The sequence below is a fragment of the Phasianus colchicus genome, chromosome 6 (assembly GCF_987193195.1).
Source record: "Phasianus colchicus chromosome 6, bPhaCol1.hap1.1, whole genome shotgun sequence".
In the NCBI taxonomy this organism is placed as follows: domain Eukaryota; kingdom Metazoa; phylum Chordata; class Aves; order Galliformes; family Phasianidae; genus Phasianus; species Phasianus colchicus.
The window spans coordinates 22,365,686-22,431,068 of record NC_143441.1 but is presented as its reverse complement, the minus strand read 5'-3'; the positions used below and the strand labels follow the sequence as shown (position 1 = coordinate 22,431,068).

The following is a 65,383-nucleotide window of genomic DNA, read 5'->3' as shown; positions in this document are numbered from 1 at the left end:
AAAATTGCATTCTAATTGTGCCCATGTCAGTCTATTTGAGGTTGGGCCAAAGCAGCAAGGCTCCCTGGGGGCCTGGGCTTTCCCGTTCTGCTGTGGGCTGAGTAGTTGCATTTTTAAGTGCTTGTGGAGCGCTGTAGGGAAGAATGGAGAGAGGACTGGAGGAAGGCAGGGCTTGAGAGGGCAAGGTGGGGTGTGCAGGGTGTAAGGAACAAATATGGGAGACACAGAAATTGTTGAATGGAAGAACCAGCTGAAAAAACATGGTGAAAGCTAGCGGGATGAGTGGGAAGAGAGTGAACATGAGTCAAAGCTACGGCAAACCTTTTTGTGGAGTGGTTTGTGGGAGCTCGAGCTGTTCCCAGCAGTGGAAGGGCTTTCCTTGGTGCTTGCTGTGAGCAGTGCCACGCTGCTGCCTCTGTTAGGACAGCTTTTGTTTGTGCAAATTGTTTATTTTGTGCCAAGCGGCAATTTTGTAGTTTCTGACACTTACATGGGTGTGTGGCTGGAGCTGGTTCAGTGGGGCTGGCCCTCAGGTGTGTAAGTTCCTCCACTTGTGGAGCTAATAAACAGGGAGCCCGGCCTGCTGTTGCCAAACAGTGGGCATTTGGGGTGGCAGGAGGCCCTCATGAGGCTCTGACAAGTTGTTACGATCGAAACTCTACTTTTTGTCACTTAAAATGTTACCTGGAAAAAACACAAATTAGTCATTTAATATGTAGAGTGGAACGATGCGTCCCCCCACTCCTTGTCAACAAGTCAGACAATTGATTCTCAGATAAGAGAAAATGGCAATTTGGGCAGACTTTGTGTAGTAGAGAACGTTTTTCTAAATTAACTGTAACTAAGTGACTTGGAACTCATCCTTCAACTACAGCAAGCTGCATTACCTCTCATGTATTGATTTTGTTGATGTTGATTAGAAAGAGGGTTGAGTGCAAGTAAGACTTGCACAAAAGCAAGTGCATCTGTACAGAAGTTGTGCAGCTTTAATTAATTGGGTTTAATAACTAATTTAATTAGAGCTTCCTTTTGTAGACAAGGGATTTGGAAATGATGGTGCAGCTCCTAAGTGATTTATTTAATTATCTGCAAATGGGAAGAGGAGTCTGACTTCTCGTTACTCTTATTAGAACCACATCTAGAATTTCTGCTGCTTGCTGTTGTATTACAAGGCCCTTATCTTGCCTGACCCATTTTGTTCTCGGTAGCATCATGCATTATAACCTAATGAATGTGGTCAACTGAGGTGACATGATTCATTGTTTAGGACTTTTTAAAGGTCTCTTTCATATGTTGTCTATAAAGTCGATGTGTCTTAAAGTGCTGTCAAATGGAGAAAATGTTGATGCGGGACCTTTTTCCTACCAGGTATTTCTGGGTTGTTTTGAAGAAAAGATGAAGCACTTCTGACATCGCCAGATTTTGATGACAAAAGTGCTGAACAGAAAGAAGTCTCCTAGGGAACAAAACAAACCCTTTGGGCTGCCTTTTCAGGACGTAAAATAGAAAAGGAGGTCACAATCATTGCTCTTTTGTTCACTAAGTCTTCCCGTAAGAAATTTCTTATTACTGTAGCCCATTCCAAGAAAAAGAGTCCCTTTGTAGAGGCTGCTCAGTGAGTGCGTGGGATCGTGTTTTTTATTTTAGCTTTGAGTGTGGAAATAAACTGGCAGTCATTTGGGTTTGCTGGAGAAAATGAATAGGGAGTTGAGCATCTGTTCCAGCACTGTGAAGGAAGAATAACCCAAACAAATAAATTCCTTGATTGCTTTTTCTGTGTGGATGCAGGTAGTCTTTGTTTGGCATAGGCCTGAGTGAAAGATTTGCTCCAGCTCCAAACTTCATGTCAAGGATGTCCCTTCAGTCTGATTGTCTCCACTTGATGTTACACTGAAAGACCGCTTAACACCCAGTGTGTGCATACCCTCTAGAGTACGTATGTGTGGTTGAGTTGGAGGATCCATTTTTACTGTTATTCTATGAGGTTTCCACATGTTTAAGCAGCAGGAGGACTTGACAAGTGGTTGGTTGTTAATTACTGGGGTATTGGGTTTGGCAGCTGAAAGCTCAGCAGTGAGAAGTGCTGTCAGTGCGCTAGGAGAGGGGACAGGTGATGCTACTATAATGTGCTGATTCTGACCTCTTGTTTGAGTCTTTGGCTAAAGCAACCGGAAGCAAAATGCAATTAATCAAGAAACATTTTGAATATTTAAAAGGAGGACAGAAAATTGATTTGGATTGATAATGTCTGGAACAAGAAGGTAAAAGCACTGAAATGGGATAAATGAGCTGTGAAAGAACAGTCTGCACAAACAGTGAGAAGGAGTTGAATTAGCGTGAAGGACCATGCTCAGAACAGACCTGGTCAGATGCCCATGGAGGTAGGGCCGAGAAACTGAACAAAATGGGAGAAGTATGTTGATGTGGATGACTGTAAGAAAATAAAACATGCAGGAACACGGATGACTGAATGTGAGAAGATAAGGATAGGTAGTGGCGTTGAAGAGATCTTCAAGACTTAATTCTCCAGGCTCGGAGAGAGATGTGAGTTCCCCCCTTTGTGCAGCTCCTCATTAACAGCCCTCCTGCAGATGCAGCGACTGGCAGACATAAGAGGACAAGGTACGGGTTTGTTCCCAGATGCTGAAAAAGGCACTAACTTGAGGAAGGATTAAACACATTGTTGTTTTCCAAGGGAAACGCATGAACCTTTCCCTTTTCCTCATAGGATTCTTGGTCCTGCCAATTCCCTGAAAATGGGATATGTGTGAATGGCACAAGGAGCAGACTTACCATAAGAATGGTGGCACCTGCTGGGGCCATGGTGGGAGCAGGGCTGGTCTTACAGGACCAAGACAGAGCATGGGGGTGGCAGCACAGAGACCTGAGTTGTTATGGAACAGGTGGTGTGAGGTGCAGGAAAGCTACTGCAGTGATAATGTACATGGAGGATGGGGGAACAGACCTGAGCAGTAAGTAAATGGAATGGAAAAAAATAGCAATGGGAATGGAAATGAATGGGCAGGATTTTGTTTAAGCACTTGTAAGAAACAAGCTGCTGGGTCCCATGTTGGTGAGGCATATGTTCAGCAGGCTGAGTGGAAGTTAACAAGAGGCAATAGGCACTGCTGAGAGAAACCCAGTGTGTTCTTTGTGCATTGCTGTCACTAATTCAACTCCTTCTCACTGTTCTGTGCAGACTGTTCTTGAAAGGAGCAGGGTCAGCCTTTCTGGGGATATTTTCTTAGAAAAGAAGCTGTAAAGCCTTGTGATTGTCAGATCAGGTACGCCAACAGTTACTGCCATTAAATATAGGGTAGTGTGTAGTCAGATCGCCCTAGGGAGTTCTGATAACAGAGTAATCAAATGAAAAAGCGGCTTAACTAATGGCCCATGCATTTTACTTATATTGTGAGCTATAATAAATATAAAACTCGTGCATTTATTTCTGCTAAGAGATCCCAGCTCATTAAACATATAACACCCCAGGAGATGTGTTTGTTGGGCTCACCTGTGTTATAGGCTGTGTGCAGTGGCTGCACAAGCTGCTGGTCAGTGGTGAGGACTATGGAGGGCTCCTGGCAGGTAGCACTCTGCTGTAAACCTGAATTTGAGGGTTGGAAGTAATAAATGTGTGTTGAAGGTGTTTTGTTTTTTTTTTAGTGGGAGTGCTGCATGGGGTAGCTGCAGACCTGGTGGATGTGACTGTTTTTTGCCCTTGGTTTTACTCTCACTGGGTGCTATGGAAGTTGTTTTTTGTTTTCCAAAGCTGGAGGTATCCAGTCTGTGTGTTGAAGATGAGCATGTAATGATTTTGTGGCACTTCGTTGTTTCATGATCTCATGTTTTCCGATTGCTCTCTGCTTTCTATTGATGCTTTATGGATTTTCATATTCTGTTTCGTTGCCCACAGACATGAGCACACACACAGGCAGGAGCCCACATCAGCAGCAGTGTTCATGTGCATTACTTCCTAACCCCGTGTAGTTCTTTGCTTTTTCCACCAGGCTATACCAGGCTACTCACGTACAGAGAGCCATGTGTGCTGCTGCAGTAGAAGCAAAGGGTTCTCAAGAACAGTTATGCAAGTGTGGTTGTGTGGTGCAAGTAGTCAGGGCCTGGCTCGTAGCAAGCACTGACTATAGTTGATCCCGTATCCTGGCACTAGTGCGGATGGCAGTAGCTCCCAGCTGTGCAGAAGATGTGCTACTCTTCAAGCATTATTGTAGCCTCTGGCAGCAGACTTTGAATACTTAGAGGGAGCTATAAGAAAAAAGGGGGATAGACTTTTTAGCAGGGTCTGTTGTGACAGAACAAGGGGAAATGGTTTCAAACTAAAAGAGGGGAGATTTTGATTGGGTATAAGGACAAAGTTTTTTTAAGGTAGTGAGGCACTGGAACAGACTGATTAGAGAAGTGGCAGGAGTCCTGTCCTTGAAGACATTCAGGGTCAGGCTGGTCAGGCTCTGAGCAACCTGATTTGTCTGTAGGTGTCCCTGTTAATTGCAGGAGAGTTGGATGAGATGACCTTTAAGGGTTTCTTCCAACTCAAACAATTAAATGATTCTATGAATACCCTCTTGGAGACCGTAGGTTATAGACTGGTCACCTTTGGATCTGGGGAGGTAGAGGAAGGTGGCCAGTTGCAGCATGTGTAACCATTCATGGCTGTGGGCAGCCTCACAGTTTTGCTATAAATAGTACTTTCCTGTGTGGAACCATCTTTTATTCACAGATGTAATGTTCAGAGATCTTTCTTACAGAGTGTTTGTCCAAGCCATCCTAAAGCTTCAGCTTTAAATGACTCCTCCTATGAGGCTTTATCTGTGCTCCAGGTTTTACCTTCTACTAGTAGAGACTGCAGGTTTTGTCCCACTCCTTTTCTGCTGTTTGATGCATTTCAAGAATATGCTCTGTGATGCCCTTTTGCAGCCCCTGCAGCTTAAGAAAGCTTACTGGACAGTGGAAGAGTAAAGGACAAATGGGGTGACGATGGGGCAAGGTGAGAGTAAGTGGGACAGCACAGAGAGGCAGGAGCAGCAGGCAGGATACAGAGCAGCAGGTAAATGTCCTTCATGGCCTTCGCATCAGGTTTTCCTAGTTTCTTCTTGCTGCATCTAGGAGGGGCGGTGTGGCCTTTGTTCAGGGTTGTAGTTGAGCCATCATTCCTAACACTGCCCAGGTTCAGTTTGTTTCAAGGACTTAGAAACAAAATTTAAAAAAAAAAATAGGGAAAGAAAGAAGATCTGAAGCAGAATAATTGATCTCAAATCTACATTCAGAGCTGGAATCTCTTGGTTAAAGCATCTGCTGTGAGGTCAGCAGTGTTACCTGGAGAAGTCCCTGGGGTAGAATTTCATGTGCTGCTCCTTCTAAAATGGAGGATTTTGTTTGTGAAAGGTGAACTGATATCAAGGGCCCTCCTTCCCCCCATGTATGCATGCATGCACACATGCTGTCCGGCTTCTTAACCGCTGTCTTTATGTGCCTGATGGCCATTTCAGTGCCTTTTTCAATTTCCTTTTGAAATAACTGAAACTCAGTTCTGTTTTGTTTCATCTCATCCAGTCAATTTGGAAGGAGCTGGCACTTATTTATATAACTTGCCATGTCTCCCCTCTTTTTTTGCTTTCCTTTTGTAATTTTTTCTGCCTCTTAAAAACCCATTCATACATTGACATAGCACCCAAGAAAACACACCCTGCCGTTCTCTAGTAAGAAGTAGTGCAATTAATTCCAAAGACCTTCAGCTGAAAGGAGCCTTGGCCTTCCTCTGAACAGTGAGAGCTTTTCAATTATGCTGAAAAGCTGTGTGTGGGCCAGCCCCAGAGCCCCTCCCTTCCCCTCCCGGCCCTTTCTGAAGACTGCTATATTGTGATCTGTCAGAGTTGCTCATTTCCAGATAATTGGCTTTTAAAGGGCATCTATTAGAACCCAAATAACTCCTGGCATACTGTTTATACCATTGACCTGCCAGGTTAGCAAAGGTTAGACTTAATTGCCTCATTTATGGCTAATGCATTCCAGTTTTGCTCTTGCTTTTTCTCAGAGGATAATTGCTTAGACCTGGATTTTTGTTTCTGAAATCTTGATGGAAAAATTACAGTAGTCCTGCTTGGTGGTTAGAGATGTTGCTTTCACCGGGACAGAGATAACATAAAATTACTATGCTAATGAAGTGACTACAATATGTAGGTTGCTCCAAAAGTAATGCCTCTTATTTATTTCCATAGAAACTACAGCAGGTACAAAGAGTGCAATAGCATTGTTTGATAGAGAAATTCTCAGCTACAACACACTATTTTTCAACACAGTCACTACCATTAGCTGTGCATTTTTTTGCCAGCCTTACTTGTAAAAATCTGCACCAGCAGAGGTGACCTGTTGTTGCCAGTGCTGAATTGCACCATCCACCACCTCACTGTGCTCACATTCACTGTTTGGTCTCCATAAACATTCATCAGGCATTGGTGAATGTCAGTGGGTTTCTGTGCGGGGGAATTCAGTGGCACGACTTCACTTTATGTGCACTTTTGTCTCAGATGCCATTCTGGCAGATTGCTCCTCTGCTGACCTCTGTCACACAGCAACAACATCTAATCAGATATTGGTGGGAAGGTTCAACCTCTACTGCCACACCCCAGCTTCTTCCTCTGATGCTGTGGGGCAATGTAATGAAATAGGAGTCAGTACTTTCAGAGCTACCCTTGTACCCAGAGTGGAGGTTGTGTGGATGAGCCTTCCCACTGCACTCTGTTGACAAATCTCATCGTGCACTGCACGTTATTGCAACAGAAGGCAATTTTAGGGTAAGTTGTGCCCAACACCGCTCTTTTTAGTCCTGTCTTTGGGCAGTGTGAGCCCACAGGCTGCCTGGAGAGTTTCTATGGCACTGAGATGTGCTGCAGATCACAGAACCCATGGAATAAATCCAGTGCTGTTCTTCTGTGCTCTGCAGAACATAGATCTGACGTTTTTACAGATATGTTTACTGCACATCTTGTGTATGTTCACATACTTGATTGGTGAGATTGGTGAAGTATAATTTGCACAATTTGGCATCAGCTTTCAAGATACAGGTGTGCACTCCTGGTAGCTCTGCCCTGTACCACTTCAGAACCACTACAATCCTTGTGTGTTCTCTGTTGAAGTGCTAATACGTTTGGAAGGAGTTTATTAAAGCTCTTTTAAAATGTTTTGATTTTTTCATGTTCTTTCTTTCCTGATGTGATGGATGAAGCAGTTGAGTTCTGTGTTGCTGCCTTCTATGTGCACAGCTGGGGGCTGGGGGCTGCCAATGCAAGACATAGCTGGTTCCAGTGCACCCACCACAGGGCACAGCTGAGCGCGTCAGCCATCATGCTGGTGGTGCCTCTAGGAAAATGCATTCAAGAAAGGGCAGAAAATGTTGTACAGACTGAGGAGGAGGGGAGAGAAATGGTGGAGACTGAAGGAGGAGGCCCTTGGGGCTAGTGTAGATACCCACTGTGACTTATGGAGACCATATGATCCACCCTCAAGGGATGGTCCTTACTAGAGCCCAAAGCCTGCTCCCAGCCCACCCTGTGCAGGGACAGTGCTGATTTCAGTGTAGGTCACCACCATGGCAAAACAAAGATGGATTCCTTAGGTACATTGCTAGGAATTAAATGTTTGTGTCTTTAGAGGTATTTGGACCTGCTATCTTCATGAAAACACCAGTTAATGGGGGTACTGTGCCCTAATAAAGACATTTATGTGGAAACATCCTAAAGATGTGGTCTAGCTTTCACAAAGAGGCTGTGTTCAGCATGTTGGATCCAGGTGATAAAGTGATTGCAATCAGGTGATTAGGTTTGGGTTTGATCCCTTCCATTTGCAGGAGGAGGGGAGGAGGCTTTCAGTGATTCTCTTCAAAGATGTAAGATTTCTTAATTTATAGCCATTTTCAGTCCGTATATGTGCATGTCTAGATGACCTTTAAGGGTCCCTTCCAACTCAAATGATTCTAATTCTATGAGTCTATATACAGTAACACTGTTTTATGTATGTGAGGTGCGTATTTAACAGAAGGGACTAACAGCCATTGAGTCCCACAGAAACGTAGGGATATGATAAAAAAAAAAAAAAAACAACTTGTAAATCATGACAGCCCTCTGGAAAGTGAGGAGGTGTCAGAACAGGGTTTTATGGGCTCTGATGTAGAAATTGCTTCATCCGTCAGTGATGCTTCTTAGAAGCCCAGACTCTATGGTCATAATCTTCCTGTCTGAAAGTAAAATCTATGGCCACCTTTGGTAAATGTTACAACTGCTTCTAGAGCAGCATTTTTTGTATTACCATCTTCAAAAATAAATCTTGCCGCCTTTATTAACACAATCTTTTTTTTACAGCCATAAGAAAGAATGTTTTATGGCATCAAAATTAGATATCTATTGTTCATTATTAGTGGAAAATATGGGATTTGATACATTGCAGAAATTGTATTCTGCTTTCAGTTAGGTTATTTTTAAATGTATAGTATATGAATTGCAAGAATTGCCATTATTTAACATCCAGTACTCCAGATAACTGTCTGGTAGGTTTACCTGCCTCGCTTAGCAGATTCAAACAGTGATGTTCAGAGGTGATATGTCTCCAAGGGCATGAGAAAACTTGTTCAGTTGTTCAAACTTTTGGCCCATAGATTCCACTTATCTGTTGTATTTTTCCTTGTGATTTTCTGCTGCAGAATCCCAAGGAGTGAGTTAATGAGGTATCAGGTATCACATAATTAATATTCTCCTGTATTACTATTGCTTGTTTAATAATGTTCTTTCTATTCTTGTCATTTTTAATTCACATCTTCCTCCCTGCAGTGCTATCCTGGAGAACTACAAAAAGGTTTAGTCATTCAAGATGTAGCAAAATTAGGTGCCTGTGTCCTAGAAGGTAATTTACAGTTGTTTCCAAACCTCCTGTGGTTATGTTATTTTATAAAGGTGGAACTCTGGGGGAAGTGCTCAGGGTATAGACAAGAACAGAAATAGCTCCTGCACAGCTTTGGAAATAATCAGATTTTGTGTGATCCAGAAAACCTCCAGGAGAGGCTATAAAAATCCCAAACTGATACAAGTGTTTAAGCCCTAGTAAAAACTGGGGTTGCCGGCAGAATTTCCTTGTTGCCAGTGTTAGGTGGATCCCTAAAATGTGCCAGCTGCTGTACTGAACTTAACTCACAACTGCAGGCGGGTTGGTAGCTCAGAATTACAGATCCCTATCCAGGCGCCTAAGAGGCGGATGCATGCATTCTGTAGCTCTTCTGGAGAGAGCCATTTCTATCCATCAACAGTTAAATGGATGTGATTTTTTAAAATTCTTCAGAATAGACTAATGTGATGACTGCAAGGGTGCAATCATCTGTGAGAAAGAAGTGTTGCATACTGAGGCTGAATTCTGACAAAACACCTGCAGCACTGGACAAAAGGAGAAATGGGAAGAGAAATACTTCTTGTGTAACTGTGCTCAGGTTCCCAAGGCTGAAAGGTGACTGACTTGCACTGACCTGCAGCTTGCTGAAGGAGCATCTTCACCTTCAGGGGCTGGCCTCCAGATCAGTTGTTTGTTGCTTGTCTCAAGCTGTACGGTCTGGTAAAACTGCCTAAGTGTGGCCCCAGGTGTAGGATGTGGAACAGGACCAGAAAGGCTAGTTTTTCACTATTCCTGCTTAACTGTGGCACTGATTAATGGGATGCCAGTTTCAGACTGGCAAACTCATTTTGTTTCTGAGACATTTCTGCTCTCTTAGCCTTAATTCACTCTGAAGGACCTACTTTCATTTTAAACTCTGGAAGGCCAGAGAGCAGATGCTGTCAGCTGCAAAGCCTGTTGTTTACTGCATGTGAATATACTTTGTGAAACTGTAAGCCAGAAGACATTTTTTCTTTCACTGGTATTTCTTATATTTACAGTTATTTTATTTATTTGTGTGACAGCTGGTCTGATACATGATAGCTATTGTTCCATCCTACCAAGGGCCTAGCAATAGTTTCCCTAGGATTTGCTTGTTTGGAAGTGCTATTACCATACGTGCTACTGACAGCTATCAAAATAGAGCTAAGTCTGCATAGATGCTACTGGTCCGCTACTGCTACGAATAACATAGACAAAAAGGTGTAGATTATAGGCTGTTGTAATGAGTGGCTATAAATTGTATTGTCAGAGTAAAAAGATCCTTCAGATTTGTACTCTGATTCTCAGATGTGTTGGTGACTGACATCTTTGTTGGAAGCTGTGAGAGTGCTGTACTCGAAAAGGATCTTTATTGCTTTCCATGAGCAGCCATGTTATATCATCTCTTAAGAAAATTGCCCTGATTCATTGTTAGAACAAGTTACTTTTATTGACTACTTTAGCAAAAATGAACTAAGTTGGTTGGCTTAAATGACGGTAGCTCTTCCTTAATGCTCTTCAGCAAATGAGAATAAATTTGATACTGATAATTGACTGCTTGATGACTCAAGGAAAATCTTGTTTATTGGACTGTACTATATAAATTGAAAGAACTGAAAATATCGAGTGGTAGCTTGTGTTAACCCACTTTTACTGATTCATCTAGAGAGTTGGGATTTAGTGACTTATGCCAGTAATCAAATGAGATGCAAAGCCTTTCGTACTGGTTGCTGGCAACTTCATGGCTTTTTTTTGGTAAAACTGTTTTAAATTCAGGTTTACCTCCTCTGAGGCACGTTATAGGCTGAATCATTCTTTTTTACAGCTAAGTCATCAGCTCTCCCTTTATTCTGCTTTCAAGGGGAAAAAAATAGTTCAGACTTTGATAATTGTTCTTATTTCTATTTTCAGAAACTGAAAATCATACTAGATCTCTGGCATGAACTGTCTGCTTTGCATTTGCTATGGACGTTGTGAAGATCTTAAAGCCATGAAGCATGATAAAAATGTAATCTTAAATTAATTTGCATCTTCTCTAATAAGTTGCATTTACAACTGAACATCACTGAACATGAGCCAGCAGTGTGCCCAGGTGGCCAATGACATCTTGTTCTGCATGAAATGATGTGGTCAGCAGGACTAGGGAAGCGACTGTCCCCTCGCATGTGGCACTGGTGAGACCTCACCTCAGGCATGTGTTCAGCTTTGGGCACCTTGCTACAGGAAGGACATTAAATTACTCGAGCAGCAAAGCTGGTGAAGGGACTAGAAAATGAGTTATGAGGAGCAAGTGAGGGACTTCAGGTTGTTTAGTCTGGAAAAGAGGAGGCTGAGGGGAGACCTCATCACTCTGCGACAGTGTGAAAGGAGTTTGCAATTAGGAAGGTGTCAGTCTCTTTTCTCAGGTGACAAGTGATAGGAAACAAGGAAGTGGTCTCAGATTGTGCCATGGCAGGTTTAGGTTGGGGAATGGGAAGAATTTATTCATGGAAAGGCTGGTTGGACATTGGAATGTGCTGCTTGGGGTATCATAAAATCCTAGAATGTCTTAGGTTGGAAGGGACCTTAAAGATCATCAAGTTCCAACCTCACTTTTGCAGGCTGCCCAGGGCCTCATCTGATCTGGCTTTGAATGCTCCCAGGGATGGGGCATCCACAGATTCTCAGACAGCCTATGCCAGTGCCTCACCACCCTCTGAGTAAGGAATTTCTTCCTAACATCTAACATATTTTTCCCCTTTTAGTGTTTAAAGCCATTCTCCCTTGTCCTGTCACTATTAGACTGCATAAACAGCTGTTCCCCTTTCTGCCTATAAGCTCCCTTAAAGTACTAGAAGGCCACAATGAGGTCTCCCCAATGGCTTCTCTTCTCCAACCTAGGCAAGCCCAGCTCCCTCAGCCTTTCACAGGAGAGGTGAAGTGGTGGAATCCCCATCCCTGGAGGTATTTAAGAGTCATTTGGACGTGGCACAGGGACATGGTTTAATGATGAGACTTTGTAGGTCAGATGGACAGTTGAATTGGTGATCTTTTCCAGCCTAGGACTAATGTAATGCTTATTCTCTTCAGACTTTCAAAATCATGCTGACAGGGAACTTAGATGTCTCACCGAGTGTCTATATTGCTATAGCATCAGATTCTTGAACCATCCCTTTCTTGGAGAACTTTACCCCATGTAACTCACTTCTAAAGTTGTCTCCTAACCATTGAGAAATGCCTTTGAAAGAGAGAGTTTTGTATATATTCTGTTTTAGATGTCTCGCTGCAATAGTCCCTCATTTCGGATATAATAAAACCAGGATCTTCTCACATGCCAAGAGAATTTGTGGGAGTAATCAACCAGTTACATATTGTGTTGAAGCCAGGTAGTTAAAGTGTCTGTGATTTGAACTACATTTTTTTCCAAATGTTTCCATTTGTCATCTGTCTATATCTTCCATTTTTGAAAATGTGTCTGCTAACCAGAAAGTACTGCTGGTTTTCAGGAAGGACCTCAAGCCATTTTGGGGTGGAAGTTGATGATCACTTGTTCAAGAGTTGATAAATTACTGTAGTCTTTTGTTCAAAAAAAAAACACACTCAGATTACTTTTCATGGTTCATTTATCTTCTGACATTAACCTTAAATAGTAGTATTTGTATGACTTGTGATACATGCTCCAGTTATGTTAAACCAGGTAAACCAGAAAAGGAAAACTGTGAAAGTACAAGGAAAGACTTCAATTCATCCACTAAATGTGATCATAAGAGAAGTGTCCTTAAGAAAAGTTGCACAAAAAGAAAGGGGGGACTTGTACTTTTGTATATCCTGTTTTACAGAAGTATTTTATTTGAAATGCTGAATGGTAGGAATCCCATATACTTTTAACTATCACTGCAATATATGGATGTGGTATAGAAGAGAGGAGATTAGGAAAGGCTTCTCAGGGGGATAGTCAGGTAGAAAATGGTGTTCAAAAACAGTTTTGAGGAAAAATGTATTGATAAAAGCTGGCTTGTTTAGCTGTAGGCTGGTCTGTTTAGGGATCAGTAGATTAGTTTTAACAAAAGGAATCAGTGAGTGCTAATTCTAAAACTTTCCATTTCAGCTTTGCTTGGCGTGTGAACAGCCTTGTTTTCTCTTAATTCTGCTTCACAAGAAGCACCAGAGTCTTAACAGACTACTTATTCTTGCATTTCACCAGGTGCAAGGACATTTTTCATGGACTCTACATATATTGTTTTGGAAGTTGCTAACGGCCTAACAAGCAATGGAAATTTGCCAAACTGGAAAAACAGCTGAAGAGCAGACAAAAATCTCAGTGGTGAAGCTGATAGTGGAAAAGTGGGGATAAAGTAAGTGGGTGTATGGCCCCCCTAGATGCTACCAAGCACACCCAGAGGGACATTAGCATAAATTAATGAGTTCTTGGAAAAGAATGGATATGTACGCCAATGTACTGCATTTTAATGGTTTCAGTGTAGGACTTGAACTCCAAGAACATGTGCTTGTTCATCAAGTCACCTGGTACGTATCATGAGGAATAAAGGAATGCCGCTTTCTAACTCCTCCTTGGAGTTAGTTTTCTTCCCTTTTTTTTGGATGACAATATCAAAAACTGATATATCTGGGAGGTGGTGCTTCACAGCCAATACAGGGTACAATTTGGGTACAGACTAAGTTTACCTATGTCTGCCACCTCTGAAATGGCCAGTGCTGCCCTTTGCCTGCCTGTATGTTTCTGCTCCCTTCCCTGTGTCAGCACTGACTTGCGGGTAGCTGTGCAGTGGATCTGCAGTTAGCCAGTAATTTTCTAAGGTTAATTTTCAACTATGTGTCAGCTTGTAGACCTGGTTGTCCAGATGGCCATGTGAGCACAACTGCTGGCACAAAGGTAGGAGCACGTGGCTGGGAGCAGCTTTGCCCCTTTAGGTGACATCATGGATTTAGGTCACCTTCATCCAACTGTGAAATTGCACTGGGGGGATGGACCAATCTGCTGGACCAAAGGGCATGTCATGTACAAAACAACAAGTTTGTTTGGATCTGCCTTGCTACCGTCAGCAGCACTGCTTGTAGTGAGAACAATTGTGATGTGTAGGAGAAAGAGGGAACAAATAGTGCCAGTCAGATAGCCCCTTATGTATTAAGACTGTAAGCAGCAATTTTTCCCCTCTGAACACCTCTCCTATACCACTGGAAAGCTTTTTTCCTTCCATTAACTTTGCTATTCAGTGCTTTTTAACCTTTCTTCTGGTAATGTCATGGGGGGGGAAATCCCAGATCTGAACCATTCTGATAACTAGGTTTAAATATTATGACTGAATTTAACCAAGTCGTGATTAAGTTTTGATTACTCTTATAATGTGACATTTTAAATTATGTTTTGCAATTTGTGTTTTAGTTTCATTTTTAACCTGATAGCCAAAAGGGAGAAGGTTGCCTAGGTAAATATTGGGATGTCTCTAGTCTATTTGCTATGCTCCTGCATAAAAGCTTACTGAATGAAGTTAACACTGCTAAAGTCTGAGCTTTTGTTGCTTGTCTGTTTTGAAGTCCAAATACGATTAGCCAGGAAATGTCTCATCATCAGATATTTGAATTAAGTCCATTTTCTTAACACCTTTTTCCTGTCTCTTTATATGTGCTCGTATGACCAAGTATAGTAGTTTGCATGGCTCTGCTTACTTCACTCAAAGTGAGAAACGATTGCTGCATTTGAGGCATTTTGCTGAGCGTGTGCTCACAAATTGGCTACATGCATTATTAATCTTGCTTTGCTGGCAGTTGCTTGGAGATAGAAGCAACCATATAGACAGGTGTGTTAGGTAATGAGGGCAGCTTTCAGTAGGATGTTTTGTGCCTGTGTACTGAGTCGCACATGCTGGGTAACCTGGGAAGTGCAGTTAAGGGAGCAGTGCTAACGGGTCTGCCTTCACTCGGGCTTTATACTGAGGCAATTCCTCTCTGGCCTTGTTGTGTCTTGTGCTTATGTCATTATGGCATCTGTACTTCAGCTTTGCTTTAGTGGTGGCTTCACTTCTGGTCTTTCACTGCTAACTGCTGGAGACAGCAATGAAGTATAACTGGGCTTTGACAGATATTTTGGGATGTTTGACTGGAGTCTCCAGGTTTTGGCCTAGGACAGTAATGGCGAAGGCAGTCTCTGGTGTATCCAGTAATGAGTGAAGAAGCCTGAGCTGCCGTGCATTCAGTTCTGTTCTGAATATTCAGGTGTTTTTCAGTCAATTAAATTTAAGTAACTCCTTCCTGATTTCATTTCAGGCAAATAATGAAAGACGATGAAATAAATTCTCTGGGTTATAGCCTTTTAGGCATTTAGGATTGTTGGCTTGATCTTTTTGCATTTCCTTACTTCAGTTTACATCCCTAGATAGTCTGAAGCCCTCTGAGCGTATTTAATGTCATCTTTTCTGCCTTTTATATAAGATACTGCTACCCTAAACAAACTTCTTGGTTTTCTTAAATGTCTAAAATGTATCTTTGATCTCTTTATTGTGTTTAAATGTGATTTTCCTTATGTTTCCTTCGCTTTGTCATGCATGACTGGTTCAGGCTGTTGTGGTTAACCCAGTGGGCATCTCAGCACCGTGCAGCCCTTCGCTCTCTCTTCCCCCTCAGAGGAATGAGGGAGAACTGGAAACAAAATAGAACTCATATGTTGAGATAAAAACTATTTACTATGACAGCAAAGGAGACGAGAAAAAAAAGCATTGATAACTATATCGTTGATAATACATACATAAGCAATGATAACTAAATATATACAGCCACAGTGCAACTCCCTGCCAACTGACTCCCAGCTAACAGTAGAGCTGCCCATTGACAACGCACAACATACACTCAGCAACCCCCAGCACTGGCCACACCACCGCCCTGCCACTTCCCCCCAGCTCTGTGGCCTTCCTTGTGGTGTCACACAGTATGGAATAACCCCTTGCCTAATTATGACCAGCTGTGCTGAGAATGGCTAGGAAGCTTTCACTTGTGAAAGCATTAAACCCAAGCAAATCTGCATGGTGGTGAGTCACCAGTGATAAAATATTTATATTTAGGTCCTTCCCACAAAGCCTGACTTTTAGGTCAGAATCCTGAAATTTCTTTCAGTGCAAAGATTGAAAACAATTTTTTTTTCCAGTCAGTGTTACAAATATCTTCATCTCCTTACTCCCACCTATTCTTCTCCAAAAGAAAATGGAAGATTAAATAAAATGAAACTGTTAATGAATCTGATAAATTTAGAATGTGACTGCACATCTTGTTTTGCCTTTGTTGTGAAAATGTAGGACCCTCTGACTGAACAGCATGACGAATTTTAAAATTTACTGAAATTGAAGAGTAAAAGAAAAAAAAAAAGTTCAGGTGCAAAAGTCACATCCTGTGATTTGAAAAACACCTTTAGTGTTTGCATGTAAGATAAGGACTGATATAGTGCAAGGGGAGTGCTTGTCATTATGGCTTTTTATTCAGTAAGAAGTAGTGGTCTTGAGCTGATCTATTGTGTCTTGAGTTGGTCTATTGTGTGACAGCTCAAAATAAATAAAAAGGTACTACTTTATACAGAAAATCATTGTTACAGAAACCCAGTGGTTTATCTCTGTTCAGAAACATACAGGAAGATGAAAAGTCCTTTGGCTGTTAAGTAGCAGATCATGTTCAGGATATGCCTTATCTTCAGGGTGTTTGAGACTCCTGGGGGAGGTTTTGTGGTGTACTTGTCCAGTACCTGCTCTGTATCAGAGGAATCTCATCACCGTGGAGGCTGGATGTGAGGCATAAGGTTTCTCTCTCAGATCCAGAGGGGCTGTTTTTATTCAGTGTAGTTGTTCCAATACAATGCTACAAACTTAGCTAACATTACATCATTTAAGAAGGGGCAGCTCACCAAACATGTCTCATCCCTAAAGTTATTTGATAGAGTGAATAACCAATTTTTCTTTGTCTGCTTGTTTGTGATGCTGCTGTGATTGGTGGAATTTGTTCATGAGTCTCCTTGCTATGCAAAATTTTTCACTTTTGAAGTTTTGTCAAAATTTGGTACTGAAATCCAAAAAGCATTATATCAACTGACTTCCCTTCATCAGCTAGATGGAGCTAAAAGAAAATGAAGTTCATTAAACAGGACTTTCCCTTTGTGAACCCACGCAGGCTATGGTCAGCAACTATATTGTCTTTCAAGTGGTTTTCATAACTTTCAGAATACTCTCCATAATTTTAGTTGTAAAGATGCTTTAGTTTGTGGTGTGAGAAATAAAGCATTGAACAAATATACCAAGTTGACAGGAGACAAGAATATAATCTGTACAGGATAGGGCTGAGAGCCCCTGGCTGTTCAGATAATCAGGAGAGTGTTACTGTGGTTTCAGAAGAAAGCCTAACAACAAGAAAGCTGTCAAATTTGAAGCTGTGTTTGCTTTCTGAAGTGGCAGATAGGAGCTGAGAGGCAGGAGATCTATATTCATAGAGCCAGGCTCATTAGAGAAAGGAAATAAAAGATTAAGCAAGTGACTTGACTGTTACTGCTTTGGGTGATTCAAAATCCACAATCTCCAAGGTTTGTGTGTTGCAATCTTGCCCTTCTCATTCCCTCTTGCCTTTTGAGAGCATTATTGGACATGATAGGCAAAGATTTTATTTCGACTTCTCCTGAGATTGAAATGTGTTGACAAGCTGAATGTGTTAAGGATGCTTACATGTGCTATTGCCTAATAATAACAGCAGCTCAGAACAACTGTGAGGCATTATGTCAGGCTTGCAGCTCGCATAGAAGACTTGAATGACATTGCTAACTGCAAAATTCTTGGCATCTCTCCTCAAGACTGACTAGCTTCCTGTGCTTATAGCCAAACTTGATCCACATCGTGCATTTTCAAAACAGAACTGAAATTTGTTTATTTGTTCTTGAAAGATTGATCCTGTTTTCCTTTTTAATTGCATGACTGTTTTCGCCCCTTCTCACCACACCCGCTTACCTTTTTTCTTTTTTTAAATATAGGATGAAATCTTGAAAGAAAAAATTGCTTTGCAAAGTTTTTATTTTTTTCTGCAGTGCAGCAAGAGACCAGAAATCCAGCCAGAATCATTGTCACCAAAGTAGACTGAAGTTGGCTGGCTGTATCTTGAAGTAGGGTAAAGACTCCAACAGCTAAATCTGTTGCTTCTACTATTTCAGTTGGCACAGTGGCTTGTGTGTGCCAGTTAAATTAGGGGAATTTGGAGAAAGCAACTTTCCCTTGGCTTTTTGAAAGTCAATACTGACCAGGGCAATTAGCAATTGAATACATTATCCCTTAACTGCAAAAAGCACTGAAAATGCTTGAATTATTGTGGAAAGGGATTCTTTAAATGTGTTTTGAACTCAGTCCTTTAAGTGAGCACAGAGGACCTCCACCATGGAAAGTGCTAAGGCCTTCTTCGTTTGCATGCTGCCACATTTCCTCCCTTTGGTTTGGATAGATACTTGATACTTTAGCCCTATGGCTAAAAAAATGTGGTGTTTTTGTTGTTTCCAACCCCCAGCTGTAAATGCCTGTTAAGTGTACACAGCACAGAACATCTGGTATTGCTGGCAAATCAGGATTCATAGTGACAGTAGAGGGATTTCAGGGCAGCGAGAAGGGAGGAAGGGCTCAGCATCACACCTGGTAGAGGTTCTGGGCTCACCTACAGCCAACTCACAGGAATAGCCCTGGTTTCCTACAGGCTCCAGGGAAACCCCGTCCTCTATTGTGCTCCCACATTTGGCTTTGGCTTTTTAACAACATCAGAAAGAAAGTAGACATTAAAGTTTCAGGCAAGATTAAAATCCTGATGATATGCTAGGGACAAAACATGGGAAAAGTCACCACAAAAGCCTTTTCAAGATATACCTTTTGACATCAAGATCCTGCATATTTTAATTCTTATCTCATGGTTGTTATTCCACAATAGCTCTTTTTCCATAGGGGAAACAAGCCACATATTTTTGGCCAGCTCTAGTTTGTGTTGAGAGGATGATTTGATAGAAGGATCTGGCTGTTCTAGAACTGATTGCTTACCTGTTGAATCTATATTTCTATACATGGTGTTCTAAAACCCCATTGGCATCCAGTTGCACAGTACTAAATTTCGTTATGTTGATGTCTCATTATCAGCCACAGGAAAGAACTAGTATTATCAGCTGTGATCTATCATTTCTTTAACTTTTTGGATTTGCAAGAGAAATCATCAGTTAAATTACTTCCCTAGAAATAATAAATGCAGCTCTGCAAATTTCATCCCTTATATCTTAAATTGTGTTCAGAGCCTGGGAGCTGTAGGGAGAAAAGGGGTTATTTTGTGAATGTAGCATTAACAAAAAGGATGGGGAGCATTTTGGATGGATGCCCAAAGGCAGTCAGATGGATTGGTACAATGAACTTCCTTTCCTATGAAGGAAACAAAGCTATTTCTTTCTGTTTCTTTTATCATAGTAATCAGCCTTTATGCTTGTTAGTGTGCTGTAACGAGGTTTCAGATATCAGTAGGAGTTTATTACATTTATAGAAGCTAATGCATTTTTCTCTGTTTCTTGTTTGAAAATGGCGTCTTTGTAGAACATCTCACCTGTCTGGGTTTCTTTATTTAAATGTAATACAGGCAGTTCAAGGCTAGCTGATAATGGGTGTTAGATAATATCTTGGATACTGCAGCATAAATTGCAAGATGACTGTATTCTGTCATGATGAATATTAGATAATGATAGCTTGTCCCTATAAGAATAACTTACTTTATTATTCAGAATGATCTTATGAGCTCTCTGGATTCATGGGAAATAACTTAGTAGAAACCATAAACTATTCAGATTTTGCTGAATATTCTAATTGCACTTGCATCACTCTTAATTGTGAATTTGAGGAACTGCCAAAAAAGAGACAGAGGCAGTATAGAACAGCTTTCCATTAAATCTGTATGGTTGGAGTGCTGGTTGTTTCCTTGTGTGCCCCTGTGTTCTAATCTGGCTTGGATATTTCCTGTTCCCAGTGTTCATGTTACCATGTCCCTTCCAAATGTTCTGTGTTGGTTACTGCCCAGCTGCAGACTCTAGATTTATCACTAAAGACAACTTTGTTCATTTATTTGGCACTTAGACTGAGTCAAAAAAAGTTACGTGTCTCAGCAAGGCAGCAGGGCTCAGCACTAGCGCACAGATCTCACCATAGGATGGGCTAGAAGTGCTTTGTCAGAACAAACATTGGCTGGAAGTTCTTTTTCACCTGAGTTATAGGGTTCTTGGTTTTATCTGGAGGTGGATGTTAAAAAGACTGTATTTTCCATGGAGTACCTTGGCAATGGATTTGTCCTGGGATGATTGTGCATGTCTGGAGTTGTAATTTGACCAAGAGTTGCTGTTTTTAAAGGAGGGTAGGAGCACTGAGCACCCAAATGGAGTTCTTTAGAAGCTCTTTAGATTTAAAACGTTCTAACTCTTGACTGGAAAACCAACGTTTTTCATAGAAAGGAGCCCAATCACTTACAGACTGCCAATTTTGACCCAACTTGAAGACTGGCTGCACATAATAAGCCCTGATATTCCTGATTTTTTTTTTAAATGAAGAAACACATTTCTTAAAGACACTATTTAAAGAAGGAGTAATTTGTCATCTGGGGAGACAGTGAAACACAACAGGCCCTATCTTTCCTCTTTGATAGCTAGAGGGTCTGGCTCAGAAAATGTCAGACTGGGAAGGTCAAGTGAAATGTGTGCAGATGGTGAGTCTGTGTTTCACAGTCTCCTGGATTTCACAGCTTTGTATTTTATGCTGGAATATACTCAGAGACAATAAAATGTACATTAGTGGAGAGGTATATTTTTTCCTTGAACAAAGAGAAGAGACTCCCAGCAGAGTTAATACAGGTTGCTTAGTTGCATCATGAAATTTCATAACCTTCAAAAGAACTGCTTTTGCCTCGTGAACCACAAAGCAATCTGGTGAGCTCTAGTTGTTCTGGAAAGAAAGCATCTTAAGAGGCTTACTGAGTAATAAATGAATACATTTCAAAAGTGATGTGGAATGCTTGGGAATATAGCATAAATGGTGAAAGACACTTGTCTGAAGAAAGCTGGTTATGTACTGGTATAGACTTTAGAGCTCTGGCCATAGACAACTGTGATATGAACCACAAGCAGTGGCCACAAATTATTTTCAGATTATACTTTTCATATATTCATGGACATATATTTATGTATCTGTGTATCTCAGAGAAGTCCCATGGAACACCCTTTCTTATCGATGACAATTGCTGCTATTACCTCTCATTCTCTGTGCTGAGATTTCAGGGACCTCAACTTGGAAGTTTAAATCAACTCCAAAGAATTTCTGATCTTAGAATCCATACAGAGTGAGAAAATATCTCCTAAATTCTTTAGACTCAGGACTCAAACTTGTGTTTTTCAGCTGTGCAGACCTGTCAGATTTTGCTCAGGGAGTAGCTTTTCTTTGCAACCTACCTGGTGTCTTTTGTCTTAGTTATGCTTGCTGAATGTATACAAAATTTGAAATATAAAATAATGTGTTCAATACCAGATTTTACAACACAGAATTTTTAAAGGTGGCAGAAGCACAATAAAATGTCACCTTCCCAATAAACCACGAGCTCATGCTAGTTCCCTTGTGGCAGACTATTCAACACATTCTTGAGCTAAAATGTCAGAACCAATTTTTTAAGCTTGGGTAAAAAATTAAAGCAAGACTAAACATTATGAAGTACAAGAGTAGATGCTGTACTTTTTTTATGAGCTCACAAAAACATGAAATTCCCCATATGCAGATAATGTTTTTTGTGATAGCTCTAGGGGGAAATTTCTTTCTGGTTTCCTTAGCACATTTTCATATAAACAAAATTGCATGGACTCTCAGAAAGCCTGAGCAGAGAAAAAAATGTTAAAAATACTGAAGTTTGTAGCATTTGTTATATACTTACATATATATAGTGATGTCTGCATGTGCATGCACGTATGTGAGAATGTGCGTCTCCAGTTTTGAAAGGTCTGTGTTTAAAAAAGCTGAAGTGGTATTCCCAGAGCTTCTTTGTGAAAATCCTTGATTAAACACAGTATGTTCTTGGGGAATTTGCTGGGCAAGATGAAGCGTTATCAGATTTAAAAAGGTCTGCTGAGCTCTGAGAAAAGTGCTGAGAAAATACAGAATACTTAAAAAAAAAAAAAAAAAAAAAAAAAAATTGCAAAGATATATGGATTTTTTTTAACTACACACAAGATACATGAAGGCTTCTTGGAAACAAATTGCTGCTGCAATACCAGAAGAATAATATTTATGTTCTTCTATTTAATTCAGTTCTAGTTCTACAGTGGCTCAGTGTCTGTGAAAAGATAAGTGTGCTTTCAGTTTTGTTCTTATAGATGGCTGAGGAGACTTCTACACAGTGATGGGCAAGCCATATCAGACTGATGTCTGCCAAGTAGGACCTGCTATAATTCCAGTTCAGTTGTAGATATTGGGTGTTTTCTGTTGTGAACCACAGTATCCTAAATCCTGCTGTATCTCCCCCAAGTACCAGAGGCTCTAGCAAAGAAGCAGTTGTTACCTGGAAGTTCATGAGAAAGCATGGTTAGATGCCCAGAGCTTTTGCTTATTAAGCACCTAGCTACAATAACTTCAAAGCAGATCACAAGATATTTCGATAATAACAATGCAATACAATCATTCAGGATTTCCAGGTTGTGGGCAATGTTGAGAAGTACTGTCTGACTGAGGAAGCCCCAGATCACTAAATTCCAAGTTATAACAATGAAGAAAAACCATCTACACACACTATGTATGCTCAGTTATGGACTCTAGTTATGAGATATTATTCTAAACAGTTTACTTAGAACACCAGTTCCATGCTTTCCAGAGTACAAAATGTGAATATACTGTTAGAAATTTAGAAGAAATCAATCTAGGAATTGAAGAGGAAACATCTTTTTGCTTGCATAAATATGTTCTTCATTCGTATCTTGAATATTGCTTTATCAGAAAGGAGAGTTAACTGGATTTTGGGGGAGTACCAAAAAGGGAAGCATGAATGACCTTGGGCATGGAATAGCTATTTCTTGAGGAGGATGCTGACTGGATTAGTACGTAAGCTTGTAAAGAGGAGGGTAAGAAAGAGATGAGAAAATCTTTGGAATCATATAGCAGTGGAGAAGGCAAGAGAATATTCATTGCTTCTCAAGAACGTAATAATATGAAGGTCCTGAGGTACCAATTGCGGGAAGTGGAAAGAACCTTCAGGAAGGACATGTACAGAATATTTGTATGTTTTTCAGTATTTCTACTGATTAATAAATAGAAAATACAGGACTAAACAGAATTCTTGTCCAGCTCAATGCAGCTATCTCTGTACTAAGTCTAGTTGGTACCATCTCCAGTCTGAAAATAAACTCAAGTGTAGGGAAGTGTCAGGCGATGCAGAAACCATGGTTTTGGTGGCAAAATGGACAGCCTCACATCATACATGATTCATTTTAGATTATCCAGGCTTCAATCTGCAGGAAGATGTTTCCTATCAGCTTTACTGTTAGCTTCCTCAGTACAGTTCAGAGCACGTCAGGATTAATAACTTTGTTCTGTCACTGTGCTGATGACTCTGGAAGGCTGGACCCTGAGTTTGATATCTCTTCCTAAAGGATAAAGCATATATCAGGGCAAGTCTTAAAAGATGGACATGAGCCTACTGGAGAGTCTGGCAAAGAGCCATGAAACTGATAGAGGGACTCCAGCACCTGGCACACGAGGAGAGGGTGAGAGCTGGGACTTTTGAGCATGGAGAAGCCATGGCTCTCTTATCATTGCCTGTAATTATAGTTCTGTGATTAAACCACTGGTGTTGGAACAGTGGTGTCTCTGTGAGCTGCTGCCTGCGTTGGAGTCATGTTGCAGCTCTCTGACAGCAAATCTAGTGGAAAGCTTTAGGTTTTTATTAAGCGAGTTATTGGCACTTGTGTACATACATGTAAATAGGTGGCAGGTGGATACTGCACAGATAACTTGGCAAAGTGCCTTTAGGTGGTTCTTTTTCAGTTGGAGTAATTTATGCAATAGCGCTGTGTGCACAGGTGCAATGTCATGCTCTTTCATGTGTCTTGATCCACTGTGCTGGAAGGTGGTAATGAAGGTACCTAATGTCTCGATTCTTCTGCTTTTTGGAAGCCCATGCCTAAATGTAAGTTCCATCATCTAATCTCCATCATCTAATTCCATCCTAATAAAATACATCATTTTCAGCTGTGTTTTAATGTACTGACTTACTAAACTTCTGTTAAAGAGGAGGTGTCAAAACAGTTTTACACAAAATGGCTTTATAAATTAAGCCTCCTAAAGAAGTCTTAACTGAAAACAAGCAATGACATAAGTAAAATATTTACTTCTGTGTGATAAACATATATGTGTTGAATCATTACTTCAATGTGAATTTTGCACAGGAATTTTGTTTCCCAGAGGTTTTTTGATCACTTTTCAGTGATAATGACATCTGAAATCTGAGAAATGCTATAACTGGCAGGTAGAAAATGGGGATGCTCTAATACCTGATCAACAGATTTCTTTATTGTCTTACTAGCAAAATAAAAAAAAAAAAAATTATCTCAGAATGTGAGTTCATCTTTATGTCATATAAATACCTCTGAATCTGGCTGATTTCTATTTCTGTGGCTAGGAGTTAATAAAATTAATTTTTGAGAGTTCAATGATGGAATCAAGGTCAAATTTACCATAAACTGTGAACCACAATTCAGTTTGACCTCATCAAAATATTTCAACAATGTATTAATTAATGAGTTAAATGAATGGAAAACTCAAAGTTTTCATAGGTTTGTATTACCCAGTACTTCACTCTGAAAAGCAAACAAAAATGTCTGTGCTGTGTGGCTTCGAATAGGGTTGTGTGCAGGATGAATGCTGTGAAATAAAGCAGTTGAGGCATTGGTTTTAGTCTTCTATAGGCATTGATGTATTTGCCATTGATAGGCTCCTGGTTTGCTGTGGTTTTCTTTTAATCTATGATCTAGGGAAAAATAGCTGAAAATCAAGCGAGACATGGTGCCCTCTAATTTAACTGCTATCAGATTTATAGCCTAGAATCTCATCTCTCCTACGGGAGCCTGTCTTTACAGTAAAGTATGCAAACACAGAACACTCTTGAGACAGTAACTACGTTCGTCCTTAGTCCAGCAGAGGAAATGTTACTTCCTGGGAAACACCAGGAAAAAAAATGCAGAAGATGAAGAGAATAGAGAAATCCTTTTCTCTCCTAAGAAGTTGTGCCTTCTGTTGTATACATACCCCGTGTTTAAAAAAAAAAAAACAAAAACTACCAACAAACAAAAAGTCCCAAACCATAAACTTCCCTTTTGATTGCTTGTATATCCTGGCAATAAACATGCTTTAGCACTGCAGGTGCGAAACACTGCTGGAGGAGTCTGTAGGACTGCTTTTGGATGCCCAGAGAGTTCTCATAATGTGCTTTCAGAAATACAGGCCTTATTTGGCTCCTTCTGAAATAAGATCTGGGTTATGATCTTTGGGGCAAGCTATGACCCTGCAGGGTTCTTGTAACTGCACTGCAGCTTTACTGTGGTCTTCACTGTTCGCTGGGATGATATGGACAAAATACGAAATTAATCTGAAAGATATCTACTTAATGAGCTGATGTGGAATCAAATTATACACATTGGAGATGAGGAACAAATCTGCTAAAATGTGCTGATTTTCATGAAATGGTGTAATTTCTAAGAAATTCACAGAGTAATCTGGTTTTATTCTGTGCAGAGTAAATTTTCTCATTTTTATTCATGTCTTGAACATTTTTAAGCAAAGGAACACACACCAAAAAAATGGCAGGGCAAGTTCCCTTGATGGTGAATCTAGGAACTGACTTGATACAGAGGGGCCAACTCATCTCTCTGATTTTTATTTTTTCTTTTCTCAGCACTAATTTCAGGAGATTTAAGTGCCTTCTGCTCCTACTGAAGCTCACATTGCAGAGCAGATAATCAGTTTGCATATCCCACTTAAAAACCTTTGATTTGATTTATCAGACTGGGCAGGCTATGATGTACTTGCTTTGGCTGAGAAGTGCATTATTTAATGAATGATTCTAATTCTACTGATTTCAAGAGGAACTGTGAGATAAAACTGTGCTGCAAAAGAAATCCAGTCTATTTCAAAACAGTAATTTACTGTGCTGTTCACAGGGACCATGAAGAAAACAAGAAAAAAAAATACAACAGAAAAAAATGTCTAATTGTGGAGAAAAGCCATGAGGGTGAGCTAAGCCAGGAAATCCAGGAGAGAAGTGTAATGTTGAAAGTTTCATGTCAAGATATGGTGGTTGTAATTACTTCACTGTTATTTAAAAAAACAACCATCAGCCAAAAAACAGAGTGAAAATAATCACAGTTAAATTGGAATGCTTTGTCCTGTGAGAAAGTAAGGAAGGGAGAAATAGGAACTTTTCAGTTCTGCTGCTGCAATTCAGTGTCATCTCACAAACGTTGTTCTAACTTTCCATAGCCCTTTCCGTAGTAGTGTCCAGTGGACTGTGTCAGCTGACTGAGGAGTAGCAGTTTCATCAGTGTGAGGCAAGATGTAATATCTAGACTTTTGTTCTTTTCGCAAGCTAGTTGCACTACAAAGTTCTGTGGCCTCGTTCCTTGGTTATGCTTGGGAATAAATTTTTAATTGGTGTATTTGAGATTAGATTAAATTCTCTTGGTTTAGATGCGTGTACAGCTATGCTTTCATTTAACTGCAGAGTCAAAGGAGTGCACCTAATCTGAAAAGGAGTGCTCCATAAATATGCAAGAATCCCTGTAGATATTTGCATTCCCAATCAGAGCCCCTGAAACCAGAGCCTTTGTGTGCTTGGCTGATAGGGTACACATCTGGGTAGCACCTGGAGCCTCCCTTCTCACTTGGCATCATGTGTTCATGTCAACCCAGAAACAAAATGAGCCTGATTTTTTCTTCTCTTGCATGATGAGAGGGCAGAGGAGCATTACTACTTTCTTGGCATTTTCCATACAAATCATTCCTCTTTTGTTCTTGTGCAGATGTAGTATGTAGTTATTCTCATATCCCACTTTGGGAAGCTTGCCAGCCCCACTGCAGATCTCTGATGAATTTTCTCATAGGTTTCATTCTTCCCGGTTCTCCTTCACTTGGATGTTTTCCCATTCTGATTAGGAACTGATTCCATGACTTTCCATCTTTTGAGCTGTGCTGAACTGGGCTGGGCTTTCATTCCTTCTCTTCTATGTTGGCTTTCACTCCAGAGATCTGCAGTCCACCCCTGGAGCAGTCTGTCTTCTCTTGTCTCCCAGTACCACTACAGCTGGGCTTTGTCGCATCCAGCAGGTACTGCATGATGAGCATGTCCTTCCCTTGTTCAAGTGCAAGTCTTGTGGAATTGTGCTTCCTTAAGCATACTGCAAGGGAGCCTGAGGTCTGAGCACTGGGAATTGTGCACCCATACTGGCAGACAGCAGTTAGGAAATCGGTGTAGAGAGTATAATGCAGGTGAAAATCCTCTCAATCACTGTCTCTTGCTATTACCTTTTCCCGTTTCTTTTCATGGGGCTATATCTGTATTTCCTGCCTTTTTCCTTTCCTTTTTCACTTGCATAAAAGTAACAACAAAGCCTTGTAGATCTATTTCATTAGTAATAGTGCATGTAAGAGGCAATCAGCTTGCACAGCAGAGGTGAACGTGTGTATATATAAATGCAGTAGTCATCTACTTAAACAAGTAGTGCAAAATCTTAATTTCTTCCAAATATTTTCTCAGTTCAATTGAATAAAAGCAATTTTGGCAATGTGAGCCATTCTGTTAAAACATAGGGTAATGGAAATGTTATGAAGTATCACAGGTGCATCTCTGAAGCATTAAGAATGATATTTTGTGATCTGAACTGAATTAGAGGGATATGGTTAACATATTTTTAGAGGGAGGAGGAAAAACAGAAAGGGAAGGATAGTACTGAGGGAAGGGCATGAATCCATAGTTGTGATTTTCTTACTTAGCCCCACATATACTTCTCCATCTATATAGGAAGATGGTCAGAACATGTAGCACAGTTCTGATAAGGGTACAGGCAGAGGTTTTAGTTCCTTGAGGCTGGAGGCTTTGCAAGCCTGCTCAGCAATAGTTCCCATTAATATTTGTTTTCATTAGAACTTGTGGATAAGGAGGAAGTTATTAGGAATGGCAACAGAGACATGAGAAGGAACTGCAGAGATTTTTATAGAGGACAGAACTGCTGAAAAGTAACTGTAAATCCTCAGATTTATTGGTTTGTGTTTCACTTTGCAAATCTTGTATGATTGTCTAACATATCTTTAACTGTATTGTGAGAGCTCCTAAACAGGCATACTTGTTAATGCCACTTCCAAGTATTTCAGTTCACCACTTGAGAGTTTATTCTTTTTCTCAATTTTCTGCATCATTGCTTCCATACTTCAAAGCATATCCCAGTATTGGCTTTCCTGGCGTGATGCTTGGTTAAAATAAAACAGTAGATACACAAAATATATCTCTGTATGACATATGTTTAAAAAAGGAAAGTGTATTGGCATATACACACACACACACACACATATATATATATGAGACATAAATAAAAGACAAGAGGTTATACTCAAGGAATGGAGTTATGTGTAGTAATGAAGGCCTAAAAATACAGAAAAATTACAATTACTGATCCTGATAACAGAACTGATGCTATGGAAAAATATTTCACTAGCACGCTTTTACCAGGATAACTGGAAGCCCTATTTCTAACTTGTGCGAATAATTGTCTTTGCAAACCACTTGCAGCATCCCTGTGAGAGCTGTTGAGTAAATGATGCTGCCTGTGGATGTAGGTCATGTTGGAAAACTGTTAATAACAGTCATCAGAAAAGGAAAGGAGGTGAATATTTTTGCTCTAGCCAAGCTCTTATACTATAGCCCCCAATTATTCTTGTCAAAATCGTGATGCACAAGTGAGAGAAGAATTGGGGCTGGGAAATGAAAGGTGTTCCCTTAAGCACCATCCCCACGGCTGCAGAAGGAGACCAAAGGATCTTCCTATTTCCTTTTCCCACCAAAGTACCTCCCATCAAAAAACAAGGTCATACTCTATGCTGTCAAGAAGGACCTTTCTTCTCCTGCCTTCTTCTGGCCCCACAGTGTTGAATGGAAGAGGCTGAAATCATTGTTGAGTTTGGAGTGAGTCTGTTCCCAGGGATCTTTGAGTCATCCATCATATGATGCTGGTAGACAGTGTTGGTCCAGACAAGGTTGGTGGGAGTCAAGGTAAAAGCTTGAAGTTTTGAACAAACTCATTCTCATTTGTTTGTATCAGGAAGATGAAAGGATGCCTAGGGCATGGTGAGTGCCATGGTGACACTAGAAGACCCATCACAAGACCTCAGTTGCTCAAGAGCAGTGTTTCAAAGTGAGACATTCCCTGGGAACAATCAGCAGTAATCTCCAATTATCTTCATCTTCATCTGAAGTTAGTCTTTGTGAGAGTAATCATTTGCTTTCTCTGCAGTCCTGAGGCTTTCTCTTTGAACTGCCAAAACATTCCTCTGCATTGAGTTGAATAAATACTTGTGCCTGAATGAGATCCAGCGTGTTAGTGCCCTGTTAGTGGCACATCCCATGTTAGTGGGATGAAGAGTTCAAAATGGTTTTACATGTCCAGGTGAATCAGTGCAAGCAACAAGTGGCCTGAGTTGTTCTATTTGGGTATGGAGAGGATAAACTGTGATTAGGCAGGGTGTTGTGTTGGTTGCAAAGCTTGTGTAGGGTTCTTGCTGAACACCCCGGGAGATGGCCAATGCTGATGTCCTTGTTGTTCTGGCCAGCATGGTCAGGACCTACATGCTGTGCATGCCCCATCCTCAGAGGCATTCGAGGCTGGATTGGATGGGGCCCTGGTCAGCCAGAGCTGGTGGTGATAACGCAGCCCACAGGAGGGGTTTGGAACCAGATGAACTTTAGGGTGCCTTCCAACCTAAGCCATTCTTGATTCTATGATGGTTGGGTGTAAGCCCCAGCCCCATGCTCTGGCTACCCTGAAGATATACTCTTCTTGGTGAGGCTGATTGTCGATACATTTGTATTACATAAATGGAGTCCAACACAGTCCTTTTTTCTCTTGAACTATCTGCTGTTAACTAGAGTTTTACTCAGGCTTTAATAATAATAATAATAAAGGCATGCTGTCAATTCTGTCAATTTTAAACCTAGCTGATAAATCCACTTCTATAATGCATGTACACTTAATGCCCTGTCTGATGTCAGATATTTTCATTTCCTCCTGTCACCACTGGGAGCTGAATGCTAGCAGCAGAGCAGGACTTCCTTCTTCTTCTGAAGATGTATAGGCATGGAGAACAGGATGTTGCTTTTGGTATTCTGTAAGAAGCACAACATGCTGAATTTCAGCTTTCAATTTTATTTTATAGCTAAGCTAGGAAGTAACAAGATGTGTGAAATGGCGCAGTTACTGATGATCAGTGAGCACTTTTTAAAGGTCAGGAAATATTATCTTTTCCTTTTTTCTTATCAGTCAGAAGGGCTGGATAGTGCTGTGTGTGTGACAGAGAGACAAGGCTCAGTTTGAAAAGAAAAGATTCTGGGGACCTCTATTTTCTCCTTAAGGCCATCTCCATCATTATGAATGCTTGTGTTTCAGCTATTATTGCTGAAAGCTGGGGTGGTAATAAATGTATGTTGCTGAAGGCCAAATCCCTGGTGTTGTGTGAAGCCCTTGGCAATTATGTGAAGCCAAAATGCATCACACAGTTCTCAGGTCAGAGTGGCCTTTGCGAATATTACTGTGCTGCAAAGCCATTGGGCCCTCCTATAAATTCAGTCTTCGATGAAGAGAGGGAGTCTAATTACGGCATCCTTCTACAGAGGGGCATTAATTAATTGCATTCAGTAGTGTAGCACACATGCTTCTCTTCACCACCTTCAGTTCTAATTCAGGACATTGCCTTGGTGCAAAAGCTGGTGCATATTCATTGTTTTTTCATGCTGAGGAGCAGAGTTGCCAGAGGCAGTTTGTAAGCCTTGCTGTGAAATTGGAAGTGTTGGAAGGTCAAGCCTCTGCTTTGCTCTTTGACCATGGCCAGAGGCAGATGCTGAAGCTGAAAGTTTGTCCCACTGGTAGAAATTATCTACTAATCTTCCTTGAGTTATCTCTTCATTGAGAGCAATTGTTATTTCATTTATTCAGGAAAATTTCCTTTTTTTATTAAAAAAAAACCAAAAAACAACAAAAAAACCCTAAAAAATAAAAATTTCTCATCTGTATTTTGGCATATCCAGCATCTCTTTGAGGCTCTTTCTTTTTGAATTAGTGGCTGCTGGGGACTCTTTAAAGATATTCAGCTCATGATACTTTCTGACCATGTCTTCCCCAAGATTACTCCATGGGAAACCTTCTGCAACCCTGCACAGAATACATTACTTTCTATTTGTTTACTGCACATCCTGATGTTTATATTTTCAGAGAGGATAATATACTAATTTTGAAGCATTTTTGCTTTTACTTGTCTCCTGTGTATCCTCTCATTACTTATTCTTTAAGTGTCGTTAGTCTTTCCAACCCTTTGGTATAGTCTTATTGTGCTCCTAAATGTTTTATTTGCCCTTGCCAAATTTTTGGCTGGTTTTCTTTGTGAGACAAGAGAGCCATAGAGAAGCTTTGTTTCCTCAGGCAGTGGAGTCTTTAGCCTTTTCTGTAATGACTTTGTAGTATTAATTACTGTATTCTTTATAGTTGGCTTGGTTTTCTTCCCCCTTCTTCCCATTGCTCATTTCTATGACGTTTTCACCTAGCTATCACCGTGACCTCCAGGCTGTGTCCTTTTGCAAGCATATTTACAAATCACATTAAAACAGGATGCTGAGTATAGGAGATCTGGCCACATTATTGTGATTGGACTGTATATTTATGTAAAACAATTACTTAAGTATTATCTGCTATTTTGGAGATTTGCAGTACTACAAGTAGAATCGGGTCCTTACTAAGAAATCTAACCACTGAACTGAAGAATATTCAATTTCAGACTGGAATAGACATGAAATCTGCAGCAGAGTGATACAGGCAGGGTTTTTATTTTTTCATTATATTTTTCTTTTGCTGTTTGGTTGTTTGCTGACTCTACTTATCAAAAGCAACTAGGAAAGAGCATAAGGAATGAAATTGTAGTGCTAATTCTGTGTTTATTTCTGATTAAATTGCTTTCCTGTACTTTGATTTATGAGGAAGGGGAAGCATAAATGGATGACTAAGGGATTCAGCTGCCTAACTCCCCTTAATTCCTCTGCCTGTTATCTGGTTGAACAGTGCAACAGGCTTTAAAAGTCTCCACTGGTGCCCACAGTACACTGAATAAGATTGAAAATACTGTCTGGTCTAACTCTGAAGAGTTTACAGCAAAACCACAAGAGAGTGAGAATAAACTATTTTATACGTAAGAATAAATAAAAAATGGTTAATAATGCTGTTTACTCCCTTTCGCTGGAACTTGTGGGAAGAAAGAGTTGTTGGAAGGGATACATACAGTGTCTGAGGCCAGAGTAGGTAAGTATCTCCATGTTTTCCATCCAGAGAAGCTATTGATGCTCTCTGGAGGTGTTCAAGGCCAGGTTGGATGGGGCCCAGTGCTACCTGATCGATCCAGTGTGAGGTGTCCATGGGGAAATGATCTTTAAGGTCCCTTCCAACCCAACTGTTCCATGGTTCTATGTGTGGGAGATGAGGCAGATTGCTAGATGATCATGGTAAGATCTCACAGCTGATATCCTTAGTTGCTACCTCAGTGGTAGTGCTGGATACTAAGGTAGTCAGACTGCCTGCCCAGGTACTGAGCCAATCAGTCAAGCAGTGCAAACAGTGTAAAGGACTCCTGGTGATGTTAATACATTTCCATTGCAGAACACAAGACTTTTGTTTGAGTGGCAAAACTGCCATTTCTGCCTCTTTCAGCTTGCTTCTATCCATGCAAAAAAATGTCTATAGTGTGGTGAGGGATAATGAGCAGAGAACCACAGGGTTTTACCATTGAAGGGCAAAGCATTTCCTTTTTCTGGGAATGGATAAGTTCTCAAGGAGACTTGAGTCTAGTCCATGGCTGCTGTTAGTAGCCAGATCAGAGGAGGTTTGGAGAGGTGGCTCATTTTCCACCTCTCCAGCAGCCAATGAGGATGTTTGCTCCCACAGCTCACGCTGCAGAAGCTGGTGAGAATTACACTCTGCTGCTGGAACCATCAAACATATCCTAGGGATAGATTTTCTATAAAGATACGCCTGTTTTCAATTTATTTTTTGAAATTACTTCTCTTTCTCTGCTTCTATCCCTCTTTTTTCCTGTTGGTTTTGAAAGTATTGATTTTAGAACCTGAGGCTGCTGCCTTCTTCTGTTTTACCATCGTTTGGCTCTTTTCCGTGACAGTGGTAAGAAGGGAGCACACACTGTATTTAGTCCTTGCCTATTAGTCCTGTTTGTTTACTGGCTGCTGAATTATGCTGACATTTCCCCTTTGGGAGAGCTTGTCCACTGTACTGCAAGATTCACTGTTCACCTATGAACATTAACTGGGTTGATGTGTCTGAAGGGCCATTTTTCTGTTTCTGGAGAGAAATGAAATCACATAAAAAAGCAGAGAGGAGAAAGTAAGAGAAGCAGGTAACTTTTCTTCATCTGTTTGCAAGGCAGAACAAAAAAAAAAAGTAGTTTTACAAACAGTTTTTTTCAAACCTGTTTTTAGAAAGTTCTTCCTTCTCCCCATGTTTTCCATGATGTGGCGCATAGAAAGAAGAGATGAACAAGCCATGGCGTTCAGTATTTCACTTTTCCAGGCCATATTTCATGGTTTCTGTGAAAAGTGCAGTGTGGTATCTGTGTTACCTTGTGGATTCATTTGCTTTTATCTGGGCTGTGCAATTTGACTAAGAAAAGATGTGGTTTTGTAACTTTCAGATATAGATTATGTAGTATTGTGAGCCACTAACAATAATTTAGAAGATACTGAATATTGTGGTTGGTATTTGTTGTTGTTTGTTTTTAATACTACCAACTGAAATATCAATTAAAGTACCATTTAACATTTATTTGCTAACTAGAGATGGATTATGCCTTTGATATCTGGTGTTGAATAAACCAGAGCAAGCTGGTGAGTTGGTTGTCTGAAGAAGAAAAAAGCTAAATAAATTGCTTTTCTGTCATTGAGACCAGGCATCTCCTATGATCAGATCTCTAACAGAGGTTGCTGTTTGAACTTCCTGTACCTGTGTGTTTTCACACCAGGCCACAGGAGATGACTCTGAGGCAGAATACAAGCTCCAGGTACAGCCCCATAGACTGTAGCAGCTCTGAGTCCCTGCATCAGCCTGACTTTTACATTAATGTTTAATTTTAAGCACCCATAAAAAGTACCATTAACTTTGTAGTGTTCATTTTTACATAACACTCAGTATTACTCAAGACAGGCAATGCAATTGCTGAGCTTGCCTGAAGCTAAGTGAGAAACCCAGGGCAAAGACAGGACTTTCTGACTTGTGCTCCTGGCTGGGTGCTGCATTTTTAGCCAGGTTTTATTTTATTTTATTTTATTTTGAGTGGAGCTGAGTTTATGTTTATGTTTATTGTGCTGTCATACAACTAAATTCAGTCATTTGACAGCTTTCATTGCAAGCCAAGTTATTGCTGCATTTCAGCTTTTGAAACGTAGCTGCTTTTGCTGTGTGCTTATAATAACTGCTTGGAAGACAGAGTCCTTATGTCTTCTGCATGGAAACAGTTGCTTGGTTTGTTGGAAGCAAAATGCATCATGAAATCAGATGTTTCTAATTGCTCCTTGTTTCAGGAGTTTCTATTGTACACTGAAAATCATCCTTAATGCATGAGTAAGCCTGATGAACAGATAGATTTGAAAAACATTGACTCGAAATAAATCTTTCTTGGAAGAGGAGTAATTGTTGACTAATTCTCATGGGAGAGAGATGTAAGTTTCTTTCAGGCTCTTTGAACAACAGAAGTTCTAAGAGGATCAGCAAAAAGTAAAAAAGTTGCCCTTGATTGTTTATTCTCTTTTGCTATTAGATCATCTGCTTCGTTAGTGTTAACGAGATTTCATTCTGTCTTGAGAGAGGCAGCTACCTTCCAAGAAATGCCTACAAGGAAGAAAATAATGGTCCTGGTGCCAGAGGCATCAAGCACACGTTAACCCATAAATCCTCAATTGACATAATAGCTCCTGAGGCATTTTCTTCAGAAAGAAGAGGAGAACGTGCTATGAGGCAAAGTAATGGGTAAAGGTAGAAAGAAGCAGTTAGAGGAAATTAATATTTGTGGATAAAGGTTTGTTGCTGGTGAAGGTGAGACTCTGCAAAGGGAGGACTGCTTGTTAATTGCTGATGGTGGCAACACCTGCATGTTCTGAGCTTGGTGTCCCCCTGTGATGCGGTGGCAGCTGAGACCCCCTATCCTCATCCTGGTGGGGTGGCCTCACAGAAGCTGGGAAGAGGGCCTGGGAGCAGAGGGCTGCAAGGGTTGCAGATTTAGATCAAGTTACTCACACAGACGGATAGGACGGACTTGAGGGCAGGACAGCCCTGCTGTGCAGAGGACAGCAGAGGATGGGGCCTGCTCAACTGGGGTTGTGCAGTTGTGTGTGGAGGGGTTGGTGAGCTCACCTGCTGTCTGGTGAGTGAACACATCCTTCTGTGCTGCCCTTTAAGTAAAAAACTAAATAGATAGTTAAATCATGCTCTAAGAAAAATGACCTCCTTCTGGTGTGTATTGTTGATTAATACTATACCATAAAAAGTAATTTAAATTACTTTATGAGTTTATAGCCCAACCAGTCCGTTTTGCTAACTATCATAACAGGAACATAAAGGCAGTATAAATATGTGTTAAACCTTGCTTGAAGTTTTTTCTGACACTCATTCTCTCCTCCCTCCTCTTACCGAACCAAGTGAGGAACGTGAAACTGAGCCTGTTGTAAACAAGCCCTGTACTCTTTGTGCACATGCTGTCTGGAGGCTAGGAGGTAAAGAATGTTATTCTTATCAAGATTATTAAGTACTATCTTTCTAAAAAACCACGGCTAATGTCTATCTTGTATCTGTCTAACTTCCTCTTATGCTTCAAATTTAAGCCAAAACTTTTGTAATATCCTCAGAAACACAAAGAAACATAAGTGATGTGAAAAACAACCAACTGAAAAAACTCAAACACTTCTCATGTTTGAAGTACCCTTTAGTGATAGGGATGTCTTCTTTTTATTTTACTCCTTTTGTTTTTTTTTTTCTTCCATACGCAGTTTCCTGGAGCTAAAATCAACTTTTAATTTCTCAAGTACTGTTTTAATTCTTGAGCCCGTATATGGAAAAAATAATTGTCAATAGGAAATGTTTGAAAAGAAACATATGAGAAAGCCCTGCTGTGCAGACAGGCAGGGCTGGCATAGCTGGAATTTGTAGTTGAGTTTTACCAATAAAAAAGCAGCATGTCTCTCTTCTGCAACCTACTAACAAGACAGTTTGCATGGTGTTAGAGCTACACTGTGAGAGAAAAATAACAGACGGATGACTAACATGTGATCTTGGACCTGATCAGAATCTTTAGGCAGATGTGATAGAGTGCATTTATTGAGTTTTTGTCAGTATAGCTGCCGCAGTGTTCTCCTGACCCCAGCAATGACGTGCTTGAAAGAACTGGTTGCAAATAAATTTATCTGAGTACACCTGTACCTCCTACAGAGCTTTCCAAACATTGAGGCATAGATTTCTGTGAACTCTCAATATCAAAATGAATTGATTTAATTTACATGTATCCTGTTTGTGCTGTGTTTGAAAATGTCTTTTGTGCGTTCAGCTTTTAAACAGAAACACTAAAAGATCTCAGGTTCAGTAAGTCCTGGAGGAGTTCTCTGGAAACCTAGAGGCATTTACAGATGCATTTGTATCTTTACTTATGGTGAATCTTTACTTATGGTTCAGTTTAGTTCTCCCAGTGTTGAAACTGATTAAATTGTTTGTGATGAACTGTCACAACTACGGACTCTGTGGGATGCCATTCCTGAAATATGTTGTTGGGGTCTCTTCTATACCTTCAATTTCAACCAAAGTTTTTGCAGTTAGAGGTCTTGGGGAATTAGTTATGAAGACTTAAGATCCCAGAGGTTTATAGCTCCAAGCATAGGATAAGTAACGGTGCTATGCCCAGCTCGTGTTAAGGGGCTAAAATTGTGTAGAGGATGGGGGTTTTTGCTGCCCATGACATTACTTTGATATTAATTCTGGGTTTTGTGCTTGCCTCTGCAGCTGGTGCAGTGCCAGGTTACAGCAAATCCTGCTGATGAGTGTGAGAACACTGTGACCTGTGAGCCCCATGGTATCTCTCTGGATAGTTTAATAAGACACCACCATAGTTTTGTCTCCTCTTTTATCCTTATGCTGGCCCCTACGTTTACTTTTCATTCATCTTTTACGTAGGTTACATCAATATGCACATGATGTACAGCAGAGAAGGAGGCAGAGAGAAAACCACAGATTAAAGCCTCATGCTCAGAACAGCTATTTCTGAAGTATGCATGTCTTATAGATGTCACATCATAAAAGCTCTATTAATCTCTGCCATTGTTTCTGTCACAGCAGAACAGTTTCAGGTGTTGCAGGCCTGGCACATCCCTTATCTTTGCTCACTTGTAGATGTCTCTTTATGGTGAAGGAGATCCATGTTGCTTTGCTGATGAAGTTGCTTAGGCTCCTAATGAGCAAGCTGCTGCCTCCTGAGGAAATAACCCTATACTTTTAGAGAGGAATTGAATCTACTCTACCTCTGTAGTACCCATTTCTCAGTGAGGCCATGGCTGTATAATGAAAAGATTTTGCATAATGATATGTGATCTATACTGTCAGATTTTTTGCTGGTTCACCTGTTATTGTATAAAATCATCTAGTTTTTCAGGTGTGAGTGGCTCCAGTGTCTGTAGTTTCAGAATGCTACCATGAGAACAGTGTATGGCTGATGTACACAATCTGGCTACTTCACTTCATCTTGAGTGGCAGAACTGCACTGTGCAGTATTTGTTTTTCTTTTTGATGTCCTTAGTTTTCCTGGACCCGGCTCACCTCACTGCACTTGGGGTCTCATAAGCTGTGTTGCCCCATAAGGTAGTGGTGCTCCTCTTCTCATATGCAAAGACAAGTTGATGTGAGCAATGAGTCTCCCTTACAGGGCGTTGTCAGGCTTCTTCTTACTGCTTTATTATCTGAGAGTTGCATGAGGCTAAAGGAAAGTCTGTCAAGAGAGATGAGTTGCCTCAAACTGAGAAGAACTCTCCCGCAAGAGGGTTACCTAATGGAGTGGAACCTACATCAAATAACCACCTTTTTATTGTCCATTTCCATTTATTGCTGTCAGGGATCGAGTAGCGTAGAAGACTATTCAGACAAAGATCTTAGCACCATATCATAATTTTGATGGGGTCAGCCTAAAACAACCACTGTTAATGGGCAGAACATGGTGGGAGCATTTTGTATTGTGTTTATTCAATTTAAGCATTTAAATCTAATTTCAGCATCTGTTGCGTCACGTTTAGCTTTTAAATTAAGCTTTTGGGAAAATTAATGTTGTGAATGCAGTAAGGTGATTATAAAATTATTGGTCCCCAAGAAGTAAGATTTATGAAGTTTTTAAAGCTGCGTTTTGCAGGTTGTAACAAGAGAAGTCAGGTAGGGAAGAGCACAATAGACATGTTAATTAAGAGAACTTAAAGAGCACGGGGAAGGATATTATTATTCCCCATTCTGGCATTTGATAACTTAATGCCAAATTGTTGTAAATAGGGGCAAGCTTTTCTGTAAGGTGAGTGAGCAGGGAAACGGGAGAGATTTACAGAAGAGGTACTCAGAGTTATTGGCTTCAACCCCCCCTTTTCTACAGCTGCATCTCTTTTAGTAACAGGAGCATGAAAGGTGCTTCCAAAGGACCACTCCAGAGAACACACCTGCTCTGTGGTAAGAGGTAGGAAGGAGCAGTGCTCTGCCTCTGAAAGTGGCTGAGCTGCTGCTGCGTCTCCATAGTTGAATATGGTCTCTAATTTTGACTTTCATTTATAACCACTGTAAGAATGGGAGAGAAAACTCCAGAAAAGACGATTGTCTTAAACCTATCACAATATGCAAAATACCGATGTTTCTATGTGAATGATGTATGTGTAGTGAGCTGCAGCAATCAAAATTAAACACAATCGTAAGGCATTTGCCATTTAGCCACTTTAGCCTTTGTTATTTATGCTGACGTGTCTCTAATCTTCAGAGTCCCAGACTGTAAAAATTAGTTCTTTATGAACATTTCTCTGATTCATACGATAGAACTGGAATTATGATTATATGCTGTCTATTGCAACTTATCTGTATACTGTAAAAATGAAGATATTTCAAAAATAATAAAGTTTTAGTAACTGTAGCTTTTCATCGTATTGGCAATACACTTAAATAGCAAATATTCTTTTCTAGCAAAAGGAGTACACAGTAATACTGTGAAACAACTTTATGTATTTTCATCATTATATGTTTGACCTTTTTTTTCTCATCTGGAAAAGTTGCATCCAATAACACATCACAACACTGAGTGGAAAAGGCTTGCAATAGATGCAATGAAAAAGAAAGCAATTATTTGTGTTTAATATGTTTCAGGGATCAATGAACCTCATATCTCTGTGTCATATACTGTAGCAGAAAGTTTACTTAATTTTATAGGTTTCCAGCTGCTACTCTGGGCAACTGAAGAAACCTTGTAAAAATCAACAAATTGAACTTAAACCAAACCCAGAAACTTGAATTTAGAACAGACCTATAAAAATAAAACAGAAAATGGCAAGGCATAGCCATGCCCTGATCTGTCTTCATCTAAAGTCTCTGTTCACCTTTTCCATTGCAGTTATTGAGCAGTTTTACCAGATTGCAGCAAAATTGCATGAGTTATGCTGTACTTATAGGAACTTCCAGTCTCTGAAGTTGCAGTACACTTTTAATACTCTTTGAAGATTTTTCCTGATATTTACATACACTCTCTGCTTGCAGTTCAAGTTCACATCTCTTTATCTTTGTTTCCAGCATCTTGAGGTGTTGTTTGTTCCATTCCTCTTGTACTGCATCCTATTGAATGTTTGGAAGCTGTTGCCTTTGTCTCCCTAGAAGTTCATATACCAAACAATACAGATTGGATTGATCTTTCCTCTCTACTCTCTACCAGGATCTCGTGGCTTTTGCTATGCTATCAGGATCTTCTTTCTGTTACTTGTGCCAATGATCAAAAGAAGTACTTTGTAGCATTTGCTCAAGATATGCTTAACACCCATCTATGACTTGGATCAATCTACCATCTTAAAAGCGATTTGCTTGGACTTCAGTGTTTTTAATTGCTTTCAGGATGTGCTACATGCAGAGCAGTTTCCTTCAAAGGTTACATTTGCATTATCAGCAGAGAATATGGAAAACTGCACAATTTTGGTTGATTACAAACTACAGATTCTCTCACTGGCACTGTAATTCTAATTGCTTCTTTCTGGGCTCTTCCATTAAGTTTACTCGCTAATTTGCACAACCGTATTCAGCTGTGACAAGCTATGGCTCAGTCAGAGGCTGCAACAGCTTCCTCTTTTCTTTGTCTGGAGCATCTGTTATGATAGAATAGTAAACAATTTCTTTTTTGAATAATTCAGAATAATTCATCCAGTGTAATTCACTCCAAGGAAATCTTAGATAGCAGACATATGCCTTTTGTTATTCTGCAGCTTCCCACTATTAAGAATACATCTGATTGTTGTGTATGATGCTAAGTGGAATGTATTAACCAAATGAAACAAGAGCCTGTCAATGTCAGTACAGAGTGGCTGCCCTTTACTGATGCTAAAAACAAAGGAACCTCCAACATTCAAAACCAAGTGCTCTTGGAAACATACAGTAAACTTTCTTTTTAACTCAGCTTTCACTGAACAGAGCAGAAGAAAAGAGAGAAGAAACTTTTGCTTTAAAGTACAAGTATAGTTAAACTTTAAAGGAACAAAAATGCTTTTATGGGACTAAGGGCAGCAGTGCCTTCTGCACTGCCAGAGAGGGCAGGAACACCATCTTCATTGGACTCCTCCCTGACAGTATGCTTGAATTTATATAGCTTATCTCAAGCTATTTTAAAGAAGCATTTATTTAAAGCATTTAAGCATCTGTCAAGAACCTGCTGGCAGGTTCCTTCAGGAATTACTCTGCAGTGCATGGCTCAGGCTCTGTGTGCAAATTTTTGTCAAGAACTCTTAATACCATGGAGATGTGAAGTTCATGGTACATTCTTGACCTTAGCTCTTCACCAGTGCCCATTTCGTGTTAGCTTCTAAAGGAAATACTACTGTTTGAAACAGAGAGGGAAGAAACTGAAAGAGCTGTGCAATGCAAAGGCTTGACTTTCTGTGCTACAGGTTGGGAATTTATAACTGGCCCTTTGGTAGAGTGCTCTCTTGAAATGAGAGGAGCTCTACAATAAAGTGAAGAAGTGTTTGAAAGGCCTTGCAATCCAGTACTAAGAGAAGGAATCAGCTGGTTACCTGAGTGCTAGTGGATAATCAGAAGAAAAGAAAAAATGCACATTTTTTTTTCTACAGCTTCCTGGGAGTAAAGTCAAAGATTTTTAAAATTTTAGGAGGAGACTGAAAGAAAAAGGTAGTTTCCTTAAAACCAAGAAGCACACCTGGGCACTTCAGGCTCCTCGCAGCCAACTGACCAGCCTTGAGTTGCTCAGCTGATTTACCTGTTATCTCAAGTGATGTGTATTTGCAGCAGGCTGAAAGTTGGGCAGTTTGGAAATGACCATGCTGGATAGTCAGTGCATGGTAACCTCCCTGCTGTAAAGAGAATGTTATACATTTTGATGAATTCAGAGTATTCTAGGCAGTAGTACAAGAAGAGGGGAAGGTTTCGTGGGATGTGGTGACGATGGGTTGATGGTTGCACTTGAGTAACTTAGCGTCTTTTCCAACCATAGTTCTTTGACAATTCTATGAGAACACATAAATGTTCAACTTTCCAGGTGACAAAGCTGCAATATTCTGCCCTAAAGTTGATGCCTTCTATTTTTATACTGTAGCAGTGGGGAAATTATGGTATGCTGGTACTTTAAAGAAGAGATAATATTATTTAGGAAGAATTTACAGAAGAGCCTGAGGAATTCTAAAGACCTGCACTGGGCAGCGTGACTGAGCATCATGGTGATTGTTAAATTTTATGGTAGATTAAGTTTTTTCTTGGATAAAGACAGGAAAAAGTTATTATCTTAATTACCCATATAAGTGAGAGGGATCTAAATTAATAGTAATCATTCAGGGAAAAAATAAATTATGGACAGCAATTCAGTAGAAACGGCAGTCAAGAACTAGCAGCTAATTTTGAAGCTGAAGGAAGAGTTGGCTAAAAAATTGGCTCCTAGGTTCCCTAGGACTAGGACTTTCCCTGCTAGCAGGTTCCTTCATAAGTTGCTCTACAGTGTGTGGCTCGGGCTGTGCACACACAGATCTGGTGTGTCTGGTGCAATGGGACCCTGTCTCAACTGGGGCCTCTGCCTGCTGGGGTCATATGTGTAATAGCATTTTGGTTTTGCCTGACTCCTACAGCATCAGCTGCAACTATAACCCTGCTATTTTAATCAGACCTCCTCAGAATCTGTTAAATTAAACCTGAGTGCATCACTTAAAGATCTTCTCTGTTTTGGAACTCTGGATAAGCAATGGATACGCTGCTAGAGATCTCAAGATGGGGACTGTGAACAATTCTCTGTATTCAGCTTACTTTGAAGAGAGATTAAATTGAGTACTGCTATTACATTGATTGTGGAGGTTTGGAAAATATTTCTGTCCTGCTTCATTTCTACAGATACAAGCTTTGAGTGACCCTTCATTAACAGTGTGTGTGGAGGTGAGGGGTTGTGTCCTGGCAGATTTGTGTCTCTCCTGCTGTGTCATTGCCGCTTCATAAACCTGAAGTGAGATCTTTATGTGCAATGGGAGTCAGGGTTGCAGCCTGCCAGAGATGAAATGTTCCCCCTTATTTTGCACCAGGGAGAACCTGTAGGTAGCTTGTCTCTGCCTTCAGACATGATTATTCATCGTGCTGCGACATGGAGAGTTCTCTGGCAGGAGTCAGACGTTACCTCTGCAGGAATGGGGACTGCTCGTGGGAACCAACATCAGCACTCCGTGCCGTGGGGTTGAGTTGTTTCCTCCATGTAGCACCAGAGATAATATGCACAGCTAATTGCAAATGCCGTTAAAATGAGAAACTATTAAATCTTCACCCTTATGACATCTGTATTCCACCCAGTACGGGAGAAATATTTTACAAGATGCATTCTGAATCTTGTATTGGTCTTTAAGCAAAGTACTTAATATATATATTTTTTCCCTTCAAAACCGTGTGTCATTCCTTGTGCAAGATGATGCTCTGCCAAACCCTTCTAGCCTAGTCAATTTGAAAATTCAAACCCAGATCTCGAAAAACCAAGGTATCTCTTGTCTTGTAGCTGGAAACACAGCAAAGCTTTATAAAATGGACATAGTGGTTTTCTTTTTTTTTCTGAATGGTTGCACTTAAATCAGAACTCAGTGATGTACATATCTGCCAAAACCAAACAATAGCACAGTTTGCAGGTTTCTGTTTTCACATGTCTAGCAAGATATATTGATCAAATTTCACACTCATAACATCAAAGAAGCCAGATTATTTCACTGGAGTAAAAATCAGTGCTTACAGACATTTTGGAAGTATTTTAAAATTACGTTTCTATTTTTACTGATATACAAATTTTAAACAAAGGTATGTTGCTTGTTTCTTCACTGATAGATTTAGAGGCAATATGTACGGTTAGTAATAATTGTTTGGCAAGCCAAGTTGACTCAAATGTTTGTTTTTGCTTTCCTTTCTTCTGAATCCAATATTGCTTTAAAGTCAGCTCTATATCTTACACATGGCGTATTGTGCACACAGGGCAAGGTTATTTTGCCAGTTATTCTGTGCGTGATCATATTGCACTTATCTACTGTGGGAGATTTGAAAAGCTTTCTCTCTGGGCCATTGGAGGAAACCTTGTACTTTTGTAGCCTGACCATGACAGAAATCTGTAAGGTGAGAAGTTTTGCCATGCCTAGGGTTAGTTCTGCTGCAGTAAGTCTGCCCAACATCCAGCAGTGCCAGAGAAAGCATAGTTTCTTTTTGTGGAGATTAATTACTATTGTGAAGGCAACTGAAAATGAAAAGTGTGGGGTTTATGGCATTTTTATTTTTATTGCTGCTATTAGTAGCTTCAATTGCAGTCTGTAAGTAAAATGGTGAGTTCTCAGGGAATTTGTCAAGAGCAAGGACTGGTAGGTTAGACCAAAGCGTGGTTTGTAGGAAGGGGAGTACGCAAAGTATTTCCTATTTTTCAACTGGCACGGATCTGCTTAAGCAATATGTACTCTGCTAAATTCATTAAGCTTCTGTCCCAGACCTGTAACGTGTGGCTCCAGTGGTGCCTTTACTCAGTTTGTAACCTGGTGGAAATTTCACATCTGCCAATCCTTACCACATAATAAAGATGAGAAAATACTTAATCTGCATGCTTTATGTGAGACCTCCTGGCTCTTTCCTTGTTGAGGGTGAGGACGACTCCCACATGTGACTTTCTATTTAAAGAAAGAACCATGAAACCAATCCTGGAATACAAATACAAATGTTGATATACAAATAATTACTCTGAAATCTTATAGGTTGTTGGTTTTTTGTTTTTGTTTTTGTTTTTTTTTCCTGGTGATTTATGGTGTTTTTAACCAAAGCAATGAACAGAAATTAATACAAAGCTGTATTAAATTTAGTCAGAAAAAAATCATGCAGCTTTTCAGTGCCCTATTTATTATGTTAGCGTAGATTTTCCTTCAAAATATATGGCTCAAATCTGCCCTGTTCTGCTTAACTCCGTCCCTTTTTCTCTCTCAGTTCTTCTGCTCCTTAACTGGAACCCATCCTGACACACAAGCCAGGGCAAATGCTTTTCATTGCACACCCCATGCTAGTGCTATTTGTGTTCCTGAAGGTGATCATTAGAAGCTTGCCTTTGTCTCTTACTGCTAGATGCCTTTTGGCACTTCTTTAGAAAACCTCTGAATACCATAGAGGCTCAAGGTGGACTTAAAGATGCTCAAGGTCACAAAACACAGATTCAACAGCATGACTATACTGTTCAAGCATGAGCATTGTACCCTTTACTCAGAGTGACTTTGCTGCAGAGCAAGTTGGGTTGAACACATCATGGAGCTACAACCAGAGACAAGAAGATGGCTGAAGGTATGAGCAACATTTTCCTTGAAACATTTGCTTCTTCATGGAAACTTCCATCCATTAGCTTAGCTTGTTAGTTGTAAAGCCCTACAGTTTCCTAATCTTCCTTCCTTCCTTAGCTTTTTATTTCTTCAAAGTAGTGGTTACAGACTGGAACCTGCAAAGTGCTGAGCACTATATTCCACATCAAGCAAAACTCTTAATGTTAATCATGCTGTGAAAAATGCTGCCAGATTAGAGCTAAATCTTTACACATCCCCTGTATCTCTCCAGCTGGGTGCCTTTTTCGTTCATGTAGAAGGATGGCTGTGCAGTTAAGGCACTGAGCTTGGGCTGAGGCAGTGTTAAGTCCACTTTAATCTACTATAGCCTCCTTTAATCACATCCTAATTTACAAAATAGAGATGATAAATATTTTGTCTTTCTGATTCTGAACTCTTGGGATGGCATTTATTTCTTAGCCTTCTAAGAACATTAAGATATCTTATGCAGTGCTACAAATGAGTTCTGTCTCTTACAGGGCAGGCATCTAAGCCCTGGGCTCATTGGTAAGGACTCCTGCAATCCAGCTTCAGAGCAGGAATGCCCTGGGAGAACTTCTTGTCACTGGCTCTGTGCTATTTAATTGCACAGCAAATAGCATTGGTGCTTCAGATAATATTTTCTTCAAATTTTTTTCTTTTATTTCCAGATAAATAAGAGTAAATTTCAGATTGTCTTCATGTGCCTTCGTTATATCTACATTTTAAAGTGCTGGTTTCCAGTATCTGCATGAGTGAAAGTATATCTCACTTTTTCTCTCTACCTTTGTTAGTAATTATCGTAGTCATAGGGTAACATCTCAGTTTTTGCAGTTTTGTGTTTTCTCTGAACAATTCATACCCAGATGAGCTTACTGTCCCTGTTTCATTCATTTAATTAAATGTTAAGTCATTGAACTTTAAGTATGCCAAGGTTAGTAATGTGGCAGAATAGTAACCATTAAAAATCCAGACAGTAAATCTACCGCCTACCTCTTTTGAAGAAGTTACAGTATGCCTTACAATTAATTATTTGAAGCTTGAAAACACTTAATTTCTGCAAAGTGCAAAGTGGAACTATTACATATCCATTATGAGAAGAAAACTAATAACTTCTAAAGGTTTTAAAAACCTTTAAGCAATATCTGATGTATGTCACTGCTACGCAGCACCTCCTGTGAAACATTTCTTGCTTGTAAAGGCCAGATCATACCTACTGTTCTGATAACAGTGATTTACTGTGCTGTCTGTCAGTGCATCTACCTATGAGTTAGCACGTTGTTCCTAAAGCTCTTCACAAAGTTGACTTCCTTTTTCAAGCCAAGAGGTAAAGGTCTTATAAGGACCATAGGAAGCAGCACACTGCTAAAATCATGATGGATAGATGAAGGCCGAAGGGTGGCTCTGAATTATCTTCTTGCTGGCTGATTTTTCTGGATGCACTTCCTCAACACCAGCAGAAGTCAGTGGTAACAGTCATAGAATCACAGAATCATTAGGGCTGGCAATGACACTTCAGATCATCGAGTCCAACCACCAACCTATCACCACCATGCCCATTATCCGTGTTCCTCAGTACCACATCTACACATTTCTTGAACATCTCCAGAGATGGTGACTCCACCACCTCTCTGGCAGCCTGTTCCAGTAAACATTCCCAAGTACATCATTCTGTAGTTTCTTATAGTTTTGCTGGCCACACCTAAGCTGTTGTCCTCTTTGTGTTATGCACTTTTGTGCTTATGTAACTCTGGTGTTATCAGAGGAGAAACACTTTATTGGTAGTATGTGAAAATATAGTTACAAATACTCAGCCATTGGAAAAGTTAGGACAAAGCTCATGGGCGATATTGTTGTTTGAAAAGAATCCCACAAGGCTTTCCTTGGCTGTTTGCCTGTTCATAGAAATTATTACATATATATGATATAGACATCTATAAACACCAATGAATAAGAGGGCAATTAAAATTATAAAATAATTTACATTAAGTTACATAAATGAATGTTGTTGCAAAAAAGAAGTGAAAAGACTCTTCATTCTTTTTTCCTGTAATTCACTTCAGGTTCTATAAAGATCCTGAAGTAGAAAATGCCTTCTTTTGTTTTGCTAATACCAGCCTTTTTGCTAGGGCTTTACAAAGCTGAAGGAATGTCTTCAGTGTATTGTAATCCCCTTTTTGTTTCAGCATATATGTTCCAGATTTTCTGTTCTTTAATTTCCAGTAAGACTCTTCTTGGTTTGTTTTCAAAGGAAGTGTCTATAAACCATTTGAAAACAACATAATTAAGGGCAGTGCTGCCTGTAACATTTCTCACATGCAAGCCCAGCTGTTCTGTTAGTTTTGCTTGTTATCATCCATCACCATATGATAACAGAATAATTCTGGAGGTAATGATTGCTTAATTAATTGGAATTGTTCTTTCTTGTTGCTTTTCTAAGGTCCCTGTTTGTAATTGCAGTGAAGCAATAATATAATACATCTTTTATGGTCTTGATGTTGTAGAATTTTCTTTGCCACATACGATTAAAATTCATGAGGTAGTGGTTTAGGAGATATATTAGAAGGTTCGTGTGCAGAAAGGTTGTATACTGCAACATAATTAAATAAAACAGCAAGTCTTTAAAGTTAACTGTTGTACTTCATTTGGCCATTTAACAGTAACTTTCAAATAGAACTGTGGATTGCTGAGAGCAGCCTGATTTTAAAACAAAAGCATGCCTTTGGAAACAGATACCAAATAGTTGTAATTGCAGTCATAGATTGGTTTGGGTTGGAGGGGATCTAGAACACCATCCAGTTCCAATCCCTACCATGCGCAGAGACACCTCCCACTTCACTGGGTTGCACAAAACTGCCAATATTCACAATTGCTTCCCTTCCAGGGAAGGAACTTAGAACAATTTTTTCTTTAATAAGCAATTATAAATTTATGAAAGTGTCATTCTTAACCTGCCATGATAATGTTTGTTAAAAATGTGCTATGTCCTCTATGAACTGTGGTGATTTTCCCAAACGTGAAAGTATTTTCCCCAAAATAATGAAAAATGTGGTAGAGTAAAATATAGTGAATACAACATAATTACATGGATTTTGCCTGTGTTCTTAGGAAATGTATTTACTCTTTTACTCGTTTAACGCTGTGGCAGATCATGTGGTTAATGATGAAGAACCACACAGAAATGAGTCATCAGCAGTTGAGTGGGACATCACAACATTTCACTTCACTGTAGATGTGGTGAGGTTCCATTAACCTTCTGAATGGTCATCTGCTTGATGTGGCTGGTTTCTAAGTTTCACAAGTTTCCAGGACAAAAAAGTGAATTGTCTAGTCTGGGGAATATCTATGTTGATAACTACAGAGCAGAACAGAAAGGATTTTCTTTGCTACAACAGCATTATGCATAAAGCAGTGAGAGCTATACAGCTTTGAAACTAACAAGAGATGGGAGACTCATCTTTCTGGTATCATTTCTCATTTTCTGAGTGCCTGGGCAGTGTCTCACCTCTGTATCCTTCCAGCATGTGGCAATAGTGAGCCCTCCTAGCTCAGGGCAGAGACGGGCGTTTATCAGGTCTCTGACTCCCTTATGTGCTCCCCTAGTAAGTGCTATTTCCTCCCTCTTTTTCACGGGAAAAATTCCAGAAGAATGAGAGTAATTTAAAATAGCTGCTCTTAAAAATAGTATTTCTGTATCCAGTAGCTTTTTCTGAGCTGGGTAGTCACCTGGAAGGCAGTTCAGTCAGCTGCCTTCAGGAATTTATCACGAGTGTATTTTAATGTCAGTTTTTATGTTGTATATTCCAAAGGCCTGTGGTAAATAAAGCAAGTCTTGTTTTAGCATGCATATTTTAGCTGATCAAAACTTCAAACCATTTAGCTGTCAAATGTCAAAAAGCCTCAGTTCTGTACATGTGACAGGCTTATAGGAGGAGGAAAAGGAATGAAAGTAACCAACTTGGTAAACGATTTCAAAATGCTGCTAGGACAGATGAACATCTCACCCAGCCTGTCACAGTCCAGGGCAGAACCTGGCTTGGTGCTGCTGTTTGAAGCTGTGTGTGCGATGGGTGGGAGAGATAGGGATACTGCCACACTAGTGGATCTTGCCTGCTATTCCTTATTTCTTCTTCTCTGTGATCCCCTGGCCATTTCCAGGAGCAGTGGATATCCCAGGAGGTCTCCCACCTTCCCTTCATCACCCCTTCCTTCCTCGGAGCTGCTGGACTGAGGTTCAGCTGGTCCTTCAAACATCCTACGAGGGAAAATACAGAGCACCCCACAGAGTTCAGGAAATACCGTATATATAATAGTCAAAGGACAAGTGCGATTCTTCTGTATGCCAGTCTGTGTTAGCAGTTCTCTGAATTTTACAGCAGGAGTTGCATGAACAGTTCACAGTACATAATATACCCTTCACCACACAACAAAGCAATCTGATATCTCCATTAGCCACAGATAAGTGGTTCTTGGACAGTAGCTACTGTTTGTTCAACACTGAGATTGAAATTAGATTAGTGTTATTGCTCCTGAAAGTGTCTAATGTTCTCATATTTGTTTTTTTTTCTCCTTTCACTTTCCTTTTCAGTGTACTCAAGTGAAGTTTTTACTTATCAGAGTGAAGACCAGAGCCAAAAGAAAGTCAGGTATGACGTATGGTTGCAAAGACATGTTGCTGTGATGGAATAGCATGCTAAAAACTTTTGAAAGAATTAATAGTGCATCTTCCTTGTAGGAGAAAACAATAACAAAGCACTCACATACATGACAATAGACAAGATCTGTGCCTGGAAATACCTTTTATCTTCCCATGGAGCTCTGTCTTAATTATTTCTGAAGAGAAATAGTTTTAAATTGATCCAGGAGAACTTCACTAATGATATAATCAAACTTGCATCTGTACTCTGTGCTTTGTGGCTGAACTAATTTAAATGCTAAATGGGAATCAAAGAAGTGACCATTATGCATATGAAGGAATGAGTAGTTTTAATCTTATTTGCGTTGTGGGTTTTTGGAGCTATTGATTAAAGCGACCAACAGTCTATATTTGATTCAGAGCAAAATGCCATATCTTATGACACATATCACAAGTCAGATTCTTGCTATAATTTCTAACCTCAATTTTAAATACTGTCAGCATCATCTAGAATTAGAAAAAAGAACAACTCATCACCATACCGATTGAACAAAAAAAAATGCCGCATGATTTAAATACCTATAGCTGCATCATTTACCCAGTTTTATGCTTTCATTTTGCTAAGCATGAGGTTGATGATTAAATTGATGCATAATTATTAGCAACACAGAGACTGTTGTCACATCGCATGGTTTTCTGACCAGGTGCAGGCTTCTCAGATTCAGTCGGAGCCTGTCTGTCAGTTTCCTGAACAATCCAGCAAAATAAGTGATGATTTCCTGTTATCATCACAGAAGCAGTTTTCAGCAGATTGTCACAGTAAACCTCCTTTTCTGAATAGTGTAATGAACATTCTGGTGTTTGCAAAAGCATTTTTTTATATACACACATGTATATAGTCTGAATGTAAAAGCATTAACAGTCTGATCCTGGTATCTGTCTCTCCAGCTCCTTATCTGCATCCTTTCATTAATATCTGTCTATTTTACTCAAATGTCAAAGTCAATCAAGCACTCTGTGGTCATGCAAACAGAACAGAAGCACAGCCTGCTAAATTAACCCAATGTGATGAGGACTTTCAAAGATTAAATTTCTTGGCTCTGCTCCTCCAAGAACACACTTCGGAGTTTAGATGGCTGGTTCATTAAGTATGCACCCACATCTTGAGCTTATGCAGGACAATGCAGGCTGTACACTGAAAGAGCAACCTTTTGCATCAGCTAGATCAGACTAAATAGATATATAGGGTAAGTATACAATCTAAAAATAAAGATAGTTCAGCAGGAAGAGAAACATTTTGTTGGTGTGCTTTTAAAGTATTATTCTGCAAGATAAAAAATAAGCTGGAGAAAGCAAACCATAAACCATGTTTTATTCTTTCACTATATTGCATTGTAAATTTGTTAGTGGAATCGACATTTCTACCTCTCCTTGAAAATATTCATCTGCTGTACCAGCACTGGAGCTGGATTGATGTGGATGCTTTCAAGTGCATCCTATTTCCCCGTGAAATAGAAACAACTAACCAGAAACTCATACACAACAATTACACCCTAACAAGCCTGTTTATTCTTCGTCATCAAAGAATATCGTCATTTGTTCAAAATATTGTTATTCCCTGTTACTCACAATTTTACAAAAACAACAGTAAATTACCCTGAGTGTTTTAAAAATAGGTCATAAAAGCAGCCTGATTTCACTTAATGCATACATACGACAGTATCACAGTGCGGGCTGCTTTCTCCATCATTGGAGGGAAGCACAGCGCTGGCGGAGATGACTAAGACCTTACACAAAAGAAAAGTCCTATGAGTGCTGGGGGAAAACATGTTTGTACTGAAAAAGATGAACTGATAAGTAAAGGCAAATTGAAAACAGAGGAGGAAAAAGTTAAAAATTATATATTTAGGAAATGGATTAATCTTTTATTACCAGTGACAGATTCTAACAGAGATAATTTTAAAATCCAGATTGATGGTTCGTCCTTAATTTTTACTCAAATAACAGTGTCTCATTGCTAGTTTTGTGATATTGTGTTGGCAGAACAATCTTTTAACCATCAGTACCATTGGAAGTGAACGTTCAAATTTAAATGAGGATTCCTTCCCTGATAAGAACAGGAAGCCTTTCCAGTAAGAGTGGATTTGCAAAGCCATAGCCATTTGTGAGTCCCCACCTGCTTTGCGAGTCATGGGAATAGAACTTGCACCTGGAACTGAAACTTGGGAATAGGTTGTGTGTAGGAATCACCATTTAAAAAGAAATGGTTTTAGCACCTTGCTAAGGGAAATACATGCTAGCAACAATTTTTACTTCAACTCATCAGCACCAAAAAGATAAAGGGGTATGCTAGCCTGGGAGCAGGGTGAGTTTTATACTTTCTGATGTTCTTCTAAATACTCATGTTAGCATTTTTTCATGTAATATCCTTGCAGCATCCCTCTGAAGTGGAGAAGAGTCATAACTGTCATTCTACCAATAGCAATCTGAGAACAGAGAAGCTCAACTCCTTTGATTTGGCCTCAAACATCTTGCTGATGTGCACAGAGGAGGCTTGTGGTGAAATGTAAACTCCAGGCTACTGCCCATTTAACAGGGCCATCTCATCTCTGGGAAACTGTTGAATCTGGTCTTGGGCCATAATTCATTCTTATTAGAGCCAATAATTTCCATCATTAATACAGTGGCTTCTTCTGGCCACTTAGTTAGAAGATAGGTTCTGAAGAAACTTAAACTTGTAAAAATCCCTGGCAGATATTGCCCTGGTCATAGGTGGCTCAACATGCCTCAACAAAAAGGGTGAAAGAGAGCAAAGTATCATTTTATTGGCATAGTGATGCAAGTGGTCCAGTTTTCTTAAATTTTTCCTTAAGTTCAGAGATGGCATCCTCAAGGCTAATTTTAGCTGATGTCAACTTATTTTCTCTTGGTCGGATGAAAGTTCTGTGAAGTTCAGGGCAGTAACTGCACCTTAAAAGGCACCTCTTCTCCTACTTTCTCTAGGCAAGGATTGAAGAGACCAGCCTTTGGTAAGCCCATATGCTGTCACTCTACCTCCACAGAAGATTTCTCAGTCCAAGTGAGAAGCTCATGGTATCACCGTGTTCCTCTCTCCTATTCACACTGGGCAGCTAGGCAGAAGGTGAAGACTTCTGGCTGAGTACACGTGGGAACCTGACTCTGCCCTAGCAGGTAGTAGAGCACAAACTGGGATGGGTAATTCTGGTCCTTTCCTACTTTAAACAGTGATGAGCTAATGTAGCCTAACTAGGTAATGCAATGAGGCTGTGGGAAACATGGCCAGAGAGGATCTTCCATTCCTTGACGGACATTCTCCAGGAAACTGCTGTTACTGCTCAGCACAAAGAGCAGAAGTTCTAATGCCTTTCTCCAGAAGACTCAGTTTGGATGTCAAGAGAAAGCAGGTATTGAGTTTCTCCATTTTTTCTTTATAAGATCAGTACAGAGAAACAGTCCTTTAGCTTAGATGTCCATAACCACTTGCAGGCACGTGTCTACCTTTTTCCATGGAGCATGAGTAAGAAACCTGTGGTCACCGTATGGACAAAGCTCCTGGAGCACAGAACTCCACTGAGTTGAATGTGAGTGGCTGATTTAGGTGTCTACCCATGTTAAAATGGCTGTAAATATTTTAAACTAAAAGTTGAAAAAACATAGTAGATACTTGAGGAACAAGTGAATGACTTTTAACATGATTACTCTTACTTTTATTCAAAAGTTAGCATTGTAAACAGAAGGCTTCTGTCATTTCTTGGTCAGAGATTGCCTTCTTCTCATTGCCTTCCTCCTTCTCATGTCTTCTCTTTGCTCTAATGAGAGGAAAGCAGGGTAAGTGAGAAGAAAGTGGGAAAGAAGAAGTGTGCAACTGACTTTAACTATTGTAAAGGAAGTTTTCATTTCCTTAGCTCATCTGCTATTGGAAAGAGATCAGACACAGACAATCCCACTTAATGACTTGTGCCATAATACCTGGATACTTGTACCTGAAAATGGAGGATCTGACTTCATATGCTTTTGCAGGCAGACATGCCTGCTCCATGCCAGAAACCATTCCTGACCTACCTCGTTTGACACCAAGTTTTAAGAAGATTATGAGAGCAACACTTTCTTTAAAATATTTCAAATAGCCAAGGCTATTTTTGCCCTTTCTTTTTGAGATGTAGGTTGATTCTGACAGGCTTTATTAAGCACGTGTTTTCTTCTCACTTTAAGCTGAAAAAATAAATGAATGACTTTTCCAAACAAAAAGGGAGGTGGTAGTTTTTCTAAAAAACACCATCAATCAAGGAATTCAATTCAGTTTTTATCTCTTAATGCCAGAAAGGAAGCGAGGTTCCATTTGGGTCAAATGTATGAGCTCCCTGACTGGCACAATAAACAGAAATATTCAATGGATTTGTAATTTACCCTAGAAACTGACTGGTCTGATTGAATATAATGATGTCTGACTGCACAGGGTCTGTGAGTTGCCCTTTGTTAATTCACAGCTAACCAAGATCTACCATGTACAGAGGCTGAAAAACCAATTAGCTATTCTAAGAAGCACTGGTAGATAAAATGTTTCGATTAATCACACAAAATATGCATATTCCCTTCATTCTGTAACTCCCGTTTGAAAACGATCACTAATAGTTCTGAATGAACTCATTTAGTTGCTGAATATCCCAGCAGGGTTTGGGTTTTTTTTTTGTTTTTTTTTTTTAAGCCAGATATAATTTGAATAGATTTGATATATGAATCCTTAGGCAAGAGCATAGTGGTGCATATAAACTCACATCAAATATATTTATACGTGTAAAATGTGTATGTGTAAGCAACAAATGAAGCTCGCTTACTCTGGTGTATATCATAGAAAGCTGAAAATTATTAAATTAGAATGGCTACATTATGTTAATTTATTTTTTATTATCAGCCTACTAGAACATTTTACTGCCAAATGTACTATATTGCAACATACTGGCATGCTAATGTGCTTGTGTTTAAATAATTTCAAGAATAGAGTTTTATCCAGGATACTTGTTCTATACAAATCATCTGCGTAAGAATTCAGTTACTCTTTCAGTGCACTGATACTAAAGAATATAAATTCTTCTATAGTTATCCATAGAGTCAATAGGACATACGTGAGAAATATTTCCTTAAAATATAAAGTGAAATTATGCATAATTATGCAGCTAATGGTGAGAGAGATCAAAAAGAGTACACAGACAGGAAGTGAAAACCTGTCAAAAGAGATAGCTGAGAAAGATACACATACATCACACATCTCGTTTGGCTATCTGAGGCTCCCTTGCAGATCATTGCGTTCTTTACTAAAGACACTCAGTGCCAGCCAGGGGGATGGTACAGGGGGAGGGTGTCTATTTGCTGTTCATCCACACACAAATACAGCCTACTTTCTTTCAGATTTTCAGGCACAGATCCTCACTTCTTGAGCCATCAGGATTGAAAAACAAGTCACTGGGGCCCTGGAAAGCACAATTTTTCCTTTCCCACACATGAGCTGCTTCGTCTAGTGGTTGGAGGGAAGCAGCACCCGTGCTTCCATGCTCTCCAGGAAGGATGACCTGGCTGTGCTGTCAGACTTGGACCAAGCTCCAGAGATCTTGCTTGGACTGAAGGGTTTGGTACTCCAGCCATGTGAGCGCCATCAAATAAGCAGGTAGGGAACAGGTAAGACTGGTGCAGAAGGCTCCCAATGAAAACACATTGATTAGAGTGAAACTCCTGTGTTTGTTCCCTTTTCTTGTGCTGAGGCTTTGGCCACACGTGCATTTGCTGCAGATGTTTCTGAAGCACCCCATCTCTTTCCTTTATTTGAGCTGAATCTGAAGGCACACTGGGCTACCATCCAGCAGACAGCTCATGAACACTCACTGAAAGTATGTTCTGGTATTGTTATATGCAAACACATCTGCCCTGCAGATACTGTTGAGCAAAAGGAGGAGTTTGCAGGCTGCAAGTTTCAACCTTGGAACTCAACTGTTGTCATTAAGAATTTGTTTTGTCCAGGGAAGAGAGCATTCGGGGAACTTGTGGTGCCTGCTATAGCCTTCCACTCTATGGGCCTCCCTGAGAGAACAAGGAGACTGGTTAGGCTTGGGCTGGGAGCAATGTAAAAAACCTAAACCCACCTTCCCTCTGCTCCTGCAGGCTGTCTGTCAAGCCCATCAGGGAGCGTGAGGGTACTTTAGAGGTGACACCCAGCATCTAAAGGTGTGAGAGCAAGTGGGTTCCTGCAGCACCAGGACCACAGCCCTGCCTTCACCTGGCCTGCAGGCAGATGGCAGGATGCAGTCACTCATGCACCACAGGTCGTACTGAAGTGCCACAGAACTTTGTTGGATAAACATTGCTATTATGTAAACAGCTCTCCATCCTGAGCGAGGAGATGTTTTGCAAGCATATCTGTTTTCCGAGCTATTTCTTAACTATGTGGGTGTCTGAGCTATGAGGAGGAAAATAAATCAGAGAATTTGGGCAGACGCACATGCGCCTCTATGACTGGCGGTGGTTTTAAGATATTAATGAAGTGATGCTTGTTTTTTGTTCAGTAAAAACCTGTTTTTTGTATTTTTGCTATATAAAACAAAATACAACATGAGAGAAAATGTATTCAATTACTCCTCACTTCGCCTTAATATGAAATTGCTTAGCGTTATCGCTAATAAACCTAGAAAGGAAGAAGGAAAGTACAGGTTGCTCTGTACAAGATACAATTTTTTGTGTGTGTGCATTATATTAATGATCTCTGCCCAATTTTGTAATAACAAGGCAAATAAGAAAAAAGCCTGAGTTGAAAACCCTGGCTTATAGTTGGTGATTACAAATGGGTAGTACTTCATTGTAGGGATTTTTGCAGTCATTATGGATGTAAGAGTCTTGTTTAAATATTTGAATACAGTTTCCCAGAATCAGTTAGGTACCTCACTGTAATGACTCTGCTGATGGAGCTGTCTGTGCACTCGCTGCCCTATTTTTTGAGAATATGGACTCTGAAATCTATTGTATTAGCTTGTCATCTGCCTTGGTGCAGCACTGCTTTCAGCCATGGGTGGATAATGAGATCCCAGGATGGCATCAATATGGGAGAGCTCTGTGGAGCTAGAGGAGCAGTAGGTGTTGGATACCTCCCCCCCAAAAAAGACATTTTCTGAACCAAACCAGACTCTGGAAGCACACAGAGGATGAGCCTAATCAGAGGCATCCTCCAGCCCAGAAGCATTTCACACCACGCCACATGACTTTTTCCAGCTTCAATCACCTATTTCTTCCACAGAAAGACTGCAGCTTTACCACTGCTCCTTAGCCTTCCATTTAGCAAGAGACCTGACGGTTGTGTCTTACTCAAGGTGACATCCTTCCTCAAATGTGAGGGAGAAGGTTTCACTAATCCACACTGAACTGAGACTGGGAGATTTGTGTTCTTCACAAAGAGAAAAAAAGAAATTCCCTTACTTGTTTCACATTCATATTTTCTATGACTTAACAGAACGCAGAGAGTTTTATAGATGCTTTTAATGTTGAAAAGGATTAATTAAAAAAATCTCCAAAGTTTGAATAGAAAAGAATTGTGACTGAGGACTAGGTATAATCTGAGAACCCAGTAAGCTAAACCACATCAATCCCTGGGCACTCAGAGCATTACAGACTATGAAGGAGCTGAACCATACCTTTGAATTTCTAGGTAATGCTGTGAAAATTGATCACTGCCTTAAATATCATAGCCTTTCTTGTCCCAGCCTTAAGCATTTAAGAGACAGTACTATTAGTCAAAAGATAATTATTCATTAATTGATTTTGTACAATGCTTAGCTGGGAGGTAATTTATACTTGATTAGAGTAGAAAAAAAATGCAGTTTCTATCTACCAAATGCAGAAATACTAAAGAAAAAAACTAATTTCTTGATGTTTTTCATTAAGGATAAAGAAAGAAAAGATTCCAAGATCAATCCTAAGAGTTCTAAGGAATAAACCTGTGCACCAAAGGGGATCACAGTACCTCACACATCAGCAAAAATTTTATGCTGTGTTAAAGAATGTATGTATAAGCCTGCACTCAGGTGATGTGCAAGCCTACGCGTCCAGCAGATTTAACATGACTAAAATTGTCTTTACGTTTATATAATTGATAAAGACTATTTGATTTTGCTCTGAGCTCTTATTGTATCTTTACATCTTTCTGTATTTCTGCTTGTATCTAAGCGTTTGCAGAACCAAGCTTCCCAGATCAAAGCTGGCAAAAGTCACGTGCAATGCTTCTGGATGTTACATGCTTCTGGGCTGGAAGACGCCTCTGATCATCTTCTGTATGTATCTGGAGTGTGTTACTGATCAGGAAATGTCCTTTTTTGGGGGTATCCACCACCTACTTGTGAATCACATTCCTCCTGCTGCACACCAGCTCAGTGATTATTTTGCTCACAGCAGCCATCCCAATGAGCACTGCTGTGGCAAATGGAGGGGAGGCTTTCCCTGTGGTGGGGCTGTAAAAAAAATCATCAAACAAAGCCAAAAGAAAGAATTTACAAGTGTTACTGCATTGGGCCTGTGCCCTGAAGCCTTTAGCACGAAAATCAAAAACATCTGCATATTGACTGAAAAGACCCATACCTGCAATGTACCTGGAACTGGCAAAAATTTCCAGATGTTCCCCATAAAACTCTTCTGTTGGTGGTTTCTAATCTGTGTGTGACTTCCTGCATGACAAAACCAAAAGGAGATATGCATGTGAGAAATGCGCAGGCAATTTGCCGTCTGGGTTGAATTCATCTTTTGTGCAGTTCAGCAACATTTCTCTGCTGGATTTGGACTCTCAGCTTTTACAGAAAAATCTGGATTGAGTTGAACTTGCATGAACCAAGCCAAATCTGTAATTACAAGGTCTGGCAAGGAATGTGTCTCTTTCCTGCTTATTTTGTATTTGCCATTGTTAACAGAAGTGATTGCCGCTGCTATTCTCACGCCAGTCTTGAGTCTAAGGAGAATTTAGAGAGATGAGGAACTTCATCTGAAAGACTGAAAACATAGGGCTCAAATTAAAGCTCTCTGCAAGCAAAGAGATGGTTTTTAACTATAGCAATGCAGGAAACAGTAGGTGGCAGATAATATTTTCCTTCATGAAATGTGGCAGGTTGGAATATCACCTATTGTTTTCTGAGAGAAATTGGTACATTTAGATTAAATCTGGAGTTATATGCCACACAACACAGACTTAGATCTGATTTTTCCTTTTATTACTGTTTCTATCCAGAATTACTCCTCTTACTGCTTCTTTTTGTTTCTCCTTTCTTGACTCTCGTATCCACACCCTTTCCACAAACATCACTCTATACTTTTAAGTGCACATCTCTTTTGAGAATAGATATAAGTGCTTCAGTAAGTTATGGAAGGTTTTTTGTTTCTTCCTCTTTGCTTATCTACTGCATATTATTCTCACCGTGCTGACAGTGTTCCCCCTTCCTCGTATATCTGTGCTACAAGAGTGGTAGCAGTAAGGGCAGAGGAAGGAAGGAGTAGCATCCACAGTTCATTGTTCTGGTAAGGGAATGTGTGAGGGTGAGTGCCCCATTGTAGCATCACTTTCCAAGAATGGGTAAAACATCTTGAGGCCTTTGGATCCCTTAAAAACAGAAATCACTGAACCTTTCTCTGCAGCTGTATTCCTTTCCCCAGTGTGCTCTACCAGCTCGTTGGGATAATAGATCACTGGTCTCCAGCAGCTCACAGCTTTCGTAGCCCACTGCAGTACACTGACAGGAGCTGTCTGCTTCTCTTCCCTTCTGTTAGATGTAAAATCTTCTGCTGATGTTGCACTGGGCACTCCAGCCCAGCCCAGCAAGTCTTAGCATTAACGTTACTGAGCCTGGTGGCAATGCTTGCCTCTTTGATTTCCTTTTTCAGGTTCTCTGCAGACTCACAGAGACATTCTGATGCCAGTTATACCCCAGAAATAAGTAGTAAGGGCTGAAATAAGTCCTACAGTTGCACATTCTGACCTTCTTGTATCACAGCTTGCAGGACTCTCCAAAGTGGAATTGTTTTTGATCTACAGCGCTGTTTTAGAACAACGTTTGGTCTTTGTTCAAAAATTACCATTGCTAAAAATTGTGCTCAAAGGACTGTTTTCTACCAAAAATAGATCTTGCATCTCATTTCTATTGTAACTGTCTTCAGCCTTAGATTTCACTTACTTGCTTTTCATTATCTTCTGAACCGAGTAACAGGTTATCAAAGTTATATTCCCTTGCAGGTACTTAAAAATCATCAAATTACCTTTTAACCTTTATTCCAACTAAATAGATTGAGTTTCTGCAGTGTTATTAACAGATGCTTCCTCTAGTTCTTTAATCTTTCTCAGCTCTGCCTCAGTCCCTCTGTTTATCAGTGTCCTTTCCAGGTCATGATATTCCAGACATGGTTACATCACTGTTCAGTGCAAAATTAGGACGCAGACTCTTCATCCTTTTAGGGGATCTGAGGTTCCTTTTTTGGCCATGGAACTGAACTGAGAGCTCCATGTCTTCCTAGGAGCAATGTTCATGCTTGGATGAGATCTCATATTTTTAAGGGGCTCTATTTCTTCAAACTGACTGCATCTAGATGCCCCCCTTCCTTCATTTCTAGACATAGGACTACCAGCTGGTCTCAATACCATATTTTTAGTTCTGCTCACTTTGCCATGAGGTAATAATTGGCTAAGCACTGAGTGTTTGCTGTTAAGTTTTGAGGTTGGAATGAGACCTTTAAAGTTCCTTCCAACCTAGCCCATTCTGTGATTCCGTGTTTCCAGTTTTATGTGCCTTCCTTCTGGCCTATGTATACGTAGGAGAAAGTATGTGTGCATTTTTTTTGATGTGCGATGACATACATCAGCTGTGATTCATCATAAAGCACCATAAATCCCTCTGCATTGGTCATCTATTTGCATTGGTCATCTATCATCTCAGCTACATAATTCTCACCCAGACATTGTGCTATTTACATTTCTCATCATTTATGACTGTTTGCTTCCTTTCACATCTCAGGCAAATGTTAACTGATGTAGGATGAAGGCAGGATCCCCACTGAACCTCACTAAGACCACATATCTTTAGAGTGATGTTCTGGTGTGTAGTTGGTTGTCATTTTTAATCCATTTAATGTTTTCAATGTTGATTCATAACATTCTTAATTAATATTTTTTTTTGCAATATATGGTACTGACTGCATTACAAGTCTTGTAAAAGCCCAAATATAGCAAACCTGCTACCTCTATCAGCCAATTTGTAATCTCATCAAAGAAAGATATCAAGTGAGTTTGACAGGATCTATTTGCCAAAAACCCTGTTGAGTGACAACAATTACGCTGCCTTCCTTTTATTCCCTATTAATTGAGTCCCGTATCAGCCATTCCTTTATTTTGCCTGGGACTGATGTTAGTCAGTCTGACAAAACTTGTAATTACCCAAGATGTATCATTTAATCTCTAATTTACTTTTTTTCAGAATACTGGCATCACATTACTTTCACTCATCTTCTGGAACTTTTTTGGTATTAAAAAAGTTATTGAGAAGTCAACCCCAGTGGAGGAGTTTTCATGTAGCTCCTTTTAAACTCTCGTATGCTGGTTTTGGGGACTACTGGCAATAAATATGCCAAAATCAATAGCTCCTTTTTGACATCCTTCTGATGCACTGTTGGAGTGAAAATTGTTCCATGATTTTCTTATGAAGTTCTTGCATCACCTGATCCTCGGCAGTTATTTACTCTAGTTATATACAGCAGTTATTTATTGAACACCTTTTCCTTTTCTGGATTATTTTTGGCAATTTTATAATTCTCAGTTCCAATGATAGAATTCCTCTTGCTCCCATGAAGTTCAAAGTGTCCCTCTGACTATTGTTAGCCCAATTTAGCATAAATTTACACCCTTTTTCATCACCAGATTTCTTGTGTTAAAACTCTTCACTTATAGTATACATTCAAATGTACATAATCATTTATTTTCTTTCTTCTGGTTTTATCTTTTCTTCTATGTGATTTTTCTTTTCTTTCTAAATTTTAATTGTGACTTCTACTTTTCTTAATAAGGAAAATTGATTTTTAGCTGGTGTGATCTTGAACATCTCCAAGTGATCATTCTCATTTTGTCCATTGATCTTTTTATACCCAGTGATTTGGACTCAGGAGGCCTAACAATTTCCTTAAAAAGTAATCCCAATGAATAAGTGAAACAATAAGGGAAATAAAAGCCTTAACTTCTGTCATGGCTTCTGAGTGCTAGTTGTCGTAGATCCTCTTGATAAGAGTTAGCACACCTTTATCAGCAGTGCTGAAGCCAGATAAGAGGAATTCTGGAATCACTAACAGGGACAACTCCTACACTAGCCCTGCCAGAATGGAAACCAGGTCACCCAGAAACCTAAAATTGCAGGGGAATGGCAGAACAACATTCTGATCTAGAAGGGTAAGGTGGCTCCTCACTGGAGATGCTCTAAGCCTAGATTTAATCTGCTCAGTGCTCATGCAGCACAATCTGAGCCTGGTGACTAAGCTGATCTCAGGAGGAACTTTAAATTAGCAGACCAAAAGAAAGCAAAAGTCTTTGTGCCTCAGTGCCACGTAAACAGGAACTGAGGTGGCAAATGGGTTTAGGTGGGATAAGTCATCTAGAGTGTGATTCTTTAGCAGTGCAGCTGAAAGTGCTCAAAGTCACTTAGTGGCTCCATTTTGATAGTAGCGGACTTTTTAGGGCCATTCATGCTCCTCTACAGGTTGGAGCAATTGGAATTTGGTTATTGAAGTGATTAAACTTTTCCTGAGTCCAGAAAATTTTGCATGGTGGGAATATGCTGAAAATATTCATGTAGATATTTAATATGATGACTAAATTTCTAGATCTGGGTACTGCTCAAAGCAGAAAACCAGTGAATCTGACTCTTCAGCCCAGTAAGAGAGGTATTTTCTGTAGAGAGATGGACAATCTCATGTCCTGGCTCTTGCTCACAGTACACCTTTAAAACACAAGAAGCAAATATACTTTTGTTATGTATATACCATAAACCATCCCTGGAGCAAAGGTCAGGATAAAGAACTCTTCACACGTGTCAGAAGATCTTCCTCCTTCCCAGGAATGCACATCCTGCTTTCCTTGACAAGAAATGAAAGGTTTTGGTCTTGTGATATCACCCACTACCTTGCAGTAAATCAGTCCCAGCCAAAGGGACTGCAAGTCTACTGCATTCCAGCCCAGGGCAGTTTGCTTTGGGAACAGGTAGCTGCTCCGTGGCACCCGGATGTGCCCGGCTTCTCAGTCACCCCTAGACTGTGGGTTTCTGTGGGACCACTGGCCCATGCAGTGACAGCCTCAGCAGTGTGCACCTTCTAGTCCATGGGAAACACAGTATAGCAGGGGACATCTCTGAACTCCTGTGGAAGACATTGCAAATTTTTTCTTTAGAAGGCACAGTCCATTGACTTCATTAGGGTCTTTGCTTTTAATTCCCTCACTAATTAAAATTCTCAAAGTTGGTGCTTCTCTTTTTTACCAGGGATCTCTGTTTGGAAATGTTCTCCATCTCCCTTGGCTTTAGTTACTCATCTGCCAAATGCAAGGCCAGCCCTTTCCCAGCTCACAAGACATGGTGGAGCTGAATTCATTGCTGTTTATGAGATGCTTGGATACTTCATTAATGGGCAACCCAGGGATCAAACAAGTCAGCAAAAAATACAGTTTGAGTGAAATACACAGAGTGAGTCTGACCTATATTAGCACTGCTGTATCACATCAGCATTCAAAGCTACTGATCAATGAGTCTTTGGGAGTCCATCACGGGAATAATTTGTCCCTAAAAGCTGCACAGGACTAAAAAGCCTCCCCAGTCAGATGGTGATGCTACATGGTAATTGGGAACGCCCTTTTTGCATGGATCGTCTTCAGTAATTTACTGGGCTTGGCTAACTTTTATTTGAACTTCCTAGAAGGGCAGGGAACCAATTCTGATTTTTGTAAAATACATAGAACTGGACAATCAGGCTCCAAGAGACCCCCTTTCTTTTCTGGAGCATAGGAAGTTCCGCACCAATGTGCGCAAGAACTTCTTTACGGTGAGGGTGACAGAGCACTGGAACAGGCTGCCCAGGGAGGTTGTGGAGTCTCCTTCTCTGGAGATATTCAAGACCCACCTGGACACCTACTTGTGTGATCTGGTGTAGGGAACCTGCTTTGGCAGGGGGGTTGGACTCTGGATCTCTGGAAGTCCCTTCCAACCCCTACGGTTCTGTGATTCTGTGAATTTCTTAGACCATACTTCTAGTATCCTTTTCATTACTGAATGTTAAGATCCTCTGACAGCAGAAGCATGCTGAAAGCACTTGTTTCAAACACAGTAAACAGTAGGATTTAGGTTGCACCTGAAAATCTATCTGAAACTGTTTTTGAAACATAGCTGATAAGAGTCCTGTCCCTGATATGAGCTGATCAGGTAGCCACACAAATTAAAAAGGCTATCATGTTCTGTGACATCGTATTTAGAACTGTTTCCATTAATAATTACATAGCCTGAGTGGCAGATGAATTAGTACAGTCTTTTCCAGAAGGGAATGCAGATAAAACCTAAAGATAAGCAAAGGTTTTCCTGTGTATTTCCATCTATCTGTTTGGAATTGGGGTGATTTTGTTTCACTTCTGTCCACGTTTTGCTGTCACCTATACTAACTATATATATATATATATCAAAGATATGAGAATATAAATTCAATAATATTATCATCATGATAATGCAAAAGTAATGACGTATTAATTTTGTGCTGTAAGGTGAGTATATTAAAAGCAGATGTGCTAATTCATCATGGCAGTAGATCTGTCACAATTGAAAAGCACCTCTGAGACTGAGGAGGTTACAAGAGGGACTGGTTTGATCTAACACCTTTAAATAATAGATCTTTGGATTGTGATTTTCTTCTACTTGGCAAAAAAAAAAAAAAATCTGGCAAATTCTGAAGAACGGGAAACCACTACTATACTCTAGACAATTAAAAACAGAAGAAATCCAAGCAAATACCAAAGTATCTCTGTCAGTGTATTTAGCGATCATGTGAGTTCTTATAACTGCAGAAGTTTTGACTGCTATGAAACAAATAAATTTGGGGGAATTATACTGCACAGCTGAGATTTTGCTTCCTGGGTACAATGTTTTATTGGTTCCATTTGAACGTACTGTGGTGTGCAAATGATCACAGGTTTGGCAAGGCCTTTATAAGGCTTTGTATTTATAAGGCCAGAAACAGATGTACAGATAATTTCAGAGACATGCATACTTTATATGGTTGTAAATATTGTAGGGATGGGTACCTTAAAAAGAAAAATCAGGTCTTTCAGTATCCTGGTTGTCTTTCTTTCAAAGAATGGACACGCTG

General features: G+C 40.0%; 1 long non-coding RNA gene across 3 annotated transcripts; it reads left to right on the top strand.

Annotated features, from left to right (window-relative positions):
• Nucleotides 1-49,913: 49,913 nt before the first annotated feature.
• Nucleotides 49,914-57,479, top strand: LOC149917486 (uncharacterized). 3 transcript variants are annotated; one of them, XR_016467472.1, is made up of 5 exons: nt 49,914-49,973; nt 52,967-53,155; nt 53,235-53,388; nt 53,471-53,565; nt 55,391-57,479. It is a non-coding gene; the product is annotated as an uncharacterized LOC149917486 (long non-coding RNA). The 3 variants fall into 3 exon arrangements; XR_016467473.1 differs by having other exon boundaries at nt 52,967-53,388; nt 55,391-55,646; nt 56,138-57,479; XR_016467471.1 differs by having other exon boundaries at nt 52,967-53,388.
• The last annotated feature ends 7,904 nt before the right edge of the window (nt 57,480-65,383 follow it).